We start from the raw sequence: 60,948 nt of genomic DNA on the forward strand, positions 1-60,948 counted from the left end.
TGGCTTCTGCTCCCAGTTTTGTCCTCAAAAACAAAGCAGACCAGGCCCTATTCTTCTGCCCCAGGACAGAGGGATATTTGCCTTTCAAGTACTGGAAGACAGCTATTGTGGTCAACAGTTAGATGGCCAAGTAGATAGAACGCTGGACCTGGAGTTAGGAAGTCCTAAGTTCAAAATTAGCCTCAGACATTTATTAGCTATGTGACCCTAGGCAAGTCACTTTACCCATTTGCCTTATTTTCTTCATCTGTCAAATGAGCTAGAGAAAGAAATGACAAACAATTCTAGTAGCTTTGCCAAGAAAACTCCAAATGGGTTCACCAATGTCAGAGATTGATAACTCTGGATCCATCTAAGATAAAGGTCTGAGTGCCCTCATCAGAGGTTGAGATCTCACAGTCTATCTGAGAATGGGTCCAAATGTCCTCCACTCCACCTTCTTTGTTCTTAACATATCAATACATGTCCTTGCTGGCAAGACATGTAGCTGACTGTTCCATGAACCCAGGTGGCACTTGGAATCATTATCTTACCCCAATTCCTAGAACCTACCCCAGATGCCACATCTACATTTTTCGTTACACTTTCCCAAGGACTTTTCTCAGAGGATTGCTTTCATTTCTGTGATATGTACCTTAAAAAGATGTAACCAGCTTGCAATAAACTTGTACTTACTCGACAACAATGGTGACACCCTTCTGACCCCACACTGCATCTGTGTCTTTGATTCTTATCTTTCCCCTCATCCTTACCCACAGGCAAGGTCCCTCTAACTTCAATCTTTGTATTTCCTCTTATTATTTTCCCTTGTCCTTACCTGGGAAACTCTGGTCCTAGTCCTGACCCCCAGTGGGGTCATTTACATTTTGGCATCCAAACAGGGCATTTACACACCAAGAGTTGGACACAAATGAATTGACTGAACAACAAAATGATGTTCAAATTTTCTCATTTCCAAGCTCAATATCTCCAGTTCCTTCAACTGACCTTCAATGTGGCCTGCAGGATCTCTAGGCCCTTTACCATCCTGTTTGGCCAATGATGAAAGCTCTCCAGCTCACACATGTCCTTCCTAAAATTTGGTGTCCAGACTTGAACACAATATACAACTGTGGTAACTATGACAAAAATGCTTCTGGTGCCTACCACAGTGGGATATTGTGATAATCATACAAGAATTGTACATAAAATAAAAATTGTCCATTACTGTCATTTGCCTTCAAAAAGAACCTCCCTTTAGTGGACAAAGACCAGAGAGCTCTCTATTGTGACGTGACTATTCAGATAGCTTCTCTTTATCTCACTTTAGCTAAATGGTCAATTTATTTTGTATGTATTCAAAATGACTTTACATTTAATATCTGTACCTTTTAAATCCCAAGCCCAACCAATAAGATATAAGCTTTTTTTTTAAACCCTTACCTTCCATCTTAGAATAGAACCACTACTGTGTATTAGTTCCAAGGCTGAAAAGCAATACGTGCTAAGCAATGAGGGTTAAGTGACTTGCCCAGGGCCACGCAGCTAGGAAGTATCTGAGGCCAAATTTGAACCTAGGACCTCCTATCTCTGGGCCTGGCTCTCAATCTACTGAGCCACCCATCTACCCCCTAAAATACAAGCTTTTTGAGGTCAGAGATATCCTTTCTGGTGTTTGTTCAATGACTGATGGGAGGCTTAAGCTATAGCATTCCAATTGTTGTGGATGGTGGGTACAGAATCAAAAACATACACTTTCTGACTTAACTGAAACAAACAAATTTGTTTTGCTTGATTACAAATATTGGTTACAAAGGAGGAGAGGGATTAGCCATGATGCAAAAAAAAAAATCTGGGGAAAGAGAAGGCTGTCAATGAAATATTTTTTTAAAATACACAGAAGAGAAGAGAATGAAGCTTAAAAGGGAAATCTGACAAGCAGGGCAATGTTAGCCCTACATTAAATTTAATGTATTTCTAAAAGCAAGCTGAATGCCATCGAGTCAAGGTTTCATATTATACCTCACTTTTTCTGGCTTTCTATATAAAAGAAAAGTTTTAATTTGTTGAGGGTTTTCTCATTCATCATTTTATTTTATTAAAATTCTAATCTAAGTTGAATCTAAGCAGAAAAGACTGGACAGGAAGAAATGGAGGCAAAACTATGAGGGAAGGTAGACATGCTAAATATCTGAATGAGGTAAGAAATATAGCTTATCACTCAAAGGCTCAGCAGTAAGTCCAAAGGTGATATTTTGACTCCTTCTTAGACACCAGGAACTCTTTCACTTCGGGTTTTCTACCCTGGGTGCCTAATGGACTTCTTGGCCCATAGTAGGTGCTAAGTAAATAAATACTCAATTGAGTGTTCATGCAGCCTAAATGAACTTGAACAAGTTTCTAGTCCTTGTGTTTTTGTTAACGATATCCAATATTTTATTGTTATTTTTATATTTAGTTTCTATTTAATTATTTTAACACTGTCTCTAAAGAGAATGAGGAGGGGAGGACCCAGATCTATTATTTCCTTGATATAGGGAGCTCCAAGGGAAGAAACTCCTAAATGGCCATCTGTTCTGCAGCTTATAGTCTTAAAAAGTTGCCTGCCCTGAGAGTTTGGGTGACTTCTCAGTCTAGGTCAGAAGCAAAATCTGAAGGCAGGTCTTCTGGGCTCTGTGTCCAGCTTCCCTCTATCCCAATTCACTCCTCTAAAGGGAATTTACAAGAGAGATGCTCATTGGTTGATTACATTTTGTGTAAGTGATAATTAATTAAGAGAGCAAGCAGCAGATAGACACTGTTTGAAGGGAAAGGGGGAAATTATTTCCCAGTTATCTCTCTCCTTTGTAACTTAAATAGTTAATATTGTCAATAGTACAGACGAACAATTTAAAGCTGGAAATCACCTTAGAGTTCTTATTAGCCAATCCCTTCATTTTAGAGATGGGAAAACTGAGGACCGGAGATCACTGAGTTCAAACTCCATATTTTATAGATAAACAAACTCAGGCCAAAGAGAGCAAATCACTCCGGCAAAAGCTATTTCAGCAGAAGAGTCAAACCGAGGTCCTCAGATGCCAGATCCAGCATTCCTTCTACCAAAGTAAGCTGTCTCCCTTTAGTCACGGGCCAAATGAACCCTTAGCAGCAATTTCACCAACTATTTGTTTAGGAAATCATCCAGTTTTACAAAGGAACTTCGGTTAAATAATTTGAAATCCTAACATTAACAAAAGGGGCGAAGCAGTGGAATTGCTTATCAACTCCAGGAGGGGAGAAGAGACATCATGAATCATGTAACTTTGGAAAATGTATGTGTAAATTTGTTATTGAAATAAAATAAAGAGAAAGAAAAATAGAAAGAAAAAAGAAAGAAAAGAAAAAGGGCTGAAAGATGGTCAAGAAAACTTGAGTTCAAGTCCCAATTCTAGCACATATGATCTAACCCCAAGCAAGTCATTTAAGCCTTCAGTTGCCCCCAGTTCCCCCAAGTCTACTAGGAACGGAGAAGCTGATCTGTTTTAGTGGAGGAAGTATACCAAAGAACACAAAAGCTCTGTCCTGTCCCACTGCAGTATTTTTTAATTCAATTCAATCATGCATATGTCTGATTCAAATAAGAAAGCAATGATTATATGCCAGGCACTGTACTAAGTGCTGGGGATACAGACAAAACAAAAATCGGTCCCTGCTCTCAAGTAGCTTATATTCTAATGGGAGAGACAACTCTCATGCAAATAACTATGTATATACCAGATAGAGATCGTGGAGATGGAAGAGATCTCAGAAGAAACCAGAAATTGAGGGGGCCTAAAAGCAGCACTTTATCCAAGATTTTAAAATATCTCAAATCTCTGCATCTGAAATACATATATTTTAGATATATACCTATTTGTTTATATATAATATAAACATATACATATATAAATATATATTTAAATAGACATAAAAATCAAAGAGCCCTAGAAAAATCTATGCCATGTAATGATAGTAACATGAGTTTGGATGTGTGGATCTATGAGGTTTGAAGATGTTTGAGAATACCCTTTATGTGACTTGTTCTTTATAATATGTGTGTGTGTTGGGGTCAGCTGGGTGGCTCAGTGGATTGAGAGTCAAGCCTAGAGATAGGAGGTCCTGGGTTCAAATGTGACCTCAGACACTTCCCAGCAGTGTGACCCTGAACAAGTCACTTAACTCCCATTGCCTAGCCTTTACTACTCTTCTGCTTTGGAACCAATACTTAATATTGATTCTAAGGTGGAAGGTAAGGGGTTTTTTAATATATTTGTGTGTATGTATGTGTGCAGATATGTGTTTATGTCTGTATAATCTTTTGTTTCTAAATCATGTTCATTTCCAATACTTAAAAATCACTTCCAAGGTTACCAGTTATATGCACTTAATGCATGGGTGTGTATATGCAGATATATGGATGTATTCTAGAAGCTCTTATAACATTAAACAGGATGTTTAAGTAAAGAAACCAAAATAGATTGAAAGTCATCTTTTTCCAAGATAGCAAAAGTTTACATTATAGTATTGTATTATTTATACAATAATATATTGTATATTATTATACATTATAGTATTCTATTATTTATACAATAATATATTCTGTATTATTGTATTGTATATTATATTATACAATAATATATTGTATATTATTATACATTATAGTATTCTATTATTTATACAATAATATATTGTATATTATTGTATTGTATATTATATTATACAATAATATATTGTATATTATTATACATTATAGTATTGTATTATTTATACAATATATTATTAGAACATATTATAATATATGTTTACCTATAATATATAATTATCTATAGTAAATATTACTCTATTCTAGTATTTCCTTTATTTAGTATTGTCTTTTATTATAGTAATAAAATAACGGGCTTTCTAAGCAGCAGTTTCCAGGTTATCCCAACTACATAACTGTATTACAAAACCAAAAGCTCTGAACTTTGAATTGTTACCATAAAGGCTCTTGGAGTCCCAGACCCTAGAGCGAGAAGGATGTGAGGGATGAGCTAGCCCCGCCCCCTCAGCTCCCAGAGGAGGAAATTAACCATTTTAACTAGAATCTTACCGTGGAGAGTTCATCGCATCCCAACAACTCATAGAAATCTTCCACATCCTCCATTCTACAGTTCAGGATTGCATCCATTCTGCGTGATCGATTAATCTCCACCAGCCAACAAGCAAGAACCACAAAGCCTGGGCTACTTCCTCCAATCTCAGTCGCTGAGCTCCAGGCAGCAGCCAGCAGTTTTAAGGTGCTCAGTAGTTAATGAGCACAGATGTCATAAGACACTCTTGCCAGCTCTCCCTTTCATTGGCTGGTGGCAGCAGGGAAGGAAATGAGTCCCTAATGGCTGCCGGGATCTTTGGGATTTGTAGTTTTTGAGATCCTTTAAAGCCGGGATCTCAATGTGTTTGTGTCATAGACCCCCTTTGGTAGTCTGGAGAAGTTTACAGATCTCCGTTTAAAATAATGTTTTTAAATGAAAAAAGGAAATAAATCAGCTCACAAAGGAAATCAATTATATTGAAATATAGCTCTCAGGTTGTTGTTTTTTTAAGTTCATGGACCCCAGGTTGACCCTCTGAATTTTAAAAGCTAAAATAGGACTTTGATCAGCTAGTCCAGCTCCTTCATGGGGGTTCAGGATGGGAAGGGAAGTAAAAAACAAAGCTAAGAAAGTGGAAGTGCCTGGTCCAGTGTCACAGATGTGGTCATTGGTAGGGACAGGATTTGAGCTTAAGTCCTGATTTTAAAGTCAGCATCCTTTTCAGTGTGCCTGACTCTTTACAACCTTACTTTGTAATATTATCTTTTTTTTTAATCCAACCTGGAATTTCATTGGAATCAAGAATTTCCAACGAGGAAGTTCAGGTGCACCAAGTGTGAAATGACCCAATCACTAGAGGTACCACTTGAGCCTTAGAACCATGAAAGACCCTAAACTGCCCCCCTCCATCACCACTACCACCTAAGTATGACTTTCCCCAAACTTCTATCTTAGGACTCCTTCCCCCATCACTAGCCCCATTTTTGTATTACATTCCATTCCTTGGTGATCTGCGAGTTCCCATGACTTCCAATATGAACTCTACTTCCTCTTCTGAAATCTAGTTCAGTTTCCCCAACTGGTGACGTCATCTGAACATCTCCACTTGAATGTCCCAAGTGCATCTAAAACTCAGCATATCCAAGAGGAAACTCATTATCCATCTTGCTTCTCCTCCAACTGCACCTGTTTCTATTGAGAATCCCACCTTCTCTCCAGTCATATAGTTTTGAAATCCCAGTCATCCTTGACTCCTCTCAATCACCAAGTTCAGTCAGTTCCTAAGTCTTACTGAGTCTTCTTGCATAAAATCTCTCCCACCTCCTCTCCACTTGCTCTCAGTCAGCCATCACCCTCATATAGGCTCTTATCACCTTTCTCTTCTACTATTTAAACAGCCCATTTAGTCTCCCTGTTTCTGGTCTTTCTCTCTCCAAGCCATCCTCTACACAGCTACCAAAAAAAATCTTCCTAAAACCCAAGTCTGACCATGTTATTCCTCTGCTCAAGAAACTTCAGTGGCTCCCTGTTACCTCTAGGATAAAATGAAAAGTCCTTAGTTTGGTATTTATGTCTACCACCATCTGACTGTGACTCTCTCGTGTATCCTCCTTTATACCTTTTATATTCTAGTTACATGGAACTAGTAATGATTCTCTGAGCTCTGGGCTCCATCTGCCACCCCTATGTAGTTCCACAGACCATCTCCTTCTCCCTTCCTCTCTCCCTAATTCTTATAATGTTGTTCCCTCTTTAATTTAACCTTCCAGGATTCTGATCTTCTTTCAATACTCAAAAGATTAATCTTTCTCTTAGGGAAAACCTTCCCTCATTCTACTCCTGGCCCACTGCAGTTGTTAATGTATTCTCCCTCTTCAAAGTGATGTAACTTGGGTTTCACGTTTGGGGAGTTTTGCATGCTGCAGTTTAAGCAAGATTACAGATCAATGGAGAAAATGAAGATTTGGACCTGCGGGCTCTTATGAAGGGTAGAGTTGATGCTCAAGCTTTGGAGAGGAGAAGTATTTTTCACTTCTTCCAAAGAGAGACACATATGGGTCCAGACTCTTTTTAGGGAGAGACCCCTGGAAAGAGAGAAAAGGCTTAGAGAAATGTCAGACATATTGACAGATGAGAAAGAGGGAGGGGGAGAGAGGGAAGGAAGGAGGGAGAGAGAGAGAAATAGGAGGAAAGAGATAAAATGAAAGAGAAAAACTAAAAGAGAGGGAGAAAAGAAGAGACAGAGGGGGGAAGGGAGGGATGGGGAGGGAGGGAGGAGGAGAGAGTAAAAGGAAGAAAGAATGAGAAAGATTAAGAAAGGGAGGGGAAAAGAGAGGGAGGGAAGGAAGGAAGGAAGGAAGGAAGGAAGGAAGGAAGGAAGGAAGGAAGGAAGGAAGGAAGGAAGGAAGGAAGGAAGGAAGGAAGGAAGGAAGGAAGGAAGGAAGGAAGGAAGGAAAATGGTAGCCAGTAAAGAAGCTTAAAACTAAAAATTATGCCCCAGATAGCAATATTTCAGGGAGCAGATAGATACAAGTCTAGTCCAGGATTCCTTTTCCAAGAAAGGGCCACCAGATTTGAGCTCTTCTGTCCTACTCCAGGCAAGAATCAAAGTCTCCTTTGGAAAAGTACATATGAGATTCCAAAGTAACAAAAGCATTCATTTAGGCAAAGCATACACATTCTACATGGGCAGTTCATGCACCTTGCAGTTGTATTTACCTTTCCCTATGTATGTTGTATATCCTTTAAACACAAAGTAAACTGAAAAGTATCTTGAGGCAAAAACTTGTTCCTTCTTTTCTTGTTCAATCGTTTCAGCTGTGCCCAACTCTTTGTGACCCTATTTGGGGTTTTCTTGGCAAAGATATTGAGATAGTTTTCCATTTCCTTGTCTAGCTCATTTTACAGATAAGGAAACTGAGGCAAGTAAGGTTAAGTGACTTGCCCAGGGTTACACAGGCCAGATTTGAACTCCAGAAGATGAGTCTTCCTGAATCTTGGGCTGGCACTTTATTGTAAATCTTGAAATTTCTCAGACTTGTGAATGTTTAAAATTTCCACCCTTGGGGAATTTTTCATTGGGACAATTCCCTATTAGGGACCATTCCCCATCTAAAATGTGAGAACTCTACTTGGATCAGAAATGGGAGGACCTCTACTCCACCCATACTTAGGACTGCTTTAGAGGAGAGAACTCCTGGCTAAACAATGAAAGTACTTGGGCCCATACTTATAGTGAGGCAAAAAGTTCTTTAAGCCATGCCTATTTTTAGAATTAATACAATGGGGTGCTAAGTACCTATTAAAGGTCAGGCAACTTGTAAACTTGCCAGGAGCAAAGAGGTGAAAACTTATTCAGAAGTTTTTCTGATTCAAACTTACTAAAGGGATTAGTCGACCCAGCAGTGTTTTTAGAATGGGCAGTCCTTTAGAAAACGGCTACTGTGATTGGTAGATGTAAGGACTTAAGGGAGGTGACATAGGAGAAAACCCCCTATATAAGAAAAAGCAGAATCCTTTTGAGGAAGATCGCTTGAGGAAAGAATCCTTTTGGAGAATCCTTTTGAAGATCTCTGGAGAAGGGAAGCTCTTGGAGGACAATCTCTAAGGAGGTCTCGCTGGAGATCCTCTGAGGGGACTCTGTCCCTCTGGAGGCTCTTGAGAGAGGCCCTTTGAAACAGTCTCTGGCTGGAAGGCTCTTTGAGGAGGACTCTGGCTGGAACTCTCTCTGAGGAGACTCTGTCACTAGAATCCATGCTTAGACAGACCTTGTGGTGAGTGATAAAAGACTGACTGACTCATCTCTCTCTCTTAAGACTCAGGTCTAGGCCATGTTGGCTTAAGGCCCTTCATACTTATTCCTTTCTTACTCTTTCTCTCTTTCTTTGATTCCTTATTGTATTATTAATTAAAAGTCTCTATAAAAACCCAGTTGACTTGGGTATATTTATAATTGGGAATATTTCCCTGGCGACCACCTTATATTTGATTTAAAACCAAGACACTGTAGTGAAACATATTTTCTGCAGTCACAAATTTACTCACCCACTCTTATATCTACTATAATTTATATCTTCCACTATTTTACTCACTACAGTTTACAACCTCAACTCTTTTAACTGCCACAGTTTATGGCTGACAACTATTTTAATTATAACATTATCCACTGTGCCAACTAACTGCCTTTTATATTACTACCTAGTATAGTGCCTTGCCCACTCAAGGGGAATTTAGAAAAATTTACTGCTTCACAGTGAGTTAGACTACTGATAATTCTGCCCTTTGGAGCTAACTGAAACAAGTCTTTGTCATAAAAGACCCTTGAAATAAGTGAAGAGAGCCACCGAAACCCATGTAAGTGCTCTTTTCCCCAGGATGAACATCCTAAATTGTTCAATGCATGTCAAGATCTTGACCGATCCACCATTTTTGGTCACCCTACTCTGGATACTCTCTAGCTTGTTAATATCTCTCCTAGAATGTGGAACTCAGAGCTCTACATGACTCTCTAGTCTACTCTGACCAGGGCAGGAGTCTTTAGGAATGTCACCTCCCTTCTGAAGCAAAGTTCAGTAATCCCACTTACCCCATGCCCAAGGATGATGGGTTTGTTTTAAAAAAAGAAAGTTTTTTTAAGAGTTGCAAATTGGCACAAAGATTTTTAAAGGAAACAAAACCTCATCAATTTTCAGTGACTTCAAAGACTAGAAAATATTTACCCCAAACAATTGCAAAACTTCTTCAGTCACTTAAATTAACATGAAAGAGTTGGATGGATAAAATGATCACAGGATATAAACAAGTAAACGTAAAAAGGATTGCAAAGTAGTGACCAGGAACCATTTGAAAGATTGCTTTAATCACTAATGATAAGATAAGTAAACAGGTTGTGGCATAGAAATATTATGAACATCATATATTTGTATTGTAAGAAATGATGAATTTGAAAAATACGGGGAAGTATAGAAAGACATGAACTGATGCAAAGTGAAATATGCAGAACTAGGAAAACAATGTATATAGGTGGTAGCTTTGTACATAGCATTTATGTACAAAGTACAAAATAGTTCAATACAAGGTAGCTGGGGAGGAACAACACTAGCAGTTGGAAGGATCAAGAAAAACACCTCAAAGGAAGAGACGTATTCCAGGAGGTAAAGGTAGGGAAGGAGGACATTCCAAGTATGGAGGACAGCCAGCATAAAAGCCTAAAAATGGTTGATGAAATGCTGTGAATAAGGAACTGAAAAAGGAGTTTGGGTAATACTTGACTGAAGATCAAGAAAGATACTGGAATAGAAAATATAGATCTGAGAATCATCTATAGAGAGGAGAGTTAAACCCATGAGAAGTACTGAAGACCCAACAGAAAAACAATTACATTGTTATATAAAGTTTGGAAACCACTGGTGTAGGCTGTAACAAATGGATAAAATGGTATCCATTTCCTGAAAGCTCTATTCAAAGAATATAATAAGAAGACAGCTGGGTGGCTCAGTGGATTGGGAGCCAGAGATGGGAGGTCCTGGGTTCAAATCTGGCCTGACATACTTCACAGCTGTGTGACCCTGAGCAAGTCACTTGACCCCCATTGCCTAGCCCTTACTGCTCTTCTGCCCTGAAACCAATACCTACTATTGATTCTAAGATGGAAGGTATAAGTTTTTTTTTTAATATAACACAATAATTATAGTATACATATATACGGCATGTGGAGCCTATCTTCCAACTTTCTCTCTCTCCATTTGCCCAGAAAGTCAGAACACTATGAATCTCTAGTTGGAGAAGAATCATGACAACTGCTGGAATATAGCAGCTAAAACACATACCTTATCTAGGTGAATCTGAGATGGTGTTTTGGACTAACCCTTCTGTTTTGTTTCTTTCCTGAACAGAATGACTGAGCAACAATCCTCAGAGGGCTATTTCCAACCAACTTTGGAGGCAACCTTGTAAGCCCCAGAATTCTAGAGATCCTCAGAATGAGCTGACTGGCATCAGAAAGGTCATTTTGAAATAACACTTTTCTTGGGAAGGATGATCATGGTCAGAAGTGTTAGATTAAAATGAATAACTACAGATTCTTATTTTCCATAAAGTTTATTAATAATCACTTGAAGTAGATATGTAAAGATATAAACCTAATCTAACCTAACTCTGATCATGTGGTTCTCCACATGGCTGCCTTGCTCAGCCATGGTCCTTCCCCACTGCCTCCAGGGGAATAGAGACCTCGGGCATGTCTTTCCCCTCATCTTTATCCTTTTTCTTGAACCCAGACTCATAACCTTTAGTTCCAAGTCATGTTCTTCACCTGTCAGGCTGTCACAAGTCAGGCTCTTCACCTGTGTCCTGTTTGGAGCATTCATGTGACATCCAACCCTAAAGTGAGGTGGAGATGATCTGGGGGAAGGAGTGGATTTTAGCTATACAATCCCCCCTGTGATTCTATTGGGAGTTAAGCATGTTGAAATCTCCCAGATTTACTTGCCTAGTCTCCCTAATGAATCATTTCACACAGCAAGCTTATACCTCTAAAGATCCTTCTGACTAGAGGTGCATAACATATTTCACTTTACAAAGGGGAAATTACAATTTGGGGATAAGAGGGAAAGAAAAGAGAAAGAAGACAAAAAATGATTGATAGATGCATTGACAAAACACCAATTGGGGTACATTCCCCTTTGGCATAAGAGTTTAAATTCAAAATAAGTATGCTCAACCCCCTTCAGTTCAGTTCATTATATCCCAAAGTTCATTCTGGATCTTTTGATGTAGTGTGTGACTTTTTCAGGCATCTTTACAGCACCTTCTCCAAAAAGATCCACTTTCTTGATTTGGGGTATTGGTGAGTTTCTTTTCCTGAAATTTCTCCAAAAGATTTTAAACCTTGAATTTAAGGATAATCACACAGAAGGAATCCCAGGCCTGGTCTGGCTTGCCAGAAGACAGGAACCTGGAGGGAACTGCTTAGAAAATAAAGAAAAAGTCAAGGTGAAAACTGCTTCAGGTTCTGATGTTAAAACCTCAGTCTTCCAGGGGAGTTGAACAGTAGTTATATTAGCCCTACTTCTTAGGTCTTTTGTTAATGTGTGCTTGTTAGTTTCTTATTTTAAGTATTTATGTGGAAAAAATAAATAGGTGTCCTAAGGCTGATTTCCATGGTATCTTATGGATCTTTCTACTCTTTCTTTTTCTAAATATTCTGGACATGAGCCAAACCTGGTTTTACGTCATTTCCCCCCCAGAGATCCAAGGTTGGAGAATAAAGAGATTGAAAGTTCAAGGCAAAAAAGCTTGATTCCTCTCTTTGGAGATCAATTTCTCCCGTTGAACTGGAAAAAAAAAACACCACAGAACTACTCAATAGTCAGAAAAACCACATCTTTAATTAAGAAGAGGGTTCATTACTTTCTTCAAGGCCTCTACACAGAGTTTCATGCTCCAAACCCACACAGAGCCCTGAGACTCTGGCCACTCTGGCTACCAACCCCTAGAAGTGCCAACCACATGAGATTGATAGCTCCGAAAAATAAAAGAATTTTGGGACCATGAGGATGGGAGAGTATAACTGATCGGCTTTACAATGGTCCTTGGAGAGCCAGCCTTGGACCTCCAAACTCCTCATTTTGATGATCAGGCTGGAAGAGATCGCAAAGGCCATCTTGTCTAAGCCATTCATTTTACAAGGGAGGAAATTGGTTGTAAAAGTACAATTCAAACCGAAATCATCTGATTCCACATTCAATACTCTTTACACATGATTTTGTTATTCAGTCATTTCAGGTATGTCTGATTCTTGATGAACCCATTTTGGGGTTTCCTGACAGGGACCTGGTTTGCCATTTCCTCTCCAGCTCATGTTACAGATGAAGAAACTGAGGCAAGCAGGGCTAAGTGACTTGCCTAGGGTCACATAGCTAATAAATGCCTGAGGTCAGATTTGAATTCAAGTCTTCCTGGCTCCAGGCTTCATAATCTAATCTCTGAACCACCCAGCTCTTCAGTATAACATACCTGCCTGACAGGTATTAGAAATAAATGAATTTGGGCCATCATTCTGAGCGGAAGAGCCAAACTTTAATAATGGTCAATTAGGGCTACAGGGCTCATCAGACCCAGCTTGTGGCAAAGATCCCCTTTAAATGTTCAACAGTATGTTTTATAGGTTTGGGGTGTTTTTTTAAACCCTTACCTTCTGTCTTAGAATCAATACTGTGTATTGGTTCCAAGGCAGAAGAGTGGTAAGGGCTAGACAATGAGGGTTAAGTGACTTGTCCAAGGTCACACAGCTCTGAAGTGTATGAGGCCAGATTTGAACCCAGGACCTCCCATCTGTAGAACTGGCTCTCAACCCACTGAGCTACCCAGCTGCCTCCTGTTTTATACATTTTTGACCTTTAATTAGAATAAGTCATTCACAAGCATGAAGGGACATAGGATATTAAGAAACCTGCTATAGCATTTGGGACATTTGATAAGAAGTCATAAAGTCCAGGACAAGGTTAAGATAAAATTTAATTAAGCCTCCAGAACTATTTGGATCAAAGTAACCTCTCTTGGTTACTCTGGGGAGCCTGGAGTCAGCATAAATCTTCAGAGGATCCAACAACACCTGGACATGCCAAGGTTCTTTTTACATGATCCCCTCGGGCCCCGTACACCCTCCTTTCCCAGGGAGCCCAGCCCCTCCTGCATGGGGCTCCCCTTCCCGGGACAGCAGCACAGATCTGAAGCTTTTATTCCTCCAAAAGAAACTCTTAGTAAATTTAGTTATTCTAAAATTCTAATATGCCAGAACTACATCCTTTCTATTCCTATGGGTGATATTTTATTATTATAACTGATATCTCTATGTCTCTCTCTCTCCAAAAATGACCATTGCAGTTTCTTATCTAATCTAGTGCGGGCAGCTGGGTGGGTTGAGAGTCAGGCCCAGAGATAGGAGGTCCTGGGTTCAAATTTGCCCTCAGACACTTCCTAGCTGTGTGACCCTGGGCAAGTCACTTAACTCCCGTTGCCTAGCCCTTACTGCTCTTCTGCCTTGGAACCAATATATAGTATAGATTCTAAGGTGGAAAGTGAGGGGTTAAAAAAAACATGCATAAAGCACCCCCTATGTCCTAAGTAGATAATAGGTACCGGCGATTCAAAGGCAAAAATGAAATAGAAACTGTTCTCGCAGAGCTTCTGTCCCTAAAGATAACATGCATCTATACATATGTAAAAAATAAGCACCGTGTAGTCTTGGGAGGAAAAACACACCAAACCCAAAGCATCTGTGAGCTAGCTCTGAGGAGTGAAAAGAAACCTTGGAGTTGGGCTCAGGAAAGTCCTAGATTCCAAGTTAACTGTTTGATCCTAAACTTCTTGAACCCTGGGCTTATCTAGAAAATGGGGATAATCAATGAGTAAAAGGTTATATAGCCCTTCAGGAGCTGAGTAGATGGGAAGTTATCATGCTGATAAGAAAACAGAAAAAGGAAGAGGGCGTGTTGGCTGACTTTGGAATTAGAAAGACTTGGATTCAAATCCTGCTTCTGCTGTATAACCATAGGCAAGTCCTCTGAGCCTCGAGTAACTTCCTAAGATTAATCTGCCAAGTTATAAAAAATATAGAAGAGGAACGGCTAAATAGTATGGTGAATAGAGCACCAGCCTGCAAGATTAAAATTAATATCCAATAACTCCAAGTGTTAGATTTTCTAAGATTTAGTCATAATCCCTTGAAGTAGTAGAACTAAAAGGAATAAAAGCCACTCGCATTCGCCACTAGAGGGACCCCGCTCCAAGTTTAAGAGCCAGAAAGAGATTGGAGGGACCTCGGCATATGGGCAGCCCATTCCTGAAACCAATCCAGCATTCCGACAACTGATCCTCCAGCCTCCACCTCCCCAGGCAGCCCATTTCATTTCGTTTTGTTGTTGTTCAGTCATGTCCAACTCTTCATGGCCCCCATTTGGGGTTTTCTTGGCAAAGATACTAGGTTGGTTTGCCATTTCCTTCTCCGGTTCATTTGACAGATGAGGAAATTGAGGCAAAGAGGATGAAGTGACTTGTCCAAGGTCACACAGCAAGTTTGCCATTTCCTTCACCAGCTCATTTGACCAAGGCCAACAGGGTGAAGTGACTTGCCCAGGGTCACTTGTATCTGAGGCCAAATTGATTTTCCATTTCCTTCTCCAGCTCATTTGACAGATGAGGAAACTGAGGCAAACAGGGTGAAGTGACTTGTCCAGGATCACAAAGTTAGTTTGTCATTTCCTTCTCTAGCTCATATGAAAGATGAAGAAACTGAGGGTGAAATGCCAGCTAGCTGTCCCCGTGAGCCAAGCAAAATAAGGCTAACCCTTCTCCTGAAGAAACAGCTAGGTAGCTGAATGAAAAGAGAGCTGGGCCTAGAGTCAGGAAGACCTGAGTTCAAATCTTGCCTTGGATACTTCTGACTATATGACCCGGGGCAAATCATTTAACCTCTATTTGTCTTAATCTATTGGAGAAGGAAATGGCACAGAATGCTCACAGACAGTACAACCCACAGGGGCAAGAAGAAGAGTCAACACAACTGAGCAGTGTCATATCTCCATACCCTTTCTGGCACATCCCAGGAAGGGGCTTCAGGTATGAGGGAGGAAACAGCATTTATTAAGGCCTTTCTCTGTGCTAGTCACTGCACTAAATGCTTTACAAATATCTCTCTGACCAATATAACAACTCTGGGAGAAGGGTACTATTGATTCCCATTTTATAGCTGAGGAAACTGAGGCAAACTGGAGAGTCCATGTGACTCTCTAATTATGGCGATACCCCAAGGCTCTGCCATGGGTTCCCTCTCTTGTATTTTTGAACAAGCTTAGCCCCCATTCCTGGGAATGTACTCCCTCTTGATCTCCACCTCAAAGAATCCTTCTCCTCCTTCAAGACACAGTTCAACCACCACCTTCCCCACAAAGCTCTTCCAGCTCCTCCTACTGCTGTGGCACCCCTTCCTAACCACCTCATACTTATTTATTCTATGGAGAGTTATATATGTTTACATTGTCCCCTGCTCCTTTAGAGGAAGAATAGTTTAATCTTTGTCTTTGTATCTCCAACACCTAAATGCTTATTAATTTGTTGCTGATTGATTAATGAAGGTTTCACCAGGTGAGGATTCTGGATGGTAGGGAGCATTCTGGAGGATGTCAAGTTTAAAAATTGGCACCAGACACTGATGTGAACTTTAGATTATTACACCCTACTTAGTCTAATAAAAACAGGAATGTCTACACCCATACTTAAGGATTAAGTATTTAGGAGGATGGCCTATAACAGACATGTGCTAGCAAATGACAAATCAGAAACAACTGACAGACCCCCTGGGCTGTCCTAAGTCAAGCTTAAGCTACCATTGGTACATGTGAGAGGCAGGAAAGTGATGTAAAAACTGTCTATACATTTCGTATCACTTCCTCTCTCCAGGCTCTTTTGGTGGAGAGGTGGCTCTGGCAGCAGCTTGCTGAGCATTTCGGCATCTTGGTGTGGTGGAAGCTATTGCCCGGTTTTGGCAGTGAGTTTTCCTTGATACTATACTGGGAGAAGCTTAGTAACCTAGTTCAAGTGAGGCATCTTCACTGAGCTCTCTCCGAGTTTAGGCTGATTCTTTTCTCCTTTACCTTCCAAACACTATCCTCTTAGAAAACCACTAATCTTCTTCAGAGACCTCATGGTGGAGATCTTTGAACTCCCCCTGGCACAGGCCAGGCTCGGGAGAAATCCTATACACTCTCTCTCTCTCTCTCTCTCTCTCTCTCTCTCTCTCTCTCTCTCTCTGTCTCTGCCTCTCTCTGTCTCTCTCTCTCTCTCTCTCTCTCTCTCTCTCTCTCTCTCTCTCTCTCTCTCTCTCTCTCCTCCTTAATTCCTTCCCTCTATATTAATTAAAATCACCATAAATTTCCAACTGACTAGGGTATTTTATTTGAGATTTTTTCTGGTGACCAAATTAATTTAGATTAAGTCACAACCCTAAAATTACCTTTACACTGAGACCCCAGAATTCCAGGTCTGAGTGTCCATGGACAAAGAACTCAGACTCCCAGGCTCTGGTAGAGGCCTCAGCTTTGGGGATCCAGTTATTTTCTCCTCATTTAGTGGTTTGTTTGCTTGTTTTAAAGAAGTGGGTCTAAGGATGTGGCTCAGGCATATACCAGTACCTCTCTCTGGGACTCATGCAATGGCCAACTGGTTGTTCTCCATGTGTCGTCACCTCCCACTCAAGTCCATCATCCATTCTGCTATCAGAGTGATTTTCTTAGGAGCAAAACAATGATCTTGGGGAAGCTAGATATTCCCTAGGTGTGAGAACCTGGGCAAGTCACTTGACCCCAATTGCCTAACCCTTAACCAGTCTTCTGTCTTGGAACTGATTCTTAGTGTTGATTTAAAAATAGAAGATAAAACATTACAAGATGTAAAATGAATAACTTTGATTATATTAAATTACAAAGATTTTGTACAAACAAAACAAATGCAACCAAAATTAGAAGGGAAGCAACAAACTGGGAGAAAAATTTTAATAACAAATTTCTCTGACGAAGGTCTAATTTCTCAAATAAACAAGAACTAAGTCAAATTTATAAGAAATCCGCTCAATAAGGAATGGTGAACTGTTTGATTTCTATATGAACTGGAAAGACCTCCATGAACTAATGTGGAGTGAAATGAGCAGAACCAAGAGAACATTAGACACAGAAACTGAACATTGTAGGATGATCAAATGTACTCAACATTACTACTAGGAACAATGCAATGAACCAGGACAATCCCGAGGGACTTATGAGAAAGAATGCTATCCACATCAAGAGAAGAATTGTGAGAGTATAAATCCAGAAGAAAACGTGTGATTTATCCCTTGTTTATACAGGTATATGATGTGGGGTTTGGGTTTTAAATGATTACTCTATTACAAAAAAATTAATAATATGGAAATGGGTATCAAATGATAATACATGTATAACCCAGTGGAATTCCTTGTCAGCTCTGGGAGGGGGGAGGAAAGAGGGGAGAGAGAGAACACGAATCATGGAACCATGGAAAAATATTTTAAAATAAGAAATCAAATCATTCCCCAATTGACAAATGACAGCATATGAATAGGCAGTTTTCAGATGAAGAAATGAAAACTATCAATAATCATATGAAAAAATGTTCTAAATCCCTCCTGATTAGAGAAATGCAAATCAAAACAATTCCAAGGTACCACCTTATACCTAGCAGAGTGATCAATATGATAGTAAAAGAAAATAATAAATGTTGGAAGGAATGTGGCAAAATTGGGACACTAATGTATTGCTGGTGGAATTGTGAATTGATCCAACCATTCTAGAAGGTAATTTGGAATTATGCCCAAAGGACTTTAAAAGAATATATGCACTTTGATCCAGCAATACCACTACTAGATTTGTATCCCAAAGAGATTTTTTAAAATGGGAAAGGATATTTTTGTACAAAAATATTTATAGCTTATAGATTGTGGTGGCAAAAAAAATTGGAAAATGAAGGGATATTCCTCGACTGAGGAATGGCTGAACAAATTATGGTATATGATGGTGATAGAATACTATCGTGCTATAAGGAATGATGAATTGATTGATTTCTATAAGAACTGGAAAGACCTACATGAACTGATGCAGAGTGAAATTAGCAGGACAAGGAGAACATTGGACACAGAAACTGAAACATTGTGGGATGAACAAATGTGGCTGACTTTGCTACTAAAAGCAATGAAATGATCCAGGACAATCCCGAGGAACTTATGAGAAAGAATGCTGTTCACAACTAGAGAAAGAACTGTGGGAATAGACATCTAAAAGAAAACATATGATTTATCACTTGTTTATATGAATACATGATTTGGGGTTTTGGTTTAAAAGATTACTCTATTCCAAAACTGAATAATATGGAAATGGGTTTTGAGTGATAATACATGTATAGCCCAGTGAAATTGCCTATCAACTCTGGGAGGGAGGAGGAAAGAAGGAGGGAAAGTACATGAATCATGTAACCATAGGAAAAAAATTGTAAGAAAATAAAATTTTAAAAAGAAAAAAAATAAAGACAGAAGATAAGAGTTAAGAAAAGTGCTAATATTATCTTATTCTGCTCCTCCTCCCACCCATTTCCAATGTTAGGGGGTTTTGACTGAATATATTATGCTAGTAGTCACCAGGGATTAATTCAAAGCCCAATAATCAAGTCAGTTTGGGAATTTTATGGTGGTTTAATTAATATAGAAGAAAGGAATTAAGAAGAAAAAAGAGAAATAGGGGTATAAGATTTCTGTGGCCTAGCCTAAGCCAAGGGAAGTTCAGAGAACTCAGCCACAAGGTCTCCTCAGAAGATTTAATCTAGCTCGGCTTCCAGCCACAAGGCCTCCTCCGAGATGAGGGGTCTCCTAGGAGGATAGTGTTTTAGGAGGTAAAGGAAAAAGGAATCAGACTACATACTCGCCCAGGTCACTCAAAGAAGACACCTCACCTAACCCATGCTACAGAGCTTCTCCCAGATACCTGTGAATTTCAAAACTATTCCACCCTAATCAGACCATTCTTTAGAAGATGTGATTTAGCTATTTCCTGATCAGTAACAATAAAGATACTTGGAATAACAGAATCAGGTCTTGGAAACTCTACATTCTCCACCCTACTCAGTTTAACAAGATTTTTAAGGTCTGCATCAAACTCAAGATTTAATTATCTGAGGAGATGGCCTTCAACAGACATGTGCAAAAAAAGGACAGACCTCTGGGCTGTCCTAATTCAAGCTAAATCCTCATTGGTACAGATGAGACTCAGAAAAGTGATGTAAAAAACGTCCATATAAGGCATGTCACTTCCTGCCTCTTTCCCTTTCCCTGGAGAGATGACTCTGGCTGGCAACATGCTAAGTGTTCCAACATCTTGGAGTGTTGGGTAGTGAGTTTTGTCCTGGAGCTGATTTCAGGTTCGGGCATCTTAGCTGAGCCCCTTTGGAGGTCAGGCAGATTCCTTCCTCCTTCATACTCCAAACCTTTACTCCCTTATCCCTTATCTCCTGATCTCCCTACCCAATACTAATCAGTGGGGGGGGGGGGGGGGAGAAGAAGAGGGAGAGAAAAAGCCTACTCCTTCTTCCTTCTTAATCTTCTGCACTATCAATTAAATCACCATAAAATTTGGCAGATGAGTTGGGTATTTTATTATTTGGGATTTCCCTTGGCAACCATTTAAATTTAGATTTTTTCAGTCTCAACCATAACTTCACCCTTTACATACCTCACCTGCAAGCCACAACCTGCCAAACTGCCAGGACATCCAACATACTGTCACAAGCCACGTCTCCACGAAAGAGCCAGAGAGAGACCCAGAGCTCAAAGCCACCGCTGCCATAGAGAGAGGAGAGAGCAAGAGTCACAAAATACATAGACTTTTTTTTTACATCACTTTCTGCATCTCATGTACTAATGGTACCTTGAGCTTGATTTAGGACAACCCAGGGGGTCTGTCAGTTGTTTCTGATTTGTCATTTGCTAACACATGTCAGTCATAGGCCATCCTCCTCAACACTTAATCCTTAAGTAGGGGTGTAGACATTCCTGTTTGTTAGGATTTTTAAAACTAATCAGGGTATAGAAAATATAAAATTCAGGGAAGGGAGCTATGGAAACAATTTGGATCATATAACTTCAGAAAATTTAATGTGGAAATGTTATTATATATAATTGGTAAAATAAAAATCTTTGTTAAAAATTAATTAAAACCACCTAATCCAACTCTTTCATTTTTTCCAATGGGGAACTATGGCCCAGAGGGTTATGTGACTTCCCCAAAATTACATAAGTAGAAAGTAGAGCTGGGATGCTAAGCCAGGTTTTCTGACTTCAAACATAACACAGTTGGTGGTGTAGTGGAGAGAACACTGAGCCTGGAATCAGGAACACATAAATCCAAATCTGGCCTCACTCATGTCATCATTTTCATCCTGATGTTCTCTCAATTTGAACCCAGGCGCTCACTTCCTGTTTCAATTTTCAACCTCTTACAAGCCAGCTGTTTGGTTTCCAAGCCTACTTATCTGTTCAGCAAAAACTGTCCTAACCAAATTATCAATGATCTTTTTTTTTTTTCTAAATATTTTATTACTTCCTTCTCCATTGACCATTCTGCCTCCCCTAAACCCCGTCACCACCAACAAAACACTCCCTTTTAACAAATAAGTACAATCAATGAAAACAAATTGTTCCATAGTGACAAGACTTTGCCTCTCTCTAGAGGCTCAGGAGAGATGCTTCTCCATCAATCCTCTGAAGTCACTTTTGGGCACAGTGAGATCAGAATTCTAGCCCTTTGGTGGTGTTTTCCTTACCATTTATGATCACTGGAAAAACTGCTGTCCTAGTTCTGATTATTTTTTCAACATCATTTTATACGAGTCTTCCCAAGTTTCTCTCAATTCTTCATGATGGTCATTTCTTATAATACAACAGTATCCCTTTGCATTGAAATACCACTTTGTTTAGCCATTTCTCAATAGGTTTTCTTCCATCAAATTCTTTTAGACTACAAAGAGCTCAGCTATAACAATTATGACCTAGACAAGATCTTTTCCTCTGCCTTTGACCTCGTTAGGTCATATGTCCAGTTTTGCTGGGTCAAAGGGAATTTATACATTATCAACATTTTTTTAGGATAAATTCAAAGTGTTTCCTTTTTCTAACTACTTTGTATTTACCTATCTGCATGTACATTGCACCCTCAGTGGAATATAAGATCCTCAAGGACAGACTTTTTCGTTTTTGCACACCTGGGCTTAACAGTGCCTTGCACATATTAAAAACTCCTTCTTGAACTGAATCAAATTGAACTGTTGAATTACTCCTCCAAGAATCAGTCAGGAGCTGCGTCCTTGTCTCAGTGATCAAGGCAGAGGATTTAGACTGCTAAATTCTATCCTTGACTCATTAAGTAATCCTGTGTGCCAGCAATATGGGTCAAATTAGACTTATAGAACAGAGGCTTAATTTATAATTATTTTTTAAATAAGAGGCAGCATTGTGTACTGGAATTACAGTGGCCTGGATGTCAGGAGGCTTGGGTTCTAGTTTCATTTCTGGCTGATGTTTCTAGGTCTCAAGTTGCTTGTCCATGAAATGAAATGGCTGGATTAGCGTATTGCCAAAGTGCCTCAAAGTGTCTGTTTGGTGATTCTAAGGATTATGTAGATACAGATGCCTATATTATAGTCATCTGAACATTCTAATAGAGAATACAATATAATGGTCCCTGGAAAGGCTCATTATCCACCATAAGAATAGGTGAATTAATATGTTTGAAGGTATTACTATGGGCTGAATTTAGGGACACAGAAAGGCAAGGCAGTCCTTACCCTTAAGAAGCTCCCATTCTAATAGGGGGAAACACTAACTATGGGAGATTTCAGCTGGTAGGCAGATGGGAAGGTCATGTGGTCCTTAGGGTGTAGCAGAAAAGCAGATGGTGATAAATCATCCTTAATATTGTTTCCACTGATAAAAATCATATCAGTTTCTGATGTTGAAGTATTTGCTGGTGTCAAAGACTTGTTTGGTGAGAACTTTCTTTTCCTAGTCTTCAGTGGTTGTGGGTGGTAAAGAAGTTGGGGCCAAAGCCTTCCCCCAGAGATAGTTGCCAGGTGGCATCTGCACAAGAGTTGGTTTTCTGAGTGATGTCTGAAGAAGCTGGGCTGCAAAAGTGGGAGAGCCTGTTCCCCAGGCACTCAGATTTGAGAGGGACCCTTGAAGCCATGCAGTACAATCTTCATGGGAATGGAAATTACTTACAAAGCATGAGTGTTTATCTGCTGCCATCACTAGTTAATAATGTTTGTCGGTTTCCTCTTGGTTGGACTTAAATGTCTTAAATGAAATAGAATCTTTTTTTTAATCTTTTCTTTTCTATCTTAGTAACAACATTAAGAGAGAAGGGCAAGGGCTAGGCAAAGAGGGTTATTTGCTCAGGGTCACACAACTAGGAAGTGTCTGAAGTCATATTTGAACCCAGATCTTCCTGACTCCAGGCCTAGGTCTATATCCACTCTGCCACCTAACTATCCCAACTAGTTGGTTCAGTGGATAATCGAGCAGGGAGCTGGCATCAGGAGGACCTGAGCTCAAACCTAGTCTTACATACTTCCTAGCTATATGACCCTGGGCAAGTGTAGGAATGAAAAATTAATGGTTTGACTAAAATATATGAAAATTATAAATAATAATGGTGGTCACCAATTCAAAGTATTATTGCTCAAAGTCCAAATGACCTTTAATGACTTTTATTTACAAAAGAGGTAGAAAGAGTGAAAGTAGAGAAATAAAGGGTAGAGAAGACATTAGCCTATCTAACTAAATATTGCTCTGGTGCTCGACTCAGCTAGGACTTGTTGACCTTCAACTGTAATTAAACTCTCTCCAGAAGACAGGAAGGATAAGCCAGCTATCCACTCATCCAAGTTCCCTCCAAGAGGCAGGTCAAGACTATGACTGGAGCTGAAGGTAACTCCTGAGGCTGACTTTCTTCCTTAAGCCAACTTCCTTCTTGAAACTGAGCTTCTCTTGAAGCTGACCTCCCCAGCCCCAGAAATTCAGGGCTTTTTATAGTGGCTTCATGTCCCTTCCCCTCTTCACAAGGTACAATCACAGTTTCCAAACTGCCCAGCACTGCCAGGGGGCGGGGGGGGGGGGGGGGGAGCAGTGTCTGTAAGATCCACTTCTCACCTTCTGTAGGTATGAATTCTCATGGAAAGGGTTCACAGTTTAGGGGCTGATTGAGTTTCTGAGGGTGTAAATCCTCTAAGTGGTTCACCAACTCCTCCACCTAGTTCAAGCTTGTGTTGATTCAATCAAAAGGTGGACAAAGGAGAGTTAATACTTTCTTCACAATCTAGTGAGATACTAAGTAGGGGTATTTAAGTTATTGTTAACCAAAGTGTTAACTCCAACTAGGCAAAAAGAATAAAAGATTCCATTTTTACAAGTGTAAACTCAGAATAGATAAAGAGAACAAAGAATTCCCTTTTCACACAAGTTATTTAACCCTGTTTGCTTCAGTTCCACAGCTGTATAATGAGCCAGAAAAGAAAATGGAAAACCACTCTATCATTTTTGCTAAGGAAACCTGAAATGGAGTCAGAGTCAGAAATGACAAAAAACAATAGTGGCAGAAGAGATATTTTTATGTGAGAAGAATTTTGGGTGTTTCTAACAACATACCTCCTCTATGGACTTTTAAAAAACCCTTATTATTTGTCTTAGAATCAGCATTATCTGTTCTAAGGTATAAGAATGGTAAGTGGCAACTTGGGCAAAGTGTCTTGCCCAGGGTCACACAGCTAGCAAGGGTCTGAGGCCAGATTTGAATTGAACCCAGGACCTCCCATCTCCAGGCCTGGTTCTCTATCCATTGAGTCATCTCAATGCCCCCTCCTCTACTGCCTCCTAAGGCTTCCCCAGATCCAATACCACTGGTATTCCCCAATACCAGGCTGCTCAGCTTCTTGAGGGCAGTACTAGTTTTTGTCTTTGTAACACTATTGTCTAGTTCAATACTCTGCACATTTAATGAATGGCTGTTAAATTAAGGTGAGTTGAAAGGAAAAACATATAGGACTTTGTGATAGGCTGGGTGAAATTCAAAGATGATTCCAAAGTTCTATGTTGAGGAGAATAGAAGTAGTATCAAACTGATAAAAATGGGAATGTTGGAAAAGAGGGCATATTAGGAAAGACAACAATGACTGACTTTTTTTTTACTAAATCCTACTGTTAGAACTGAAGGGACCTGGGAATCCATCTAGTTTAATCACTTCATTTCACAGAAGAAGAAATTAAGGGCCAAGAAAACAAAATGGCTTAGCCAGGGTCATTGCCCCTACCCCCATGAAGTTAGAATAGGCTCTAAGAGTTTATGGTGACAACAGGATATCCTGATAGAAATATTGTATTGCCACCTGGATATATAAGACCTCATCTAAAAATCCATATCCTTGGTTAGGGTGGGGAGCAGATATTTATGATCCATTCCCAAGGAAGTGGTAAGGCTGGGATACTAAAGAATAGAATGCATAAAGAAGGAGGAATGGGAGAAGGGCTCCTGGGAAGGATGTAAGAAAAGAAAGAAAGAAAGAAAGAAAGAAAGAAAGAAAGAAAGAAAGAAAGAAAGAAAGAAAGAAAGAAAGAAAGAAAGAAGAAAGAAGGAAAGAAGGAAAGAAGGAAAGAAGGAAAGAAGGAAAGAAGGAAAGAAGGAAAGAAGGAAAGAAGGAAAGAAAGAAAGAAAGAAAGAAAGAAAGAAAGAAAGAAAGAAAGAAAGAAAGAAAGAAAGAAAGAAAGAAAGAAGGAAAGAAAGAAAGAAGGAAAGAAGGAAAGAAGGAAAGAAGGAAAGAAGGAAAGAAGGAAAGAAGGAAAGAAGGAAAGAAGGAAAGAAGGAAAGAAGGAAAGAAGGAAAGAAGAAAAGAAAGAAAGAAAGAAAGAAAGAAAGAAAGAAAGAAAGAAAGAAAGAAAGAAAGAAAGAAAGAAAGAAAGAAAGAAAGAAAGAAAGAAAGAAAGAAAGAAAGAAAGAAAGAAAGAAAGAAAGAAAGAAAGAAAGAAAGAAAGAAGGTTTAGAAGTAGGTAAAGCCAAGAAGAGAACTTGGGAAATAGCTACAATTCTGGGACAGGAAGTAGGAAAGGAAATCTCAAAGAAGTTGTCAGGCAGTCAGAGAATAAGCAGGAAAAAGCATTTTGCTTTATTTTGTCTTAATCCTTTAACCCTCAAGAAAACAAAATACTATCCCTTCCATTTCAGGGAATTGAGTCTTAGGCAGCTAGGCTGTAAGAGTGCCAGGTCTGGAGTTCAAATGTACTCTCAGACACTTATTAGGCTGTGTTACCCTAGGCAGGCCATCTGTAGAATGGGGATAAGAAGAGCACCTACCTTCCAGGGTTGTGGGATTGAAGGATATAATTGTAAAGCACCCATAGTGAAAACTACAGAAATGTTCATTCAAATAAGCTTTCATCCCCAGTGGGGTCCATTGTTTCCCTTAGATTGGACACCAAGGTCCTAGTAACCTTGAACTAACTGGGCTTGAAAAATGATGACAAGGAGGAGCTGAGAATGTATATTGGGGCTATTTTTTAAAAAACTCTTACTTTCCATTTTAAGATTTCATTTGCTTCTCTCACCTCTTTCTTATTTATTTTTTGGTTTGATTTATCTAGTTTGGACAGAGGAAGGTTCAGATCTCCCGCTAGTATAGTTTTTCTGTCTATTTCATCCTTGAGCTCCTCTAGTTTCTCCTTTAGAAATTTGGATGCTCTGCCATTTGGTGCATACATATTGAGTATAGATATTTCCTCATTGTCTATACTGCCTTTTATCAGGATGTAGTTACCTTCCCTATCTCTTTTAACTAGATTTATTTTTACTTTGGCTTTGTCAGATATCATGATTGTGACTCCTGCCTTCTTTTTATCAGTTGATGCCCAATAGATTTGGCTCCATCCTCTTACATTCACCCTATGCGTATCTATCTTCCTCATGTGTGTTTCCTGCAGACAGCATATGGTAGGGTTTTTGGATTCTAATCACTCTGCTATTCGCTTGCATTTTATGGGTGAGTTCATTCCATTCACATTCAGAGTTATGATTACTAGCTGTGTATTTCCCAGCATTTTGATTTCTATTCCTAGTCCTGCCTTTTCTTCTTTCAATATTTCCTTCTACACCAGTGTTTGTTTATAATCAATCCCCCTAGTTCCCACCCTTATTTTACTTCCCTTTCTACCCCCCCTTCTTATTCCCCCCCTTATTTTCCCCTGTGGTCTTTTGAAAAATCCCCCCCTCCCTCCCTTGTACTGCTTCCCTCCCCACCAGTCTGTTTTTTACCCTTCTACTTCCCTATAGGGCACAAATCTATTCTCTGCCCCAATGGATTGGATTGTTCTTCCCTCTTTGGGTCAATTTCAAAGCATGTAAGAGTTGAGTATTTCCTATCTCCAACCTCTTTACCCTTCCAGTGTATCAATGTTCTCCTCCCGCCATGAGCTACTTTGTGACATATCAATTTACCCCCATTTGTTTCTTTTCCCATTTCTTTTAGTATTAGCCTCTTTTTTTTTTAGTTCTGGTTGTATATATATACTCACATATATGTATTTATGCATGCATATATCTCTCTCTATATATATATCTATATACCTATTTATGTCTTGTCTTTTCAACCTATACAGTTTGTCACTGTTCCCGTTAAGTGTAATTCTTCTAGCTGCCCAGGTGATAGCAACAGTTTTTAAGCATTACCAATGACCTATTTTCTTAAAGGAATACATATTTTAGATTATTGAGTCTCTTACAATTTTTTTGTTGTTGTTTTGTTTTGTTTTTCTTTTTCCCCTCTTTTTTTAATTACCTTTTGATGATTCTCTTGAGTTCTGTGCTTGGACATCAAATTTTCTGTTCAGGTCTGGTCTTTTCTTTACGAATGCTTGGAATTCTTTTATTGTGTTGAATGACCATACTTTCCCCTGTAAGAATATAATCAGTTTTGATGGGTATTTTATTCTTGGTTGTAGACCTATTTCCCTTGCTTTCCGGAATATCATATCCCATGCCTTTCGGTCCTTCAGTGTGGATGCAGCCAGATCCTGAGTTATCCTCACTGTGTTTCTGTGGTATCTGAATGGCTTCTTCTTGGCCACTTGTAATATCTTTTCTTTGGTCTGATAGTTTTTTAGTTTGGCTATAACATTCCTGGATGTTGTCAGTTGGGGATTAAATACAGGAGGTGATCTGTGGATTCTTTCAATCTCCACTTTCCCCTCTTGTTCTAGGATATAGGGACAGTTTTCCTGAATAATTTCCTGTAGTATTATGTCCAGGTTTTTTCTTTTGTCATGGTCTTCTGGTAGACCTATGATTCTTAAATTGTCTCTTTTTGATTTTCTAAATTGTCTGTTTTGTGAATGAGATGCTTCATATTTTCCTCAATTTTTTCATTCTTTTCATTTTGTTATATAGTGTCTTGCTGCCTTGTGAGGTTGCTTAATTCCAGTTGTTGTATTCTGGTTCTTAAAGACTGGATTTCATCCCTGGTTTATTGGTCATCCCTCTCCTTCTGGTCTGATTTTCTTTGGAGGTCATCTTTCACCCTCTTTACCTCGTCTTTCATCTCCTTTTTCTCATCTTTCATCTTCACCTCATCTTTCATCTCCTTTGCCTCATTTTCCAGCTGGTTGATTTTGGCTTTCAAGACACTATTTTCTCGTTTTAGTTCCAAGTGCCTCTGTTTCCAGATGACTTAATTTTTAAGTTCTTTTCCCAATTGTCTTCAGCCTCTCTTAATTGTGTTTTGAGTTCTTCTACAGCCTGTATCCAATTCGCTGGGATTTCTGATTTATTGTTTGCTGATCTCTCCCCGTCTGTTCCATTTGCTGAGTAGAAGCTGTCTATTGTAGTTTCTTTCTTCCTTTTCTGTTGTTTGCTCAAATTCACCCCTTCTTTACTCCCCGTATTTGTCTGTGCTCTTGCTCCTCTCATTTTTTTTTTTTTTGGCTTGGAGGCTTCTGTCAGTCTCCCATCTTGGAGCTTTAACAGGAGATCTCTTGGTGTAGTCTCTGGTGGAGGTTTGTTGGGGTTTGAGCTTCCCAGTCCTCTGGAGGCTTTTGATTGGATTAAAGTCCAGCAGTCAATGAGGATGAGTGTGGAGCCTGCGCTTCCCTGAGTTCTGGAAACTTTTGATGGGATTAAGTTCAGTTTAGTTGGGCTGGGTGTGCTCTGAGTCCAAAGCTTCCTGGAAAGCTGGAGAAAATATGGAGGACCTCCACAGCTCTGGCCAGGCTGCCAGGTCTATGCTCCCTCTCTAAGCTCCTTCCCCGCCATCTGTGTTGGAGACTCTGAACTTACCACAGCCCTAGTTGCAATGTACACCCTCCAGACCAGCACCTTTGCCTGCCCAGAAGTTCCTGATGCCGCTGGGGTCTGGGAGTCTCAGCGCTCTGGGTGGGAAGGGGAATGGGTCCTGGGACCTTCCTTCTGTCTTTCCCTTAAACCCAAGTGTTCTCGGATTCTGGATTTTTTGGGGGTGTAACTTTTGAATTAAGTCCAGCAAGAGGGTTCCTTGGCTCTGTCTTGTTAAGTTTGATTTTCAGTCCTCTGGGAGCATTCAGTTTATGATCGGTTAGGAAGGGTATTCAGAGGTCTGAACTTTTGCTCCTTCTAGGCCGCCATCTTGACTCTGCCTCTAAATCTCCTTACTTTCCATTTTAGAATCAATAATATGTATAAAGTAGAAGAGTGGTAAAGGCTAGGCAGTTGAGGGTGAAGTGACTTGCCCAGGGTCACCTAGCTAGAACGTGTCTGAGGCCACATTTGAACCCAGGACCTTACTGTTTCTAGGCCTGTCTCTGTTCACTGAGGCGCCCCTGGACTGATTTTGCCCAGGAACTAGATCACTGTTTCTTACTCTTATCCAGGATTAGGATTCAAGGGACCTGCTACAAATCTCTGATGGCTTGTTACTTACTGATGCTATTTTAAGATCAGGGCTCACAGATGGTGGGATTGTAGAAGGGACTTTAAGGTCTCATGTTGGAGAGGAGGAAACTGAGACCCAGAAGGGAAATGATCTACTCCAGACACAGAGGTAGAAGGTGCCAGACGAAGGACTGACCCAATCGCTTCCGACTTCCTCAGGTTGGGGTACAGCCTGGGGAAAGGGGGGGGAGGTCCCCAGTTCTTCCTTCAGGCTCTCACAGTTCTCCCACTGTCTATCTCCACCAAAACAATCCATCTCAGCTGGAGTAGCGTCTAGACACTAACAGGGCTTTCCTCCCCCGGGGGCACTTGAAGAGTTTTCAGTCTATCGGGACCAGCAAGAATTTCTCTATTTCCATTCCCTCCTTCCCAGGGGCCTGTCCCTTCAGGTCTTGCAGCCTCTGTTTTCTGATCCATCTTTCGCGGTACTGCCAGGACTCTCTCCTCCCTGTAGTTGGGCCATCCTCACTCCTCCGCTCTGCCGGCTCCCCTTTGCCTGGGGAAGACAGTCTCACTTTCCGTCCCTTTCTCAAATGACAGTCCTCTTCTGTCCCAAAGCAATTTGTCCCCTTTCCCCCCTCCTTCCCACATCACCCGCACTGTCATTTCCCTTGGCTCCTGCGGCAGCTCCCTTTACCTGTCCCGCTATGCCCAGCGTTCAGGGAACTCCCTCCTGAAAGAATTCCCTGATTCTCCCACCCTCATCTCCACCCAGGACCTCGCTTGCGCTTCTTTAATGCACCTGTTGGGGGGAGGGTTTGGGATTCTTATTTGTAACTCTTGATCTTCGTGTCTTGACCCCCTCCGGGAGGGCCGGGGAGGTCTCTATCTTGGCATTTTGCATGGTGCGCGTATCCCAGCTCTTTGGGCAAGGAGCTCGGAGCCCTTGGCGATGCTCGGTGGGTGCGCACATGCCTGTGCACGGTACAGCTCGGGCGCCCGCAGCCTCTGAGCCCTTCGGGCTTTGTCCCTGCCTTACGGCCGCGAAGCAGACGCGTTCCCTTGGCCGCCTGCAGCGCAGCTCAGCTGCGCACTTAGTAGGAGTGCAGCGGAGGAGCAGAAGCGACTTTTTCTTTCTTTTTTTACTTGGGGTCGGCCGTGCCCTGAGCAGGCACCAAGGCAGGGACAGTCCTCCTCTTCCTGGAAACAAGACAAAACTTGGGCACCCGCCCACGCTACCGCTAGGGAAAAGCTAGAGGGCAGGCTGGGGGGGTGGCGCCCGTCCCGCTCTCTTCCCTCAGAGGAGCTTACAAGGTAGAGGGGCGGGGGAGGCGGCGCGAGCCAGGCACACGCCGGGCGGGCCCGGACCAGCGCGCGCGCGCCCGCGGGCCGGCCCAGAGCCTGAGCCCCGCCCCGCCCGCCCCTTCTCCCCCCACCCCCCGCGCGCCCTTGCGCCGGGCCACGTGACCCATTTTGTTGTGGTCCCGGCCCGCGTGGGTGTCAGTAGTGGCCAGGCCGGGAGGGGAGGGGAGGAGAGGGGAGGGGCTGGGAGGGGCCCGACGGCGCGGGTCACGTGATGGGGGTTTAAATCTCCCGCAGCCGGCGCGGCGGGGGCGCCAGAGCTGCTGCTGCGCGTCTGCTGAGCGGGTGGGCGGGGGCGAGAGCGGGCGGCAGAGCGCGGGCGGCGGAGGCGGCGCCGAGGCCAGGCCCAGGCCGAGGCCCAGGCCCAGGCCCAGGCAGGCGGGAGGCGGTTGAAGATGGCGGATCAGGCGGCGCTCGCCCTGGAGCCCAGCGCAGGCGGCGCAGGTCCCGCGGAGCCCGGCGGGGAGCCGCTCAGCAAGCGGCAGCGCAGGGACGGACCGGGCCAGGGCCCGGGGGCGGAGCGGGCTGTCGGGGCGGGGAGCCCGGGCCCGGAGGCGGCGGCCGCCCCACTCGGAGAGGCCTCGGAGGCAGCCGCCCCCGGCGGGGACAATGGGCCCGGCCCGCGGAGCCAGCGGGGCCTGCCCCGGGAGCCGCCGCCCGCGCCGCCGGACGACGACGACGACGACGAGGAGGAGGACGACGACGAGGAGGAGGAGGAAGAGGGGGGCGAGGACGAGGACGAGGCGGCGGCGGCGATTGGCTACCGAGGTGCGCAGGGTCCGGGCGGCCGCGACTGCGCACCGCCCCCCGCGGGCCGGCCGGGCGAGGGAGTGGGGAGGGCCGTGGGGAGGTGGGGGGCCGGGCCCAGCTCCCTACCCCCACCCCGGCCGGCCGGAGCGGCGGCGCGGGGACTCACGGACGGACTGGCCGAGCACGCGGGGGGGGGGGGGTGTGAAGGGGGGCCGCAATTCATTTTCTTTTCCTTCCTCCCAATCCGAACCCGGGCTAATTAGCTTCCCCTCCCCCATTCCTTCTTTTTAAGTGATCTGCCTGGCCCCGCAGGGAGGACCCTGGCTGTAGGGGATCCCGGCGGAGAAGTGCGGCGTTTATGCATACAGACCTGCGTCCGGCTGTCGGCACGCTGCTACCAGGAGGCCTGCTGGGCCAAGACCTCGATTCCCCCCACAGCCCCCTTCCAACCAGAACCCGAAGCCCAGGCTGCTTTGCAAGGGGCTTGGGAGTCCGAGAGGCCCGGGGCCGTTCCTAAGTCCTCCTGTTTGAGGGCTCAGGTTTGACGACCGTCATTGATGACTTATTTACTGAACTTTGGTCGCAACCAATGTCGCGATTTCTCTCCGTACAGGGAGGGACAGTGTCAGGCAGGGAAGCCCGCGGCTCGCCTCGCCCCGGGGGCGGCCTCGGGTTCCACAGCTTGGTACCACCAAGGGGGTTCACAGGAGTGGCGGGTTGGGTCAAACCAGTTACCGGAGATGGAGGCAGGGGAGACTGCTCCCGGCTCCGACTTCAGCAGCTCCCTGTAGAGGGCTTGTGCTCCCCGAGGTGAGGGGCGGGCGCTTGAAGTTTAGGAATCTCTAGGAGATAACTGACGGCCAAACTTTTATTTCTCCTCCTCCAGGCCTATTTGTGCATGGCATTTTCTGCTAGATGTGACCTAGCATTTTGCAAACCAAAAATCCAGACTGGTGCTTCTTGTTAGGGATTTTCCTTTTGGGGGGAGTGAACAAAGAATGGAGACTTTATTTTGTGAGTGTCGGTTCCTGCCTGATCATTGACTTCTGCTACTGATCAGCAGCTGTTAGCATCATTTAGCAACAGTTGGTATCAAGTCATTTGATGTGGCTGCCTTGAAGGAAAGGGTTACTAACTGTAACTCTGGATAAGTCAATTCACCTCTTTTGGCCTCAGTATCCTCACTGAAAAAATAGGAATAAGCAGAGCCTACTTCCCAAGGTGGTTGTGAGGATCAAATGAAATCATGGTAAAGTACTTAGCACAGTGCCTAGTACTTAGTAAATGCTGTATAAATATCAGCTGCCCTTATTATGAAAGGTTTCTAGCAATTTAGAGGATATAGCTATATAGAGATAATAGGTAGTAGGTATTTTCTGGATGAAGGAACAACTGGTGAATTACCATTATTTGGTTTGCTTTTATTTGAAAGCCCACTTGTCCAAAATGCTCAAAATGTATCAGTAACTTTTTCACCCCAGTAAATTAGATTCTGTTGTCTGAATTGCTAATCTTCAGTAATCTTTGGATTCAGTTCTTTAGATGAAAACAATGATATTGATCTACTTAACGGTATATAGTAAAAAAAATTGTTCTGAAGTCCTCTCACTATGTCTCGGTGTAATGAGGAGATGATCCAAAGGCCAGTGGAGTCCAAGCTTCTATCTGGGCAGATTCTACCTAGGTGGGAGGGGGTTTTGTTCTTATTTTTTTATTGAGTGAGGCACAGAGGCTTTGTGTCTTGCAGCCAAGGATCAGTAAGAAGATTGGTCGTTTTAGGGAGCCACTTACTAGTTAGCTGCCATCTCAAGAAACTCAATTTGTTGGAGTGGTAATCTGTCTTGTGGAAAAGGGTGAACACATAGATGGAAGTGCATTTTTTGACTTCTGTATTTACTTAACTGCAGATGTTGGCCCCCAAACCCTAATAGTATATAAGGGACTGAAGATTGGGACTGGTTTTTTGGTCTACACATCTCCATTATCTGTCACTATGGCTTACACATAGACAATAAATAACTTGAAGTATTAGTTGAAGAAGGGAAGAGGAAGGGAATATGTTAGTGCCTGTTATGCTCCAAGCACTTATTTATTTATTAAACCCTTACCTTCTATCTTAGAATCAACACTGTTTCAGTTCCAAGGCAGAAGAAGAATAGTAAGGGGTAGTCAGTGGGAGTTAAGTGACTTGACCAGGGTCACACTGCTAGGAAGTGGCTGAGGCCAGACTTGGACTCAGAACTTCCCATCTCTAAGCCTGACTCTCAATCCACTGAGCCACCATGCTGCTCTTGTACAAATACTTTTTACAATTAGTTACCTCTTTTGACTCTCATAACAACCCTAGGAGGTAATTGCTATTGTTATTCTCATTTTACAGATGAGGAAACTGAGGCAAACAAGTCATGTGATTTTTACCAGGGTCACCCAGCTAGGAAGTGTTGGGCTGGATTTGAACTCAGTCCCTCCCTGACTTCAGCCCTAGCTTTCTAATCTAGTTCTCTACTAGGTACTTCCAGTAAATAAAATTTTTGAATCCATGTGTTTTTTTGAAGATAATCATAATTGAGCTTAAATAATGTCATATTTCCTTTTTTTTTTTTGATACTATGATTTCTGGCTATAGACAATTCTCATTGAGGAAATTTCTTCCAATATCAGAAATTGTCTGGTTGTCTGGAGAGTTATCTGAGTCACTGAGAAGTGATCTACAGTCACAGAGTTATGTGTCTGGGTGAACAAGCTAGGTCTTCTTGATTTGGAGGCCATTTCTTCAGCCAGTATCTGCTGCTGTCTATTTGTCTTATCTGGTTTGACCCCTTTTAGAGGTGTAAGCTATTTCTAAGTTTTTTTTACTCCAGCCTGACATTTTTCTCTCTATTTTGCAGAAAATCTCTTCAGTGATGAAACTCTTGCCAATGGCTTTCATTCCTGTGATAGTGATGAGGATGACCGTGCCTCTCACGCAAGCTCCAGTGACTGGACTCCCAGACCTCGAACAGGTACAGGCACAGGGATGTTCTTACTCACTTTGTGGCCATTTAAAAAACCCCCCTTGGTTCCTATGGCATGTTGGAGTGCTGCCCTGGCAGAGCCTGAAAGATGTGGAAAATCTTTTCCTTGTATAAGCTAGACTTTCAGGGGGTCTCCTTTTTGGAAGATGGTTGTGGTCTTTTCTGTGACTCCCCAAGGCCCTGGGCTAAGGGATGTAATGTGAGAGTGTCTATGACTATAAAGTTGTCATCTGCCCAAAGCGGATATGTGCTGCCATGAGTCAGGAGGTAGCTTCTTCAACACTAGCTAGTTAAGTGGCTTTGAGTAAGTTCTATGGCTCCTGGATACAGTGAAAGGACTGTTGGTAGTAGAAGTGAAGAGTAGGTAGACCGTTGTACTCTGGCTTGGCTGGGATGCCACAGAAGCTTCCACCTGAGCTTTATTCTTGGGTTTGGATTTCTGTGGTCTTATCATCCCAGTCACCAGAGAGCCTGACTGACTGGGTTCTACACTTGGGTTACAGGGGCCTCAGCCGGTTGGGCTTGGTCTCCTCTTTGTTCTGATCTCTAGAAGAGTTTCCAAAACCTGATTCTAGAATCTTAGCCACCTTACTTTGGGGGTGTTCATGGTGGGAGCTGATGCCTCTACAACACAATGCTACCTTTTGGGATTTTTATCTCTTTAATCCTTGGGCTTTTTCTCCCAAGATAAAAGAAGGCTTCTAGAATCCAGAGCCATATTTTCCAATATGACATTTGTCAGGATGACTACTGCCATTTCAAGCTTTTGTCTTTTATGTATCTTTTGACAGTTCTTTGCCTGGGCCTTCCCAGGTGACAATTTCATACTTGAAGCTGTACATTTTCATTTTGATATTAAATATGACTCATACTTCTAGATTTTAATAGTATGAAAAACTTTTGAAGGTGCATCTTAATATATCTAAATTTTGAAATTTTCTACATTGTGCTATTTGTCTTTGAGGGGTCTATAGAATTTCATTAAGGTCTTCCTCTGAGCCTTTAGTACTGTTCCTGGCATGTAGTAGGCAGTTAAGAAATGCTTGACTTGACTCACCTCACTATCTGTAAAATGGGGATAAAAATCGGCAACCTCAGTGGGCTGTCTATTGATTACTCAGCCCTTTGGAGTGCCTCACATTTAGAGGGTTTTAGAAGAGCAAGTATAAAACTCTGATAGCTTGTCCTGGAAAAAGTTCCTTCAGTAGTAGTTCTCATAGCTGGATGAGCTAAGAAAGCTTCAGTAAAGATTAGAACTTTGCTGTTATGGAGACATACTGACCTTTTCTACAAAGCTTGTGCTCACTGTTGAGAATGAGATTGAAAAGTTTTGCTGATGGAACTTTGTCCTGCTGACATTTTATCAAAAAGTGAAAAGCTTTATTTTTTAAGATTCTTGATTTTTAAAATCTTAGATTTTTGAAGTGTTTTCCCTGCAAAGAATTAAAGGTAATCTTTTAATACCACAAAGTTTGAAAAGACTTGACAAAGTAGAAGACGTCATGGGGAGAGGGCATTAAAATTTTTGAAGAGTGCTGTTGGAAGAAGATGAGATTCATCTAAGTAAATAGTAAGTACTCACCAACTCAGTCTAAATTTGTAAATACTATCTTAAAGATGGATCTATGTATAAGGCAACAGAAATAAGAAGACCCAAAGATTCAAATATTTCCATCCACTTTGTACATTCTACCCAGAACTCTTGTTAGAAGAACCTAAAGCAGCATCCTGCTCCTTTGGCTGCCATGTATAGTTCTATATGGACAGTTGTAGCCCAAGTTCACATTAGGAACAGTTAGGTGCCTCTTCTCCTCACTTTGGGGACTGGTTTCTTCCAGTAGGTGGTCTTACCTCACTTGATTGCTGAAGTCTGATGACTGTCAGATTTCAGGTATGCAAACGATATCTTTTGGGGTCATAGAAGTTTTGAGAATGTCTTGAGAATAAATTGATTATAACTGAAATTTCATTTTTTAACTGGTAAAGTGTTTTTGTTTTTTATTCAGCATCATTGTCGAGGTCTTTAGAAGGATGTTGATCCTGTTTTCTTTTTCTCTTCTAATAATAGGTCCTTACACTTTTGTGCAGCAGCATCTCATGATTGGCACAGATCCTCGGACGATCCTGAAGGATCTGCTGCCAGAAACAATCCCACCACCTGAGCTAGATGATATGACTCTCTGGCAGATTGTTATCAACATCCTTTCAGAACCACCAAAAAGGAAAAAGAGAAAAGATATTAATACAATTGAGGATGCTGTGAAGTTATTGCAGGAGTGCAAAAAGATCATTGTTCTCACTGGAGCTGGGGTGCGTATGTACGGTCATTACAAAAGCAGTGTGCTTTTAATCAATATGTTTCTTCCTTGTACTTTTTCCAGTAAAGAGCGTGGAGTTTCCCCCCCCCCCCCCCCCCCATAATACGTGTAAATTTTTTGTTAACCCTAATATAGTAATGAATATGCATTACTGACTACAGGCAAATTGAGTATGGCTGCAGAACATATACCCACTGCCAAAGTTAAACTTTTAAAGGGGGGGCGGGGGGGGGGGAGCCCTTTCATCAGGATAATTGCTTCATAAGAGAACAGGCAGTAAATGTAATCAAGGCCTAGCCCTTGGCCTATACCTGAGTTAATACCATTATTCTCCCAAAGGGTTCCAGAGGCTAGGACGTTTACCTGCTCTTATGGCAGGGTTAGGTGAAGTAATCCAGTGCCTGTCCACCTCGGACTGCACAAAGCAACAGGTAACTCCTGCTTTGCTAGGAGGGTGCTAGAAATTCAGGCCTTTATCCTCTTGAGTAAGGAACCCATTTCAAGAGCTGCTGTTGTTTGTTTTTTAATTAACCATATAAATTGATGATTGGATGATTGGATAAATGGATGATTGGATGGTGACAATTGCTTTATTTTATTGGATTATTTTTCTGGAGTTACATAGTTCTTGGTTTAAGGCCCATTTCCGAACAAAGGGTCAAAGTGGGACACTAAAGACAGCCCAGAGCGGTAGCTCTCTGTTCTCTAAGGAAGGATGTATATGAATCCCTAGGTTCTCTCAGGTGATTGGCCAGTGTAACCAGACTTGGGGAAGAAGGCATGATTCATGATGATTGGGAGAGTCTCCCAGCTTTTTGTTGACGACTGGTTTAACATAGCAGAGAGACTTCTGCTTTCCCAGGAACAGTATCCAAGTTGTAACCCTTCTAAAGTTGTTCAAGCCAGGTGACTAATACCCACTTTGGATTCATATTCACAGATAATGCTGTGAGCAAAAATAGGAAGCCTTGCCCTTCTAAAGTGTTTAGAGACGAAAGAACTCAGCCTGATAATGTATCTGAAGCTGTGATAATGGTTGAGTTTAGAGGTTTAGGGGTTTTCCTAAATGTAGCACTGTTAATGTGGTCAGGTCACAAGAGTTGAAACTTCCATCTCCCTTAATAAGAGATAGCTGTACCGGGTGTAGTTATAGCAGATAAAGTCTGTACTTTGGCAACTTCATGAAACCCAGCAGGAGGACTGCAGGATCGAAGAAAGTTTGTAAATGTCCTGATGGTCAAAAAACAAACGTAATTGGAGTCACACAAGTACACTCTGGTCAACTTAGCTTTGACTCCTGGCAAAATTCTAGAACATTTGTCATTAAAGAGCTGGTGGGGAAATCTCTTGAAAAGGAAGCTTCATGCCAAGCAGGTTGTGCCATGAACTTTCTTTTGCTTTTCCCCTTTCCATCAGGAGAATATTATCCCTAGAGTTGATCAGAGCACCATGCAGAGTCCCTCGTGCTGTTGTGGGTAAGAGAGAGAGTACTGTTTGGTAGATAGCTGAATGTCTCAACTGTGCATAGTAATTAATGGCTTCTGTGTCAGCTTGGAAGGAGGTTTCAGTTGAGATAGTGCTACAGGGGTCTGACACTTGGTGGTCTGTTACATAGAATTTGGATCAGCATTTGCAAGTGAAGTAAATCTGGGAGGGACAGCTAACACACAGGATGACAGTCAGATTCTAAACAATCTTGACAAGTTGGAAGATGGGGCAGGATTTCAGATGCTGACTTTTTATAGGGATAAATGTAAAGTCTTAAAGTTGGGCTCAAAAATCAACAGCAAATATATAATGAGAACCCTATTGCTAGGTAGCAGTGAGTGATGGCCTGAGGCTAGAGGTCAGTGATGAGGCCAAAGTGTGTGACCTGTTGGCTTAGAAGACCAAGGAGCTAAGCACCCCACTCTTGTGCTTGTCTTGGGAAAACCTTAATTGGAACCATGTATTCAGATCTAGTTGCCATATTTTTGAAGGGATTTTGATAAGCTAAAGAGGATCCAGAGGAGGACAGCCAGAATATAAGCATTCATCCTGAAAAGGAAAAGACTCAGCTGTGGTCAAGGCTCAAAAGACTGGCCCTCCTGTAGCAGAGGGCTTAGGCTTGTTCTGCCTGGTCCCCGAGGGCAGAAATGGGACAAATAAACAGCCTGGAAGTGAACAACAACTTGCCAAGCATTAGAGCCCCTGATGTGTGACTTGTGCCACCCTGGCAAGTACAGGGTGCTTCCCCCTCTCTGAAGGTCTTTGAGCAGAGCTATATGGCCACATGTCAGATTCTCCTTTAGGCACCATTGGCCTGGTGGGACCTGAAGCCAAGATTCTGTTCCTTTCTTTGGAACAGTTTATTTGTGTTTATTGCAAAAGTTTTACAAATTAATAGAGGCAAAAACCAGGAGCAAAATCACCTTGGCCACTCTTAAGTGGTCATCATGAGACTCCAAAAAGGGTCCTGGGGTAGGGAAACTATTCAAGACCAAGTGGAATCCACCCTGGCCACAATCTCAGTATTGTTTCAAGGCAATAAACAATTTGGGGATGACCAGATTTCTACATTTTTTTATTCTTGTATCAGTTTCTAAAATTTTTTATGAAATGTAGATGTGTGTGTTTTTAAAAATAAAGTCCAAATAACTTCCAACATTCATGGTGTTCTATAATCCAAGCTAATCATTTAATTCTTGGTGGGGAGGGATGTCCAAACTTTGCTTTTATAGAATTTCCCTTGAGCTCCAAAGACTAGCCTTCTATAACAGATTATTGCAGAGAAGGTTTCTTTTACTTTCTTGACCCCCTATTGAATCTGGATTGTTTGTATCTTCTGATCCGAGACTTGTCTCAAGCTACCTTCCTGATGTCTGCTTTGGTCAAAAGGAAAATATTGGCATCTGTTAGAGCCCAATGGGGGATTAAGAGCATTTCATTATTTTCTTTGAAGTTATAGTTGGCCTTAAAAAGAGAACCAAACTACAACTGATTCCTTTTCTTTGCTTATTTATCTCTAGTTGTGGAGTAGGAACCCTGACTAATTATAGTGCCAGAATATCTAATTATAGAAATTATACCCTGCATGTTCCAGGTATCTGTTTCCTGTGGAATACCTGACTTCAGATCAAGAGATGGTATTTATGCCCGCCTGGCAGTAGATTTCCCCGACCTCCCTGATCCTCAGGCAATGTTTGACATTGAATATTTCAGAAAGGATCCAAGACCATTTTTCAAGTTTGCAAAGGTATTATCTTTTCCTGGATTAAATCTTCTGCTAAAGTGATTTTCTGTTTTCTTGTTGAAATGGACTGTTTATTTTGCAACAAATGCTATTATGGAGTAAGGTCATTGAAATAAAGTGCTCATTGAAGTAAGGTAACCAAGACTGAATAACCTATAGGAGATGCTACTTCAAATGAATAAGCATGCTAATGTCCAGAAGGAGTTTTGCTCACCTTTCTCCTTTATGGCTTTTAGCTGCTTATTTTTAGGGTGACAAGCTGGAATATATAACAAGGGGAAAATACATTTATTTTCAAAAATTAACACTAATTTCAAATGCCCTTTTAAATTAGAAATGCATTTTTTTAATGTTTTCCTTTATAAAAGTTATAATCTGGATTTACCACCAACTTTAATGGCTCAAGTTTCAAAGACAAGTTTTAGTTTGAGGCGTTTGAAATTTCCTCTCTGGCTTCAGATATTTCCTATCTGTGTGACTCTGGACAAATCACTCAACCCTGTTAGTCCAGCCCTTGCCCTTTTGTCTTAAAGTTCTTACTAGGATAGAAAATAGTGGGATTTTTTTTTTTTAGTGTGTTCAAGAAACCTAAAACTTGTGTTCAATTTTAAAAAATTTTTATCTGTTTTTATTTTTACACTAGCATCATTTTGCTCTATATTCCTCTTCCGTTGAACTCTCCCCTTGTAATAGAGTTAAGCAAAGCCAATCAACACAGCAGCATATCTCTGACAATATGCAATATTACCTCTCTGGCTATTACAGTTACTCAGGGACAGGTTCTTTTGGATGATCAGCCCTTTCAGTGGTTTTGTTGACAGCCTTGAAATCATGTATATTTTGCTCTTGCCTTGTTTCTCCTTTCTTTGCTGTGCATCAGTTTATACAGTTTTCCTAGCTCCTTGGAATCTATCTGCCTATTACAATGAGATAGTATGTCATTATGTCCAGAAATCACAATTTCTTCAGCCATTGCACAATCAGTGAATACTCAGCTTTTTGTTAGGGCCACAAACAAGATGCGGGAGCTTGAAGAAAGAGGTTTGAAATGGATTCTGTGGGTAATGAGATAGGAAATTGGTTAAGGAGGAATAAAGGGACTGCCTGCTCCAGTGAGGATCCAGGTGAGGTTAGAAGAAATCTGTAATTTTCTGAAACCTATGTTCTTATTTTCTAGTAAGATTATGAAGCTTTCAAGGAGAGAAATGATTTTGCATGTATCAATAATGCTTCCTTTTTCATACAAAGTGATAATCACTGTAGCATCACCACTTAACTTGTTCCAGGTATGCTGTAGTGGCATCAGCTTTCTTGCCTGGTCAGTCATATTTAGGACTGTGGGGAGGGTAGAGACAGCCCTCAAAATTAGGGTTGGATATAATTTGTGGCCCTAGAACAAAGCAAGTTGATCCTCTTTCAAAAGTGTGGCTCTTCAGGAAGGTCACTGGGACCAAAACTTTTGTGGGGAGTTTATAACAACGTAATCCTAATTCCTTTTTTTAACCAAACTGGAAAGTGAAAACTAAAAATAATGAACATTAAAATTTATTTATATTTTTCTCCCTATATTTCTGTCAGGTCTATGACTACAGAAATGTCATTGTACAAAACAGAATTATGTATACATATTTTTGCCCTTTCTATTTCTAGCTAACATTTCACATACACCATTCTTGTATTGATTTGAGGTTGGAATATTTTCAGGAATTGCTGGGTTTTTTAATACTGTTGTTAGAAGCATCTTTGTACAATTTTTTTTCCTTGGGTTATTTCCTTGGGTATAATCCAGAATCAAGGCTGTGGATAGGTTATGGTTCTTTTTACATATGGCCAAACTACTACAGGGTAGTTTTATTTTTATTATTTTTTGATCTGAAAATTTTTATTTAATTAATTTATTTAGAATATTTTTCCATGGTTACATGATTCATGTTCTTTCCCTACCTTCTTCCTATCCCCCTCCCATAGCCAACGAGCATCTCCACTGGGTTTTACATGTGTCGTTGAGCAAGACCTATTTCCATAGTATTATTTGCACTAGGATGATCATTTAGAGTCTGAGTCACCAGTCACATCCCCATCAACCCATGTGATCAAGAAGTTATTTTTCTTCTGTGTTTCTACTCCCACAGTTCTTTCTCTAGATGTAGATAGTATTCTTTCTCATAGGTTGACAGGGTAGTTTTAGAAATTAATTAATGATGTACTTAGGTTGGTTTATTCCCTAATGATACTTTTGTCAGGATACAGTTATCATGAAGATGGTGACAACTAACATTTCTATAGCATTTATCTATACATTTTCCAGAAGTGATGTATATATTATTATATGCATTTTACAGATAGATAAAATGAGGCTGAGAAGTTAAATGATTTTTTTCATGATTATGCAACTGTCAGAAGTAGAATTTAAAATCATTTCTTTACCTTGAACTCATCCTTTTATATGTTCTGACTTACTGCTTCACTTTAATTTTGATGATGTTGACAGTACCCTTCGTTGACAAAAATTTCCATGAATTTTGTTTAAAGGAATGAAGTAATAGGGTTTTTCTTGTGCATCTGATAAGAAAGATTTAATTTAATTCAGTAGTGTATTTTTTTTTTAAACCCTTACCTTCCATCTTGGAATCCATACTTTGTATTGGTTCCAAGGCAGAAGAGTGGTAAGGGCTAGTGACTTGCCCAGGGTCACACAGCTAGGAAGTGTCTGAGGTCAGATTTGAACCTAGGACCTCCCATCTCTAGGCCTGGCTCTCAGTGCACTGAGCTACCCAGCTGCCCCCAGTAGTGTATTTTTAAAAATTTTCTTTAATTAATTTAGAACATTTTTCTATGGTTACATTATTTGTGTTCTTTCCCTTTCCCCTCCCAGAGCCAATGAGCAATTCCACTGGGTTTTACATGTATCATTGTTTAAAACCTATTTCCATATTATTACTATTTGCAGTAGAGTGCTCATTTAGAGTCTACATCCCCAATCATATTCCCATTGACCCATGTGATCAAGCAGTTGTTTTTCTTCTGGGTTTCTACTCCCACAGTTCTTTCTCTGGATGTGGATATATTCTTTCCCATAAGTCCTTCAGAATTGTTCTGGGTCATTGCATTGCTGCTAGTAGAGAAGTCCATTACATTCGATTGTAGCACAGTGTATCCATCTCTGTGTATAATGTTCTTCTGGTGCTTCTCCTTTCACTCTGCATCAGTTCCTGGAGGTTGTTCCAGTTCACATGGAAATCCTCCAGGTCGTTATTCCTTAAAGCACAATAGTATTCCATCACCAACAGATACCACAATTTGTTCAGCCATTCCCCAATCAAAGGGCACCCCCTCATTTTCCAATTTTTTGCAACCACAAAGAATGTGGCCACAAATATTGTTGTGCACATATTTTTTCCTTATCTCTTTGGGGCACAAACCCAGCAGTGCTATGGCTAGATCAAAGGGCAGGCAGTCTTTTAAAGCCCTTTGCAGGTAGTTCCAAATTGCCATCCAGAATGGTTGGATCAATTCACAACCCCACCAGTAGTACATTAATGTCCCAATTTTTCCACATCCCCTCCACCATTTTTCCTTTGCTGCCATATTGGCCAGTCTGCTAAGGATAAGGTGGTACCTCAGAGTTGTTTTAATTTGCAATTCTCTAATTATGAGAGATTTAGAACACTTTTTAATGTGCTTATTGATAGTTTTGGTTTCTTTATCTGAAAACTGCTTGTTCATGTCCCTTGTCCATTTATCAATTGGGGAATGGCTTGATTTTTTTTTGTACAATCAATTTAGCTCCTTATAAATTTGAGAAATTTAGATCTTTGTTAGAGGTTTTTGTTATAAAGGGTTCCCCCCCCCCCCAATTTGTTGCTTTCCTTCTAATTTTGGTTGTATTGGTTTTGTTTATACAAAACCTTTTTAATTTAATTAATCAGAATTACTCATTTTACATTTTGTAATATTCTCCATCTCTTGCTTGGTCTTAAATTCTTTCTTGTCCCATAGATCTGACAGTTGGTAGTGTATTTACATGATGCTGATAAGGACTTTTGCTACTAATTTGAAGGGGGGAAAGTAACATAAGTTGCCAAAATTAACTTTCTGCATTCAGCAAAACCCCTCATTTCCACCCCCAACATTCCTCTAGTTTTCCTGCTAATGTTATAAATTCAAGCTAAATATCTGAGAGTTACTATTGTCATCTTATTGGTAACTGCTTCTAGGTTCCTTGTTTTTAAGAGTAGGCTCTCTGAGGCTTGGAAAATCTGGGGTACCTGAGACTAGAAATAGCAAAGTGAGAAGGGTAACTTGGCAACTTGCTGGCTGAACCTAGCTAGTCTAGTTTTAATCCAGTCTTGACTTATTAAAGTCTGCAAAAATAATTCCAAATTTCCAAAAGACATTTTAATAAACCACATAACTATCAACAAAACAAACACATTGTGCAAAATAGGAGGCAAAATATTTCATAAAACTCTTAGAATCTAACAGGTATGAGGCAAATTAATTAAGCAAAATGTGCTTTTGTACTTTGTCCTAGGCTTGTCTTTTCCACTACCTTTAACTTTGTCTTCTTTCCTTTTTAACTAAGTGGTTTTTGATAAATTTAACATTCTCTGTGTGAGAGAATTTTAAATGTATTTGTTAAAGTAAGGAAAAAAAAGCCACATAGTGTACATGCAGTATTATCATCTTGTATTGTGTGAGATCACATCACACAGAAGGGCAACAGTGACTAGAAGTTTGTATAGTAGGAGGAGAGGAATCCTGTAACAAAAGAGTAGCCTGCTTGTGCCTGTACTTCAGAGTAGACATTCGTACATCAATAGAAACTGACAGGGAATACCTTCTAGTTCTTGAAGGTAACTCCTAAGATAAACGCTTAATCAGTGGCATATGGGAGAGACTGAAGTAATTGGTCTTAAAACTATTGAGCAAATAACATTTACTTGAGCAAAACATTCCACAATTAGTACCTAATATGTGGAGGAATTAAGATCCTGTCAAGATTTTAAAATTGGGTGACACGGGGAGTAGGCTCACATTTTTACTGCATTCATGGTGCTGTCTTAGCAGCAGGAAAATTATGAGTAAATAATTGGCTGGGGGCCAGTATTAACCTTGAGCAGAGAATGTCAGCAAAATGAAATTTGGCCTTTGCCTGTTATGTGAGAGAGGGAAAATTAATAAATATTAAGCCGCGAGAAGCTCGATATTGACAACATTTGGAAAATTATCTCTTTGTTGTGAAAAGAAATGATTGCTGGACTTCTGCATTATAGCCCTGGCACCCAGACACTGGCAGAATCCTTGCGAGCAATCTCAGTCTCCCCTCACTATGCCATGCCGTGCCATGTAACTGAAGAGTAGATTCAGACTGAAGTGCCTCCTCAGTAAAAGACTATACATTGCTTTGCCCTTCACATAAAGGAAACTCTACTTGGGTCTAATTTGAAAACTGTATAGCCATGTTCTGTCATTATTCTTTTGGACAATAAGCTTTGGGGAAATTTAATTTTCTAATTACATTAGGAATGAAGAGTGAGAAAATCTACTTATTTATGATGATGAATGCCATGGATATGCTTGGAGGCAAAGGAGGTGCATCTGGATGAGGATGTCCATAGATTCCTTTGTTATTTAGCAAAAGGTCAGACTTTGCACAGGGATAGGCAACAGTGTTCACATGGTTAGACCAGCAGTATTCCATAAAGCTCATTGAGATGGCAAGTTTCCTTGACTTGTACAAAAGTGCTGTTACCTCACCCCAGTAGGCAGGTTATCCCTGTTCATCCCCACGTGGCTAATGAAGAAGTTACTATATCATCCTGCAGCTACTTTCTCAAAATGCTTTATTTGGGTAGTATAATAGTGTTTCAAAACACTGCCATTAGACAGTTAACCCTGAGGACACCAAGCCAGCAAAGAAACACTCTCTGAAGTAGAGAAATGACTTTCTGAAGGAAGGGCATGAAATGAGCTGGACAGATGCAACTTGTGTACACAAAATGAATAAATACAGAGTAATTTGGGGAGATAAGACTAAAAGTGGAGAGCTTTGAACAAAGACGGATTCTGATATCAGATCTTGGGTGAAGGCACAGAGATGAGGGGCAGATGCCAATTCACAGAACAGTTAGATAGGAAGTGAGGCTTAGTGGTTATAGGATCCAGTCTTGGAATTTTGAAGATCCAGGTTCTGGTTCTGACTCCGTGGCCATGGACAAGCCACTTAACTTCCCAGGTCTCAGATTACCCTGAAGATTGTCAGAAGGGATGAGGAGTTGTCGCTTTGCATATTTACTTAAAAAAAAAGTGCAATTTTGATTCTTTTGAAAGAGGTGTTTGGTTTGAGTGATGCTTCCTTGTTTGATACTTTTATCTTTCCTCTTAACTACCTTCTCCTGCAACCTGGCTGTTTTCTAGATAGCAAATGGATATCAATGAAATAAGCCCAATTTAAGTCCAAAATTTTCATGCCAAGGAGAATGAAGTTTTTATAAGGACAGGTCAGATTTCTGGGTGGAATTTTTGAGAAGACAGAATAATACATAAGGTAGGAAGTTCAAAAGAAAACTTTATTTTTAACCCTTGCTTAGATTTGATACACAGAGTATTGGTTCCAAGGCAGAAGAGTAGTAAGGGTTGAGCAATGGAGGTTAAGTGATTTGTCCAGGGTTACATAGCTCAGAAATTCTGAGACCACATTTGAACCCACTACCTCTTATCTCTAGACCTGGCACTCTCCATTGGGCCACATACATAGCTGCTCCTAATTTGGTGTTTTTAATAGTGGGAAGATCTGAAGAAGCTTTGTAGGCAGATGGGAGATTGCAATAAAAGAGGGACAAGTTGAGGGTAAATATTGAAGAGGTATAACTCCAGGAGCAAGATCCTGAGTTTTGTGATCCAGGGCATGAGTAGATGGATTAGCTTTAGTGAAGCAGTTTGATAGCACATTGGACAAATGTTGGGTCTGGAGTCAGGAAGACTTGAGTTCAGATTTGGCTTCACATACTTGTATGACTCTGAACAAGTCACTTACCCTCTGTTTCTTGTTGTTTTGGTTTTCTCAACTGTAAAAGGGGGATAGGAGCACCTAGCTCTTGGGATTGTTGTGAAGCTGAGGGGGATTTTTCTAAAGCCCTTAGAATATTTCTTGGCATGCAGTAGGTGCTATGGAAAGACTTATTCAACCTCCCTAGTGAGGAGTATCAGGATAGTTAGGTGGCCAGATGGAAGAATGGCTGGAATGCTGATAGACAGCCATTGGAGAGCATAGACCCTTAAGAATGGACTTGCTCTTTGGGCAGTCCTGGAGTTTGGGGGTAGAGGAGAAGGAAAGCTTTGAAATGGGGAGGGATCGAGAGGGAGTTAATTAATATCAGGCAGCAAAACCGTAAAAGCTTTAAACCCTAAATTTGTAGTTGGTGAAAACAGCTTTATTTTGTAACCCTCTTCAGCACTGGGGAAAGGGGGATGGAGATGTACAGTTCAGGAGTCATGGAAGTTCAGGGACATGATGGATTCTCTTTTCAGTGCTAGTAAAGCAGCTGAGGACAGACCATGCTACTTAACAGATGAGAATGAGCAAATGAAAAAGCCATTACTGTGCCAGGGGTTGAGGGTACATTTGTCAAATAATTTAGAAATACAAATAAATAAAAATAATAATCTCATAAGCACTAGAAAAATTAAGAGTCCGTATCCTCAAGGAGCTAATGTGGTGGCACTGTGAGAGGCCTGGTGTTTAGGGTGATGGTACTGCTATACCCTGAGGAAGAGATGGCTGTGGGGAGGAGAGGAGGAGAGCCCTGCAGGATGGAAGATGGTTGGGTTTGAACAGGGTTCAGTGTCACCCATTAGGAGATCCTGGCCCCAGAAGGGAGTTAGAGGGGTGCCCTGGCAGCCTGGAGGCAAGTACACAGCAGCATGGAGACAGAATTACTGAGCCCTCACTACACCGTCTGGCACATCAAGCTGATCTCTGGAGATGGCATAGAAAAGCAAGAAGGCTACTGCTCTCAAGGAGCTCATGTTGTAATGGGACAGCCCGAGGTAGCAAAGTGGGCGAGACGTAACCTCTTTTCCTGTCAATTCTAGCAACAAGGTCCCATCCGTTTCTGGTGCTACAGCATGTGCAATGGCTGAGGACTTGGATGGTGACAACCTTCTTTGCCGGGGGGAGGTGGGGGGGCCAAAGCAGCTATAGAAGCACTTGTGCCGCATGTCTGTGGTTTTGTTAGAAACAGAACCAGGGAGTTGGGGCAGGAGATGCTGCTACTAACCAGGGCTCTGAGGTCCCATGGCCTTAGGGTGGTGGTGGCAAACCTCAGAGCCCTCTTTGGGCATGTGTGCCATCGCCCCAGCACAGAGTTGGTTACTAGAAAGCCAGAGGGATTGCTCCCTCCCCCTCTCCACATGCCTGAGGATATCACCTGTTTCCACCCCCACCCCCCAAAAAAAGAAAGGTTCACCATCATTGCCTCTGTCTTGGGGAAAGTTGATTGCTAGGTAAATATGAAGTGCAGACTTTGCATGAGTCAACTGCCTGACAATGCAAAGCTTTAGAGTAATAGGATTTGACCCATAAAAGCCAAAGAAATAATTAATTAGTAAACCACTAAATGAAACTTAGGTGAACCAGTATATAAAGTACTAGACCTAGAGTCAGGGAGATTCCTCTTAGTTCAAATCTGGCCTCACACATGTTTAGTAACTGTGTGACCCTGAGCAAATTATTTAACCCCATTTGCCTCAGTTTCTTCATCTGTAAAATGAACTGGAGAAGGAAATGGCAGGCTGTTCTGGGATTTTTTCCTAGAAAAACCCCCAGACGCAGAGAGTAGAACACAACTGAAAAAAATGAACCGAAAACCACTTGAAGAAAAAATGATGAGGAAAGTTTATTTTGACAGTCAGGTTTTTTAAAGAGATAATACTTGATCTTTAAAATATTTGTCAAGTTGGAAGAGAGCAAGGTTTGATAGTTTTCCCTTTGATTTCATTGCTAGTTAAACATAGTGTGTTGCAGAGGGCAAGCCATGGAATCTAGAATACTCCAGCTCAAGTCCTACCCAGTGACACATGCTGCATGTGTGATTCTGGGCAAGTCATTGAACTTCTCAAACCCAACACCCCCTCCCCCTACCCCCCACCCCACAAGCAGTTCTAAGTCTAAATTACTGAGGAGGTGTTGGCAGCATTTACGGGGAGGGAGCTTGCACTCTGGAGTTCTCTACACAGATGAAATCACAGGTAGGTCCAGACCAAACAGTCAAACCAATCTGCTGTGTCTCTGTGTGTTACTTCTCTCTTTTTAGAGGAGAAATGTACATTTGCTGGCAAAAAAAAGCTGCACAGGACAGTGGTTCAGCATTCAGAGTGGTCCATGTAAGGGAAGGGGAAACCTCAGATCTAGAAACGTTGCACAGACTGCTTTTTATTTAAAATGACAAAGGAAAAGGCTGCTTGGGGAACATTTTTCTGCCTTGCCCAGTGTCCTTTTTGAATAGTATAACAATACTCTGCCACTGCAGCTTCAAAACCTGAAATTCTAGTTTTTATCTACCTGCTCTCTTTTTCCTAAGAAAAAGCTAGGAATTGGATGGTTCAAAGAATCTTGAATGGCATAAATGACTTCTCATTTCAGATCCTAGAGGCTGACCTGAAATTATAAGCCCTCACCTTTCCCTGGGAATTTTGTGGATGGATCTGGCTCCTTTTTCATTTCATTGCCATCTGTTGTGGGACTTTCTTTTGGTTCTCAGGTTTACTTTTTCACACTGCTACCTCCAGGGGAATTGAGTGTTCTGGTTATGTGAGTAGATTAAGAAGATATAAACTGTTCAGTTGAAATATTTAGTTTCTGTCAGAACTAAAAAAATTAAGTACAGATCATAATATCTCAGCTCTGATTCTTATCAGAGGTCAGACACTCAGACCAAACTCTTCCCGGGTCAAAAGATAAAAAGAAACAGAACAACTATAGCCAACTACTTACCATTTGAAATCATGCTCTGGAGTCACTAATAATGAGAGAAATGAACATCAGAACAGCTCCAGACCATCCCACACCCAGCCAGTGGGCCATGACAAAAGTTGGGAGGAGCCAGTATGGAAGGGGTTGTAGAAAAATGGATGTGTTAATAAGACCGTTGAAGCTGTGAAGTGGCTCCACCATTCTGGAAAATAATTTGGAATCTTTCTAAGAAAGTGACTAAAGGGGGCAGCTGGGTGGCTCAGTGGATGGAGAGCCAGGTCTAGAGATGGGAGGTCCTGGGTTCAAATCTGGATTCAGACATTGCCTAGCTGTGTGATCCTGGGCAAGTCACTTGACCCCCATTGTTAGCCCTTACCACTCTTTTGCCTTGGAACAAATACACAGTATTGATTCTAAGGTGGAAAGGGGGAGGGGGTGACTAAAATGTATGAACCTTTTGGCCCAGAGAGTCTCTTTCCAGTAGGAGGTAAAAGACAAAAAGAATACGCCCCCTTTCCTTTCCAGGATATTAGTAGCAGGGAACTGGAAACATAGTAGACATTCATTGGTTGGGGAATGGCTGAACAAATTGTGGCACACTGGATGTATTGGATAATGCCGTGCTGTAAGAAACGAAAATGGCTAGGATGAGTCTCAAGAAGAATTAAATGAACTGATTGAAAATTAAGGAAGCCAAGCCCGCAAAACCAGAAAAGGTTCTGGGAGTCCCCAGTGCATTTTTTTACACCACAACCATGTGCATGGGAAGAATAGCTCCCAAGCAATGGAAAGGGAATGCTCTGGAATTATAATGACCCAGCTTGATCCCCAAGAAAAGGTGGAAGGTAGCCCTCTCCCTTCTATGCAGAGGAAGGGGCTGGGGGTGGAGCACTACAGATAATGGCAGACTTTCTGATATGTGGGTTAATTTTACTGAACTTTTTTCCCTCTGTTATAAGAAATGTGTCTGGGAAGGAGAGGAGGAAGGAGATTTTGGGAAATGTAGGCAATGTGAAAACAAAAGATATTAAGGAGGGTTCGTTTCTTTAAAAGTATAAACTAGATATTCTTTTATATTCTACAGGAAATCTATCCTGGGCAATTCCAGCCATCTCTCTGCCATAAATTTATAGCCTTGTCCGATAAAGAAGGAAAACTACTTCGAAACTACACTCAGAACATAGATACACTGGAACAAGTTGCAGGGATTCAGAGGATAATTCAGTGTCATGGTTTGTAAACTCTTCAGAATTATATTCTGGGAATTGTTTTCATTTGTAAGAAAAAATTAGGATTATAAGAAGAGTAGAGCAATTGAGATGGGATGATTGCAGTGAAGTGATAATGCCTGATTGATCAAGAGGCAATTCCGCTTTTGTGCCAGGAGTGGTGGATACACATATGATAATGAAATAAATGAAAGTATTGGAAGAAGGGCAGCAGGTACATCTGTAAGTGTGTGCAGGACAGGCATGACCAGAACAACACTGAATAGAAAAGTGATGTGCAGGCTGCAGGAGCATCTGGGGAGGTGACACTTGAGCCAAGAGAGGGAGGTAAGGAGCGGGGAGTCACAGTGAGGCTAGAAAGGAGGCTGGGCCCACACTAGGAAGGGTCCCAAAAACTTGAGAGAGGAGCTTACCTTTCAGCCAGTGAGCAATATGGAGTCACGTGGTGAGATCTCTTTTGGCAGTGGGGAGAGACTTGACACTGGGAATCCATTTAGTCATTAAAATAATGTAGATCTGGAATGAAGAGGGCAGCTAATTGAGAGAGTATACAGTGGATTGAGTGAGTATAAGACCTGGAATCAGGAATTTCTGAGTTCAGATCCTGATTCAGAAACTTACTAAACTATGTGGCCCTGAGCAAGTCATTTAACCTCTATCTGCCCAATTTTCCTCATCTGTGTGAAATGGGGATAATAATAGTACCTAATTGCTAGGGTTATTGTGAAAATCAAATGACATTCGTAAAGGGCTATAGAAAAGTTAGCTAATATTATTTTTGTTGATATTGAAAATCAAGTTAAATGGAGAACTTGAAGTTAGGATTTAGTGGATACATTCAGAAATTACATTTGAAAAACTAGAATTTCAGGTTTTGAAGCTCAGTGGTAGAGTATCGTTAAACTGGCAAGGCAGAAAAATGTTCCCCAAGCAGCCTTTTCCTTTGTTATTTTCAATAAAAAGCAGTCTGTGCAACGTTTCTATATCTGAGGTTTCTGAATCCTCTGTATGAATCATGTAGCCCAAAAGGCAAATAGCAAGTAGCAAGTTTAACTTCTTCTGTGGGCCCTTACAATGCGGTTTCTAGATGGATGAATCCCTGCCTGTGAGGATAATGGTGTGACTCTTCTGGCCTGGGACTGATTTTGAAAAGGGGACATTGTTTCAGAGGTTTTCAGAACAACTTTCATGTCTTTAATGCTCTTAACTACTAAGAAGTCTGCACCTTTAATTCCAACATATTAAGGCTTTTTTTATAGCTATTCCCTATCTTGGCAATCAGCGCTGACCCTCAAATTCTCCAGACCTATTTGTCCCAAACAAGATATCGCTGAGCCTTTCATAAGCATGGGTGGGTGGGTGGCTGTGCATGCTCATGTCTCCTTTACTAATACACCTCTGACTTTTTTCCAGGTTCCTTTGCAACAGCTTCTTGCTTGATTTGTAAATACAAGGTGGATTCTGAAGCTGTACGTGAAGATATTTTTAATCAGGTAAAGGACTGATTTCTGGTGGTTGTGCCTGGGAGAAAAATCATGGGACCTTGTGTCAGTCATCCCAGGTGACTTGGGCTCCGGTGGGGGAGGTCGGGGGACAGAGGCACACAAATGGAAGTGGTAAATGTGTTCTGTAAAATCAGCAGAACTGGCTGCACACTATTCATACCCCGAATAGGAGAAAAAATAGAATACAATCCTCCTAAATGATGGTGTAGCAGCAAAAGCTTTTTAAAGATTCTGAATGAAGATGGCGCACCCCAAGTAGTTTGTTCCAATAGATGTCATTAATGCATCGTGACCACCATCCCCGCACCAGCCATTATAACGCGGTCCTGCATTATTTCCAAAAGAACTGCCTCGTTCAGTCTGATGCGCTGTTTTCACAGTACTGGCTAACCGTGTATTTTAAATGTCTGCTGGTACTGGGTGTGAGAACGTGCAGTGGCTTGAATAACCTCAAATAACTGAATAATCATTGCAAGAATAGAATTCCTGAAAAATCACTCCTGACCTGACTGTTGGCAGGGTTGGATTCTATTGACTTAAGGGATCGTGTGTGTGTTTTCCCATCTGGTCTGCGTCTAGGTGGTTCCTCGATGTCCCCGGTGTCCTGCTGACGAGCCACTTGCCATCATGAAGCCAGAGATTGTGTTCTTTGGGGAAAACTTACCAGAGCAGTTTCACAGAGCCATGAAGTATGACAAGGATGAAGTCGATCTCCTCATTGTTATTGGGTCTTCCCTGAAAGTAAGACCAGTAGCGCTGATTCCGAGTAAGTAGAGTAATAGGATGGGAATGAGCTACTCCTGGAAAATGAGAACCGATGTCGTGCCCTGTGCTCAGAGTGGCTCCCTGCCGCAGTTCTGTGTGAGGCAGGGCTCCTCGGACCCTGGTCCAGGGCCATTGATTGGTTACTGCCAACAGCGAGGGGATCCTGCTGGAGCAGGGCCTCGGCAGGGTTCCCGAGTGACTAAGGGATCTGCTGCTCGAAGGAGATTTGGTTCTGGGGTGTTGCTATTGTTGTGGTCTTCTGAGCCTTGTCCTGGGATGCCTGTCAGACCCAGATATTTAGGGACTTCTAGAAACAGATCATTCAGAGGATTTCAATAGGAAAAAAGTGTGTGGTTCAGTGGATAGAGCACTGGGCCTAGGCTCATGATACCTGAGTACAAGCCTCAGCCGCTTTTTAGCTACGTGACCCTGGGCAAATGGCTCTGCTTCTGCCTCATTTTTCATCATCTGTAAAATGGAGATAATGATAGCATCTAATTCCTAGGATCACTGTGAGGATCTAATGAGATAATATTTGTAAAGTGCTTTTATAAACCTTCCATTGCTTTTTTTATGTGGAAAAAGCCTTTTTATGTTGGGCTGTAATGATGTTTTATGGTCCTTTTAGCTATTTTTGTTATGATTTAACATAGCATAGCATGTTAAATAGCATGCTTTAATAAAATCTAGGTAAACTGTGGATGTGGCTGCTATTTCCAAAGTCCTGACCCTCGTCCCTTGCCCACAGCCGTTCGAGGCCATTTCAAGATAGCCTATTGGGGAGCTTTTCTTCAGTACAGCCACACCTACAGACACCCCTCATGGTGACACTCCCCCTCCCCCAGGAAATGGCGGACCTTTTTTCAGGCTTGTTAATGAATCTGAGGTCAGATCTGAGCTCTGCCTGGGTAACCTGCAGAGTGCCTTTCTTGGGGGGGGGGGTAGCGTGCACCCCGCTTTTGGAACACCTTGTAAATGTAAATGTACTCATGTTCGTTCTGTGATGAATGATACGAAACTGGAACTTGACTTATTTCAGCATATTTTAAATTCAAATCGATGTAGATATTTTCATAGGTCAGAACACGGGCTCAAAATGATGACTTCTCCTTATCCAAAAGAAATTGAACATGGACAAACCTCCTGGCACTACTTTTTCTGCTATGATCCAAATAATTTAATTTCACTATCATGAAAGGCTTGAAAAATCTGTGCCAGGGGCAGCAAAGTGCCTCAAGAGATTGTGAGCCAGGCCTAGAGATGGGAGGTCCTGGGTTCAGATTTGGACTCAGACACTTCCTGTGTGACCCTGGGCAAGTTCCTTAAACCCTGCCCCTCTCCCCCAATTGCCTAACCCTCACCACTCTTCTCCCTGGGAGCTGATCCACAGCCTTGATTTCAAGGTGGAAGGTGAATACAGTTGGTCTGAAGGTAGGAATTACTGTGAAAAGCACCTGTTAGTAACAGGTCTGCTCCGTGGTTTCACTCATGTCCTCCCTTCATGCCTCCCTGGGGGAGGGAGTTTGCCATTTCCTTCTCCAGATCATCGTACAAATGGAAAAATGGAGGGGAAGAGAGTGAAGGGACTCGCCCAGGTCCATGCAGGAAGTTTCTGAGGCTCAATTTGAGTTCAGGTTGGTTTGCCTCCGGCCTGGCTATCTTGGCCACCGTGCGGGTCCAGAGGCTAAATAGCAGTAGTGGCGAGCACGGCCGTACACCGCACAGCATCACTGCTCTGGGCATTCCTTGTGAAAACACGTTATGAAAGTAATTGTTTTGTATCTTATTAAATCATTGAACTGTGCTGAGGCCTGGAGGGGTGCCACCTGCAGGGGCCAAATCTGGTCTCTTCCAGTTCTTCAGGCCTCTCAGAGTCAGAGCTCCTCCGGGCCAGGAATGGTGGGTCTGGGAGCTGGTTTGGGTTTCAGCCCGGCAGTGCTTTGCACACAGTAGGCACTTAACTGTTTATGGAAGCATTTTACGTTTCTTCCCATTCAAAGAAGTGGATTTTGCCCTATTTCTCATCATTACTCTCCATCTTTTCAGATGACCTTAGAGCCCATTCGAGGCCAGGCCAGTTTCTTTGGGAAAAGTAGGGTTCAGTTGCTACAGTGGCTGTGCCTTCGAGAGTGGCCTCTCCACATTGGAAGGGGTTCTGGACACTCCCATGACCAGTTGGGCAGTGCCACATTGGGAGTTTGTCCGGTGGTCTCAGCAGGTTTAGGCTATGCGTCTGCTGAACCGGGTTAGCCTTTGGCTGGAGGGTCTCTGTCTCGGCCCGGCTTTTTGGTGAATTCTCTGTTGCCGTCCTTTCCAGGTTCCATACCCCACGAAGTGCCTCAAATCCTGATTAACCGGGAACCTCTGCCTCACCTGCACTTTGACGTCGAGCTTCTGGGGGACTGTGACGTCATCATCAACGAGCTCTGCCAGCGGCTCGGCGGCGAGTACGCCCGGCTCTGCTCCAACCCGACGAGGCTTTCGGAGATCACGGAAAAGCCTCCACGACCGCAGAGGGAGCTGGGCGCCCGCTGGGGAGCGCTGCCGCCCACGCCGCTCCACGTTTCCGAAGACTCTAGTTCCCCCGGCAGAACTTCCCCGCCAGACTCTTGGGCAGGTGAGAGGAGAGCCGGGGAGGCCGACGATGGGGCCGCATCACGGGGGAGCTGCAGAGCGGACAAGCCGCCACCGGAGGTTCACCCTGCGAGCATCACGGAGCAGCTGGAGGATGCCGGAGCCAACGGTGGGGAGAAAAACGAAAGAACTAACGTCGTGGAAACCCTGAGGAAGTGCTGGCCTAACAGGCTCGCCAAAGAGCAGATCAGTAAGCGGCTTGATGGTAAGTGAGCAGGGTTGGTCTGGAACTTGGGGGGCTCCAGAGACCCCGGAGGGGGGAGGTGATGGCCTGTACCCCAGGGGGGCCTCGCCATCTGGAGCTCCCTTTAACAGCTGGTTTGGAAGAGGAAAGAACACGCAGCTCCTCATGGCAAAAATGATCTGTAGCCCGGGATGGTGGGGAGGAGTGAAGCATGTCCATGTCTATGGAGGCGCCCGGGTGTGTACGCTCACTTGTAAGAGGCACCAGGACTTCCTCATTCTTGGCCCACCCTTGACAGGCAGTTATCAGAAATGCTCCGTAGGGGAGCCGGCCCAGAGTCAGACCCGGCCTCGACAGAGCCGGGCCCCAAACGCCTCCCCGAGCTGGCAGGGCCCGCGCAGACATGCCGGAGACCGTTTTTGGCAGCTCTGCCCGGGAGACCTTTGAGATAGGCACGTAGGAAAGGCTGCTTGTCCCAGGCAGCCAGCGAGGGCCAGCGTGACCCCAGCCTGCTTCTGTAGGGTTTGAGGCTGGGCTTGGGAGGGCGGCAGAGCCGCTCCTTCCTTTGCGCCCGGCTGTTTTAGCAATTGCAGCGAGTTTTCTTTTTTTGACGATGGGGATGAGCCACAAACTGCCCACCTGGGGGAAACCAAGGAGGAGCCCCGCCGTCGCCTCCCAGGCAGGAAATCCTCTGCTGGGACTTTTCCTGCTGCTTGGATCTGGCTCTCCGCCCCAATTCTCTTTTTTGGCCAGGCCAGGGTCACACTAGGCCTGGTTTAAAGCTTCAACTCTAAGGAGGTTTGAGGCTTTCTCTGAAGCACAGAATTCCACACCTTTGGATGCTCGGGCAGACCTTTGACCTCAGTAGGAATGAAGGGTAGGTGAGGAGAATCCAGGAGGGGGGGAGGAGGCCACTCCTTCCTCTGGGGCTGGCGGAGCAGGCAGGGCCGCAGGCCTTGTTCCCGCCTCGGATCCCGCAGGAGCTCTTCCTCATCTCCCTCCCCACATCTGAAGGTTGCCCGTGCAACAGTGGCACACGGGGCCTGGACCGCCTGGCCTGGCGCCCCGGGCACGTAGAGTTTCTCTGATTCTGGGGGCAAGTTTTGAATATTGATTTGTTCGTAAGCTGAAAAGGGCCCGAGACAGAGCGAGACCTTTTGTAAAGCCCAGAGCATGGCGCGGGCCGTCTCCTTCACCTGTGACAGAGGGACGCGGTTCTGTGGCGCTCCTTTGGGGCTCGCTCAGAACTCGGGATCATCCATGGGTCGAGACAGACATTGTTCTTGTCCTCGTGGGTGAAAACGCAGTGGTCAGTCTTTCAGACTTGAACCTGCTGGCTGGGTAGGCAGAGCTGAAGGCAGCGCGGAGAGGCCAGCTGCTCCTCTGCGGGGAAGCCTCCACCTGGCTTGCGATGGGGCTCCCCTAGACCGAGAGTGCCTGGTACGAGGCGACCGTTCTTTGTAACGGGAGACGTTTGGGACTCCAGAGCCAGAAACGATGGGCGTCGTCGAGCTCTGTGAGCAGAAATAACGTTGCTCTCCCTTTTGTCTCACCATCTGATCCCAAGGTAACCAGTACCTCTTTTTACCGCCAAATCGCTATATTTTTCATGGCGCCGAGGTGTACTCAGACTCTGAAGACGACGTCCTGTCCTCCAGCTCTTGTGGCAGCAACAGTGACAGCGGCACCTGCCGGAGCCCCAGCCTAGAGGAGCCCATGGAGGACGAGAGCGAGATGGAAGAATTCTACAACGGCCTGGAGGAGGCCGACGGTCCCGAGAGAGGCGGCCCTGCGTGCGCGTGCGACAAAGAGGACCAGCGCGCCGTCGGCGAAGCCGCGTCCATCACGGACGAGGCCGCTGCGATCGACCATCCGTCCAGCAGGTTATAATGCCGTCTCACCTGGGGACGGGAACTTTTCCACCAGCATTAGGAACGTTGGCATGTCAGAATGTTTACTTCTGAACTGGAGAGCGAGGAAGACCGCGAGGGTGTGGCGTTTAGAGATGGTGAAAGCAGATTTTCATGTCTAATTTTTACTTTTTCAGTAATTCTATAACTGTACACTCAACACTAACTTTTTTAAAAGAAAGGTAAGGTACTAAGTATCTTTAGTCAGCTGTTAGTCACTATGCTCACTTTTTTCCAAGATTCATTTTGTGTGATAATGCATCTGTATGTATATATAGTTTGTTTGGATTTTTTTTTCGGGGTGGAAAGGGGGTGCCTAGTGAATTTCAGCATTTTAAAGTTTTCCAAAAGCCATTGGATGTTAAATTAATATAAAGGGAACAGCTAATCTAGACCAAAGACTGGTATTTTTCTCACCTTTTTTCTTTCTAACATTTTGAATGGTTGTTTCACACCTTCGTGCTTTCTGTTTCTGAATTTTTTATTCAACAAAGCAGCCCCCTTTTACCCCCCCCTCAAAAACACTGGCATTTTCAAAGACTCGAGTGGCAGCTACCTTTAATTTTGGTCTCAAAAACATGTAATGTGAGTAAATAGAAGTTGACGATACCTGGGGGGGGCACCACAAGGCCTGCGGATGGGTCGGCACTATCTGTGGCTCAGGAAGCCAACGTGGAAGACTTTGGCTAAATGCTTCCAAAATGTTTCAGTGAGGCGCCCGTTCGGTGTAAATGCCCATCGCTGGGGTGCAGCTTGCATTGGCCCTTTCCCACAAACGTTCAACTGCCAAGATGTGACTATGCCAGGCTTTTCTTGAATCTGCAATAATGGTACTTCTTCCATGTTCTCATAGCCACACTAGAATTCCATATGTTCAATTTATTCTTTTTTTGACTGTTTTCGCTTTCCAAATACCACAGGAGAGTGACAGGAAGCTGATTAGAATTCCAAAGTAATGCAAGTCAGTGCGTACCCACACGCACACACTCTGCCAGAAAGTGTGCCTCTTGGAGGCCATACACGTGTTACCTCCTCTTCTAGAGGATTCAGAATATAATAAAAATGCCAATCGCTAGTCTAGCATGACGGAGCACTTGCCATGGCACAGAGGGTCATAGCAGCAGAGCCAGTGAATGGAACTGGTTCCTCTAATGTAGCTTTGTGTAAAATGTAATGTAGCCTGCCTTAAAACTCCATCTCCATTCCTCCGCTACAGATTTTCCAGCTTTCTGAAGTTCATATTTTGTAAAATTGCACAATAAAGCATTTATTTTCCAAACCACTTTTTCAACATGACCCAAAAACTACAGATTATTCATACTTTGCTTTAATATTTATTACAGTGTTTAGTAAGGGTTTTGAAATTGTAGCTGTTCTTTAAGCATAAGACACTGATCCGGACCATAACTGCCAGAGACGGAAAGTGGCGTTTCAGAGAGGATGTTGTGCTCATCTCAAAGATGTCGGCATGTTGTCTTGAAGTCTAAATTCTAAGAGATCTCAGGCCTTGGTTCCTTGAAAGAATGCAGTATGTTTCATTTTCATTTGCATGATACGATGTGTTTGTGCTATAGATGATATTTTAAATGGAAAGATTTCTGTTTTAAATTATTTTTACAGTGAGGATTGTTTTCAGCTCTTTTTATATTGTATATATAGTGTCTTTTATGTAATCTACCGGCATATGTTTTGTAGACTGTTTAAAATGACTGGCTCCCTGCAACTTTTGAAATACAAAACCAGTGTTTTATACTTGTACACTCTGTTAAAGTCTATTAAAATGGTCATTTGACTTTTTCTTTCTGTTAAACACTTGCATTTTTTCCAAATATACCCACTGATGAAACGGAAGGGCTTTCAAGGAAATGAGTACTTTGAAAGGCAGACCCTGTGCTATTCCCGGGTTATTACAAGTCAGGGAATGTTAGGGAAGCGATGAAGACAGACACTTGGGCCCAGGGATCAGGTAGCCACGTGATCGGGATCCGGACTGGAGAGGCAGGATGAGAACTCGGGCTCGTGGTGTGTCCAGAAGTGCCAGTCACAGGGGATGAGTCTTGTCGGGGAGCCATTTTATGCTAAGAGTTGGACATCTTAGAAGAAGCCAGTGACCCGGGCAGTGAAGCAGTGAAGTGGGGGTGCACAGAATAAAATGTGTACGGCCTGACCGCGTGGCCAGGCTCCTCACACTTTCTTCTTGGCCAGCTGTTCTCGTTCATGCTCCAGAATGACATCTTCCCCTTCCTAGTTAGGCATTTTGTTCCGCCACACGGCTGCCTTGGACCCTTGAATTGTGGTGTTCCAAGATGGCAGCCCCGGAAAAAGAGCCAGTTTGAAAAAGATGGGTTTTTGTCATAGAAAACAATTTGAAGTTACTGCAAGTACTTCGCCAAGTTCATCATCTCTTTTGCACTCTTATCTGTTAGGCACAATTACAAGGCACTTGGAGGAGAGAAACATCAGACACACTTTGGATGCACTTTCCGTCCAATTTATACTG

The 60,948-nt window shown here is 42.4% G+C and overlaps 2 protein-coding genes across 2 annotated transcripts in view; one reads left to right on the forward strand and one right to left on the reverse strand.

Annotated features, from left to right (window-relative positions):
- Positions 1-5,310, reverse strand: part of DNAJC12 (DnaJ heat shock protein family (Hsp40) member C12) — a 35,455-nt gene extending 30,145 nt beyond the window's left edge. The window contains 1 exon segment of the mRNA XM_001362560.3: positions 5,090-5,310. Coding sequence (XP_001362597.2) covers positions 5,090-5,167 — 78 coding nt within the window. The 5' untranslated portion in view covers positions 5,168-5,310.
- Positions 5,311-31,199: 25,889 nt separating this feature from the next.
- On the forward strand, positions 31,200-60,258 carry SIRT1 (sirtuin 1). The gene is made up of 9 exons (XM_001369568.4): positions 31,200-31,699; positions 34,570-34,683; positions 36,764-37,005; positions 40,096-40,248; positions 51,306-51,453; positions 52,864-52,943; positions 53,535-53,721; positions 56,038-56,559; positions 58,106-60,258. The coding sequence occupies exons 1-9, from the start codon at positions 31,327-31,329 to the stop codon at positions 58,426-58,428; spliced, it is 2,142 nt and encodes a 713-aa protein (XP_001369605.3). The 5' UTR covers positions 31,200-31,326; the 3' UTR covers positions 58,429-60,258.
- The last annotated feature ends 690 nt before the right edge of the window (positions 60,259-60,948 follow it).

Source organism: Monodelphis domestica, chromosome 1 (genome assembly GCF_027887165.1).
Source record: "Monodelphis domestica isolate mMonDom1 chromosome 1, mMonDom1.pri, whole genome shotgun sequence".
Taxonomy (NCBI): Eukaryota; Metazoa; Chordata; class Mammalia; order Didelphimorphia; family Didelphidae; genus Monodelphis; species Monodelphis domestica.

What these genes read in the sequence shown, in the direction of transcription:
- SIRT1 (XM_001369568.4), top strand. Translation starts at nt 31,327, where the DNA reads ATGGCGGATCAGGCGGCGCTCGCCCTGGAGCCCAGCGCAGGCGGCGCA. An exon ending in CATTTTTCAAGTTTGCAAAG is followed by an intron (nt 40,249 to 51,305) that starts GTATTATCTTTT and finishes TATATTCTACAG; the next exon opens with GAAATCTATCCTGGGCAATT. An exon ending in GTGAAGATATTTTTAATCAG is followed by an intron (nt 52,944 to 53,534) that starts GTAAAGGACTGA and finishes GTCTGCGTCTAG; the next exon opens with GTGGTTCCTCGATGTCCCCG.